This window comes from Erithacus rubecula (assembly GCF_903797595.1).
Source record: "Erithacus rubecula genome assembly, chromosome: 19".
NCBI classification, from domain to species: Eukaryota; Metazoa; Chordata; class Aves; order Passeriformes; family Muscicapidae; genus Erithacus; species Erithacus rubecula.
Genome location: NC_136671.1, coordinates 11921775 through 11977829, shown reverse-complemented (window position 1 = coordinate 11977829; position 56055 = coordinate 11921775). Strand labels below are relative to the sequence as shown.

General features: G+C 44.3%; 2 protein-coding genes and 1 long non-coding RNA gene across 3 annotated transcripts; 1 reads left to right on the top strand and 2 right to left on the bottom strand.

Moving 5' to 3' along the window:
- Positions 1 to 10134: 10134 nt before the first annotated feature.
- On the bottom strand, positions 10135 to 44959 carry AACS (acetoacetyl-CoA synthetase). Its single transcript, XM_079322110.1, has 18 exons — positions 44700 to 44959; positions 41717 to 41820; positions 38885 to 39005; positions 35997 to 36110; positions 30148 to 30245; positions 26473 to 26587; positions 25901 to 25982; positions 25643 to 25790; positions 21909 to 21989; positions 20661 to 20785; positions 17998 to 18062; positions 17697 to 17819; positions 16321 to 16434; positions 16049 to 16174; positions 15419 to 15488; positions 14746 to 14804; positions 13897 to 14099; positions 10135 to 11441 (listed from the first exon to the last, which is right to left on the bottom strand). The coding sequence occupies exons 1-18, from the start codon at positions 44815 to 44817 to the stop codon at positions 11304 to 11306; spliced, it is 2004 nt and encodes a 667-aa protein (XP_079178236.1). The 5' UTR covers positions 44818 to 44959; the 3' UTR covers positions 10135 to 11303.
- An 807-nt stretch (positions 44960 to 45766) lies between these two features.
- Positions 45767 to 49388, bottom strand: LOC306810052. The gene is made up of 2 exons (XR_013776373.1): positions 49061 to 49388; positions 45767 to 46095 (listed from the first exon to the last, which is right to left on the bottom strand). It is a non-coding gene; the product is annotated as an uncharacterized lncRNA (long non-coding RNA).
- Positions 49389 to 50103: 715 nt separating this feature from the next.
- On the top strand, positions 50104 to 52454 carry BRI3BP (BRI3 binding protein). The gene is made up of 3 exons (XM_079322387.1): positions 50104 to 50355; positions 51110 to 51212; positions 51855 to 52454. The coding sequence occupies exons 1-3, from the start codon at positions 50146 to 50148 to the stop codon at positions 52271 to 52273; spliced, it is 732 nt and encodes a 243-aa protein (XP_079178513.1). The 5' UTR covers positions 50104 to 50145; the 3' UTR covers positions 52274 to 52454.
- The last annotated feature ends 3601 nt before the right edge of the window (positions 52455 to 56055 follow it).

Here is a 56055-nt window from a genome sequence, read left to right as displayed (position 1 = left end):
AAGATAAAACTGGTAAGTAAGTGTATAAAATGGATAAAAGGAAGTAATGAAGAGCATCTTGCTGTCTGCCCTCAGTACTTGATCTAATAAAACACAACCAGAACGTTCAGCTGCTAGTGGAGATCCAGTGATCCAAAATAAGGGAATCAGTTGCTTTAGAGATCCCATTTCTTTCCTGGGGAGAGTGGGGGGATGTTGGGTTTTCCAGCTGGAGGTGCAGGGGCTGCCCCAGGCCCTGGGAGGGTCACTGAGTGCCACTGTGAAAGAAATGTACAAAAGTGTGAGTTTTTTATTCCAAACCTGTGTGTGAGCTCAGCTGCATGCCCTGGGCACAGCAGCAGGACTCAGGGGAGTTATGGGGCACACAGGGAAATAAGAAATAAGAATTATTTTGTGCAGTTCAAACCCAGCACTGACCCTCACCTGGGGCACAGAACCCTGTCCCCCTCATCAACCCAAATCCTGCACACAGCAAGGGCCTCACCTCACCTTTAGGGCAGCATTTAGACTTTCCTCCATCACTGCTGAACATTTTTAAGTGGGATTTTATGTCCAACATGTGAAAGAAAATCCAAAGTGGGAAATCTTACAGGCTGACAAAGGAAGGGATCCCTGCAGAGATCCAGAGGTGCTCACCCCCCATCCCATTCCTTCCATTCAGGACTAGTCTGGTTCTTCCAAAACTTACTTCCCAAACTGGGGCTTGGGATGGATAGTAAAGCTGCAGTGATCCATTATCACCCAGCCTAATAAAGCTGTAAGGTCTTCTCCATCCCCTACAAAATGCTTTAATGCTTTTACTGCTTTTTAATGAAAGGTAATATTCTGGTACAAATGAAGTGGAAACATGAATTAAGTGGTGTCTGCAGACTGTAGGAAGGTTGCTTGGCAGTGCCCTCTCTCCTTCCCACAGCTTTCCTCCTTTGTGTGGAAACAGAACAAACCACAACAAAACCAAATACAAACAGCAATAAATCCCTTTGAGAGCTTTGGGCTGAACACGAGGGACTGTGTACAAACCAACAAGTAAAAGAGAAGATATCACAGGAAAAATGCACCAGAATTGGGGATTTTCCAGGTCAGAAAGTGCCTTGTGAGCCCATAGCACAGCAGCTGCTCCTATGGCAGGGGCTACTGGGGGTGCTGAGGTGTTTTGGGGAGCAAACCCCTTGGAGACTCAGCTGATCACAAGAGCAACCAGAACTGATCTGTCTTGCTGAGGTTACAAGAGGAGGCCTGAAAAAACAGGAGGGGATTATTGGGAGGTACAAAAAGAGGAAAAATTGCAGGTAAATCAACAAAATAATAGAGAGCCAATGGAGCACAACTTCCTGATGGAAGCAACAGGACGATGAGCGCTCCTTGACTGAATTTGCACAATTCCCGCCGGCAGTTCCTGCTTTCCATCTCGCTGCTGAGCCGTTTCCAAGCTCCTTAGCTGGCTTACAGCACGGCTTGTCACTCCCCGTTTGCTCCTGGTGCGAGAGCATCAAAAGCTGCGAGAGGAGACAACGCCGAGACAGCAGAGCCGCCCGCGGTGCCGTAATCCGGGGCTCCCATATGTGAGCCTCAAAATAATTCCTTTCCCAAAGGAGATTGGCTTTTTGAGTTCTTCCTGTGGGATGTTGCCACACTTGCTTTGTGCTGGCGTGACTTTGCACGCAGAGGCAACCTGTGTTATGAAAGACTTGAAAGACTTTGCAGCGTTACAAGAAAGCTGTTGATTTTCACATCACTCACATGTCAAAGGATGGGAGGTTTCGGGAATGCCCCTAGGAGAAGAGAAAGAATGAGAATTTTGAGGATGTCTTAAGGTAAAACCCCAGCTGGGAGTTGGGGGAGGGCTGGATCCCGAGCTGTGGTTAGACCCTGATTTCCTGGAGGGAATAAGGAGCTCCAGTAACCCAGGAGCTCTGCACAGCAGAAAAAAAATCAATCAGATCTTGGCAAAAATGATATTTCCTTGTCCTATAACCGATGTGGAGCTTGAGATTTAAATCTTGTGTGTGCAGAGAGCCAGAAAACTTTGCCTATGAGGAATCCCTGCCCCACTCAGAGCATCATAATCCACGTTGTCCCACTGCTTGTTTGCAGGCTGCAAGAAAGTGCTGGAGATAGCTCAGATTTCACCAAAAACTAATTGCATCCACTCTGCAATGTTGAAAACCACAGAGATAATGAATCCTTGGGCTGCTGGATGGGGGCTGGCACGGCGCTGGTGGCTGCTGAGATGGAAGTAAGCGATACAAAAAATATAAATAATACAAAATCTAAAAAAAAAATAGATCTAAAATCGGTACCAAAAATGGGGTCCTCTGGGGATGTGTCCCTGCCTGGTGCCCGGCATCCCCAGAGGGAGGAACCGGAGGAGGAGCCGCTGTTGTGGCAGGCAGAGAATCCCAGTGAATCACAGGTGAGTGACTCACGCAGGCAGCGAACCTGCGAGCAAGGCAGGAACTGAATCACAGCGCTGCCTTGGTGAGGCTTCTCTTCATTTTAATCATCTTCTCATGAAGATTATCCCCAAAGCCCAGAGGATGAGAGGGCTTCGCTCGCCAGAAGGGAGCGGGTTAATCACCCCCAGGAGGAGGAAAAGCGCAGAGCAGCGGGAATTGCGCTGCTCCTGCCGCCGAGCACCTGCAGAGACTAAAAGGTGATGAATTGCCGTAATTTCTGCTTCCTTCTTCACCTGTGTTTAATTAAATTGGTTGAAGACAGGTCTGAGAGGACACTGGCTGATTTCTCCCTGTGTCATTTAAAACACGTGCATGGGGTAGGTGGGGGATGCCCGGCAGAATCCTTGAGCTGGAATTGCTCAGGGCCTGGCACCTGCCCTGGCCAGCGACCCCACGAGCCCCCTGCAAAGGTCAGAGGGCTTTTGTGCCTGCTCCTCACCCCTTGGGCCAGGACTCCTCTCTTCCTCCGGTTGGGAAGAACCGGAGAGGGGAGAGGAGATGAGGTTGGAGCCAGAGGAATGGGTGGTGACAGGGAAAGGGCAGTGCCAGGGACCGGGAGCACACACCCAGCAGTGGGATGTGCTGGAGGAAGCGTGTCCATCCCAGAGAGGCTCAAAGGATGGCGCATGAAAACCCGGCTTCCAGCGGGTCAAACTCACACACAGAGAGCTCACGGGAGCTGCTCAGCCCTGGGGGAAAACGCAACAAAACCCCTGAAACCCGAGCAGGAGGAGAACGTGCTTCTCCCAGCAAGCTGAGGCTCTCAGCCTCATGCCCCATCCTTCCGAAAGTGCCAAAACCCAGCGCTGCCTGCTGTCCAGGGATGGGATGTGGGCACGGGGATGGCAGGGACACCCATGGGATCATCCCACGGGGACGGGAGTCCCGGAGGAGGATGAGGAGAGCTCATCCCGCAGCACCTCCTGCCTTTGGGACCAGCGGATGCTCCCGTGCCTGCGCTCCTCGGGCAGGTGAGACCTGCTTTTCCATGGAAATCACAACCAACCCAAAGCACCGAGCGTTTTCCATGCAGGTCACAGCCGGGAGACTTCCCAGGTAGCTCCATCACCGGAGAGCTGCTAAAAGCCGGAGTCACAGGGAGCTGCGTGGCTGCCTGCTCATTAGAGCAGCCTTTGTGCTGCCCAAATGCACACGGGCCCTGCCACTCACAGATCCCTTCTCTCGCCTTCGCTCCTTCTCGGCTGAACTGAGAAATGCCTGCAGCCGTCAAAGGGGTGGTTTCAAAGGCAGCCCGGAGACAGAAAGGGAGCGCTGGAAAGCCTCGCTAATCAAGGCAGAGGGATCTGCCTGCTCCCTCCCTCCCTCCCCGAGCGCTGCCTTTGAAGACCTGTCATCTGTGACGCCGCTCCGCTTCAACATTTATAACATTTATACTGAGAAAAAAATTGCCTGGAATATACATGGTTTTTTAAAATTTTTTTTAAATTTTTTTTTTTTTAAACCATTCCACCCACCCTTCGCCTCTCTGCGGAGCAGGAGCGTTGCAGAATTTGCAGAACCTCAAATAAAACGCAGGGGAGGTGGCCCCGCTGCCAGGACCGTCCCCACCCCGGCCATCAGCTGTGTAAACAAAGGGATTTTTTTCACAGCGTGAATGCTGAGCAGGCTGTGTCGAACACCGAGATCTTTAGAAATCCGGGTCTCTCTAATGAAAAGGAGGGACTTTTGCTCCCAGGAGCACTACAAAAATTAATGGATATTATGACTGTAACTACTCGAATCAGATGCAAAGCCATGTGTCACGCAGCCCTTTTGTGATTTCCGCAGCTTATTACAAACCTGTTTACATCTGCCCCTGCCTGATCTAAGCCCAGCAGGAGCAGAACTAATACCGAGTGAGCAGAGTAGAGGAGCAGCGATGCTCTGAGCACGATTTATACAAGTGCAGCCTCTCCTGGCACGGGGCAGACGGGTGTCACAGGGTGCCCAGGCACATCCAGCCCTGGAATTGTTCCCTGGTGTCACTGTTCCTCGAGGCAGGACACATCCCATGGCCCAGCGTGTCCCTCAGGCTCCGCCAGGGTCAGGTCGGAGGCTGGAGAGGAAAACTGCATCAGGGATGCGCTGGGAGGGAAAACACCTCCGTGCAGCATCTCCAGAGGCAGCCGCTGCCGCAGGAAACCTCCTCAAACCCAACAAAGCCTTTGGATGGCGACTGAAGAGCTGGCGGAGCTGTCTGTGAAAAGCAGAGGTGTGAATTTTCTCCCGTCTTTGTCACCGCCGCTCCCAGCGCTCCAGGAGCGCCTGGCAGGGATTTTCCATTCCTTCCTCTCTCCCTTCCTGCAGGTGGAACAAAATGCTGGCTGGAATTGTTGGAGGTTGTATTAACAGCTCACCAAACGCCTGTCCGGGATGGGTTTGGTGGGTATTCTATTGTAAATAAACCCGGGTTGGATTCAATAAATCCGGGACTGGCACGTGGTGTTTTATGAATTACATACAGATACTTGTAGTCTCTGTGCTGGTTTAATATTTTATCTGTTTCCATCCAGCTGCAGGACAAGATCCCAGAGAAATCCAAACCTGAGTTTGGAGTTAATGCCACCACTTCAGTTTGCTAAGGAGCTGCCCTGGTGCTGCTCATCCCTGACATCTGGATGTCCCTGAGATGCTCACGACGTGCAGGAGGAATTATTCATACCAAACAGTCACTCCTGCCCAAATCAGCATCCAAAAAAGGTGGCTGTAAATCCACTGGACCACATGAGCCAGGAGCTGCTGCTTAACAGGAGATCTGAGTGCTGAGAGGCAAAAGGGAAAGGTGGCAAAAAAAAAAAGGCAACTCAGGGTTATCCAAAATTCACAGCAAAACCAGCAGCTGGGCAGGGCTGGACTTGGCCAACAGCATCAGAGTGGCTCAAACTGAGTCCTTGGGCTGCCCAAAGCCTCCCATGACCTCCCACCAGAAGAGGAAAGCTCAGCTCACCTGAACTTCCCCCTCTCCAGGAGCAGAACAATTGATTTTTTTTTTTTTCTATTCTAATAAATGAGTGGGAAATTTCCACTCCTTGGATCAAGAGATGCTCTGAATATTTATGTTATTGTTCAATTGGGAAAAAAAAAAAAAAAGAAGTGCTATAAACGAACATATTTGGTGACCCAGTTTGAGTGGCTCATTACGATTAGATCAAGCTAATTGCCAGCCTTGTATTTCATTTGGCAACTTGTTAAGCTAATTGAACAAAATAAAACTAATGAACAATTATAATGAAGTTTATAATTAGACCATTGGAAAAAACTCAGCGTGAGAATATTTAAGGCATAATGAATGTGCAGGGGGCTTGGGAGGGGGGCAGTAAATTATGTCACTCCCAGCAAAATCCTCCTTCGTGATTCTTGGTGCATTACCTACTCCCAAACCATATCAACGTGGCATTTACTTTATTATTAATTACCTTAATGCCTTTAATGTCCATAGATGGCCTTTCCAGGGACCCTAAATCCTGTTAGTGAGGCAGCTCAGAGTGGCCAGTATGTGACACCCCCAACTCCACCTTTACAAATCAAGGTCTCCATTCAGGATGGGTTTGTAATCCTGAAAGTGAAAAACAGGCATGTGGGGCAGGCAGAGGAGTTCACCAACCCCAGCAAGCTGATCTGTCCTGCCAACAGAAACCTGGTACAGGAGCCAGGGAGGCTGAAGGGGGAAAAAACAGAAAGAAAAATTCTCTCTGCCTGATTAAAGCCATTTTTTAGAAGTGGTTATTGTTGTCTCATATCTGAATAAACCCATTCAAGCCCCTTTCACCCCCTGCTGCTGAAGCACACAGAATTAAACACCATGATAAAACACAGTGACTTTTTGGAGTTTCAGTTTACAAGCCAAGCAAGTACCCACCAAAACTTAATAGAACTGTCACACCAGACTCTGCATTGCTTAAAAACTTCTCTTCCTCCTTGTTTGCACATGCAAGTAATCAGTTCATACAGAACTCAGTGGTAACTGAGATTTTTACATCAAGGAATAAAGGCAAAAACTGTAAGGCCACAGGCACAGGGATGGAGCACATGTGGTCCTGGAGCAGCAAAGGGTGGGAGAGTAGGAGAATCAGCCCTGGGGAGATGAAAATATTAAAGAGCTCAGCACTGATCCCACTCTCTGCCTGTAACCTGTAATCCCAGTGAGAGGAACATTCTTCTTCCCACCACAGAGCTCTTTACTTTCACACAGATTAAGATAATACACTAACTTAGTGAAAAAAAAAAATCATTTTTATGAGCTATCAAAATCTCTATTCTCCTCCCGTTTTAATTTGAGCTGCATTAGGAGAAAAACCTCTGTTTTTGCAGTCATGTCTCAATATTTTCATGCCATTAGAACCAGCTGTCCTCTTAATGTAATTACAGGTTTCACCAGGGGAGTGATCAGATCCTGGCAGCAGTGGGAGGCTGGAGCTGTCTGATGCTCTCCATGTTCCATCACCTTTCCATCAGCCTTGGTTTGGGGTTTTTTTGCAGGTGTTGGTTCACCTGCCAGCCTGGAGCTGCTCCTAGTTCAGCAGGGCAGGAGGGAATTTTGGCAAGGAGGGAATTTTGGCAAGGAGGGTGCAGAGGCCGTGGGCAGGGGCAGCAGCAGCAGCAGGATTTAAAAATGCTTTTCCCCAATCCCCATGCTGAGCTCTGCCCTGCTTCCTCCCTTGGTGACCTCCCCAAAAGATCCCAGGGGCTGGTTTGGGCATTTCCTTCCTCATTTGACATTACAGAAAGGTTGAGGAAATGGGAACAAAACCTGAAGTGAAGCATGAAACAGGCTCCATGATTCCTGATAGCCAGGGCCATTTAAAGCCTTGCTTGGCATTTGCATCATAAGAACAAATCCTGTACAGGAACCTCTCCTATGCTTTCTGCTCCTGCATTAATTCATGAAGTGTCATGTATCTAGCATATTTTATTATGCATGAGAACCAGACAAATTAAAATTCTCAGCTGAGTATCACATTTGTACACTCAAGGCCACTTCCTTCAGCTCTGGAGAGGGTTGAAGTGACACTGGTTTAAACTCAGCTCACCTTCCAAACCAAGCCAGCTGAACCAGCACCAAATGCTCCAAGTTTTCTTCCATTTTCTTCACAATTTATTTCCATTTAGCTTTAACCTCTTTGGAGCTAATAGAAGGTGAAGAGAAATACTCTCCTGATCCTTGTCAAAACACAGGCTGCAGATCAATAGACTGGGAATGCTAAAAGCAATCAATGCCTTTGTGAAATAAAAACAGAATAAGGGGGTGCAAGTGGGTGATCTTGAAAGGTCCCTTCCCACCCAAACCAGGCCCTGATTCTGCAAATATCCCCACCCCTGGCACCATTATTTACTCCCTTTAAATCTACAAAAGAGGCAACAAAACTGGAAAAGAGACTTTTTTTTTTTTTTTTTGTAGATTCCTCATTAGTGATGTGAACCTCCTCACATACTTTAATATATTATTGTAAACTAATTACCAATCCTGGAGATGATGTTTTTTTTGTTTTTTTTTCTAAGGGATATTATCCTTTCAGCTGGAATCTCACACTGAATGCTGATAAGCCTCTTGAACTTTGCAAAACCACTTGTCAAAAGTAGCAGGACGAGAATTCGTTAAGGTTTCCTAATTAAGAAGCACAAGGTCCAATTAAGCTCTCACTAATGTGCTGCACAGCCCAGTTAAAGAACAGCATGCTGAGGATTTTCCCACCCTCACTGGAGTTCATCTCCAGCTGCTGCTTTGGGAGAATTTCCCTGTGAGAAATGTGTCAACAGCTGGAACCTCTGCATTAATCCTTGGGGACATCTCATTGTTCTGCAGCTGGAATTGTTCTGAGATTCCAGAGCCACTCCCACCCAGATCAGGCAGAGCAAAATGCTGATTATCTCATTATTTGAATCTAAAAGAGGCCCCTAAGCCCCAGCAAGGAAAATGTGTGTGCTGCCCTCAGCTCCCAGGCTGGATCGTTGCTTCACAGCAACTCCCACCCTGGTTTTATTTCTGGGAGAACACAGGTTAGGACATGGAGCTTCCTCCTCTCTCTACAAAAAAATGCAGAAGAAAATTAAGTTACATCTTGTTGCTCTCCAAGACCTGGTTATAAATGAGCTAAAAATATCTTTCCTCTTGAAAGGAGAAGGATGAACCAAGCAATCCTGGATTTATTCTCAGCTCTGCAAGATCCAGGCAGCAGAGTGGCACCTCAGGAAACCACTCAAGCTGAACAATTTCAGTGGAGAACCCCAGAGGGCAGCTGGAGGAAGAGCAAATCCTTCATCTACTGAAACATCTCTGGCCCAGAGCATCCCCAAACTCCAGTTTGCCCAACCCAAAATCCTACAGCTGGAGAAATATCAGACCCTGCTACACCTTTCCTGCTGCACTTCAAACCAGATTTTAACACCCATTTACCCGTGTGAGTGACTGCTCAGCTCATAAATGAAATATTTTAAATATGTATGCACTAAGCTGAAAGACAATAATGGCCCCAGGGAAGTTGCATTCCATCAGGCAATTACCTGTGTTTTTAAAATCACTGCATAAGTAATTCACACAGCCCATTGCTCCTGCACATAACAATAAACAATTTTATCAGCTGTGCCCTGCTTGGGCTGCTGTGCACAGCTCATTTTATTTCATTGAGAACCACCACTAAGCAGGGAAATTAATTGAAATCAGAAGGCAGTGGGAGGGGAATACCTGCCCCAGCAGCAGTGACAAAAGCAGATTTCTGAGAGAGGAGGGATAAAACCACATTCCCAAGGGCAAAGGGGCTGATTCCATCCCATCACTCCAGAGCCACTCTCAGATTTGCAGAGTGAGGAGTTCCTCTGCTCCAACTGCTTCCAATTCCAATTGGAAATCAGAGCTTAAAGCCACTTCCAGAGCCAGCTCCATTTGCATGCCACACATCCCACTGCAATCTGCACATGGAGCTTTCCAGGCAAAACACTGTGAACCTCAAATTATAAATAGGCAACAGAAAAAAAAAACCAAAAAAAACCCAAATCCACAAAGAGGTCTGTGAACTCAAGGTACAACAGGCAGTGTTTCCGAGTAAAACTACAGAAAATCTGGAATTTTCAGGGTAATTCAGGAGGAAATCTGTGTTTTTGTTTGTAATTCATGTCAGATGTTGCAAAGCTTTTCCCCAGATAATTACAAGAAATCAATTATATCCATTAATTAAACTTTCTCCAGTGTTTCCAGCCTGATAAAGGATTGGAACAAGCAGCCTCTGGGCATTGTATATGTTCTTAATGTATCTGTGCTTCCAAAGTATCTTTAATTAATGAAATAACCCAAAATTACTTATTAATAAGGATCTGTGGGCTTTGTAAACCTCAAACATTTTGCATGAATTAAAGAACAATATAATGAAGTTTTAATGAATACAAAGTCACAGTTAATGTAAAATTTATATATAGCAAGCCAGAAGGGGAAGGAATTTAAAAGTACTCTAAACCACAGGTTATTGGCAGTTTGATAGCTCCTTTTTATATTTTCCTATTGGATTCTTGGTATTTTTATTATCATATCAACATGGCCTGACTTGGTACAGTAGAGAAAATATCAGCACAGAAAGTTTTGGATTAAGACTTGGATTAAACCCACTAAAATCAGTAACAAACTAAACTAAAAATTATTTCGTGACACCAAATCCAAAGGAAAATAAAGACAGCAACAGCTGAGGGATGTAATATATAATTATATATATAAAGAATTGATTCCTTTTAATTAACTCTTTATCAATGCTCAATGCATTCAACACAATTTTAAGTACAATAATATTTCACCCACAAAATTCAAATAGTGCAGGAGACACTGAATGCCAGAGGGTTGGTACAACTACTGCAACTGTATTTGATGAAAAACAGAACACTTGAGTGCTTCCATGTCATTGTTTCAATAAGCTCAGTTTTTTTAATTCCAGTATTTTTCCCTTTATAAACTGGAGGGTTACAGACCTAGAAAAGGGATCTCTCACTTTCAACATGACATTTAGTAAAAAAAAGTTATAAAACCCATCAGCTTTTAATAAAGAAACACCCTGGAATTCCTTAGCTAACCTTCAAGCCAATAAAGGATTTCAACCAAGGAAGCAAAATATCTTCTCCAACTGTAATTATGTTAATCCACAGTAATGACAGCAAATTCCATGGAAATAACCTGGAGTTACCCCAGGAATGAGGAGGAGGGAAATGCTCCCTTCACCTTCTGAGCCCCCAAAATCTCAAATCAATGGAAATCTACAGCCCAAAATGAAGCAGCAATTACCCTCAAAGGTACCACGAGAGATTTCAGGATGAAATGATTCTGAGCCAAGTCAAATGGGTTCAGTGCATTATGATTTGGCTTTGTAAAAACATCTTAATGCACATTACACAGAACACTTGCATGGTTCAGGGCCAAGGGGTTAAAATCACTGTGCATCCCTCACAGGGGACAAACACACAGATTGAAAAATGTGGCTAAAAATCCAGGTTTTTTTAAAAAAAAAAAAAGCAAAACATTTTATGAAAGAAATAGACTATCTGCAACTATTGGTGCTCCCATTTGATGGGCTGCTGATGTAAATCTAAACAGAAAAGATGCACTCACATATATATAAAAATCAAAACAGGCAGGTTTCTCCTTCCAGGCTGGAAAAACCTCCAAAATATATGGCAGATTTAACCAATAAAAGGGAGCTAAGCTTTACCCAAGCCTTTCATAATGCACTTCATGAAATATTTTTTTTTTCCTTTTAAAAGAACCACTGGTATTAAATAGAGCTTTTTCTTTACATACAGTATTGGTATATACAAAACAAATACAGAACAAAGACAGACCAAAAAAAAAAAAAAAAAACAAAACAAGTGACTTTAATAGTCTTGAAGCTCAGGAATATTTTGGTACAGGTCCAAAGCCTCTGGGTTTGAGAAAGCTCCACGCTGCTCAACTTGTTTCCCTGCAATTATTTGCTTCACAGCTACTTCCACTTTCTTCCCATTTACTGTATACTGAAAAACAAAAAAGCAGCAAAGATAAAATTACATTTATTTCATATAGTGGCTTCATGAAAATATTCATGAACCCCCCCCCACCAATTGCAGAACTCTATCAAAATTGAGCAGAATGCCTTCTCTTTGTTACACTTGAAGCACTTTCTTCTGAAAAATCACTTGAAGAGTAGGTAGAACTCAGAGTTTGTGTCATTTTATTACTCCTACTGGCAATTCTGTGAGAACATGATCAAGCTCCAACATAAAACAACAAAAGCAGATCAGAATCATGGTATAAACACTAAAAATATTTGTTTTTTTCATGTTCTGACACATCCAATGTTCAAACAATTTTAAATTCTTTTCAAGGTGGGCTCAAAAAACAAAGCCCAACTGCACTGGGCTTCGGAAGAAGAAAACCATGATTTTCTTATCTGAAAAGAACAGTTCTTCTAAAAGGCTGAAGTGAAACTGAGCTTAAATGGTGCTCACTCTACAGTTAAATGCTTCAAGACAAACCATAACAAATAAAATAAACTGTAACCAGCAGAGGCTTCACCTCCACTTATGAATCACACAAATTCTATTACCTTGTGTGACTCTAAGGACACTGCAGGAAAAGCCCTGGAGGTTCTTTTAGGATCAGAGCACTGTAATTTCTGACCCAGCCAGGAGGATTTGCTCCAGTGTGAACAGGAGCAGCCAAGGCCCATCTTGGGGGATCTGTTTTTTAGAGGCATCAAAGCTTCCTTGTGCTGGTATTAGAGACATTTTTGGGGGTGGAAGCTTTGAAAAGCTGACCCACAAATCTCTCAAAGTCTCTGGGAACAGGATCCCACCTGCTTTACTGCCCAAGCTGGTCCTTTCTCCAAAGCCACTGAACCTCCTGAGCTCCAGGCACCACCTCTGACCACTGGAGATCACCCAGAACCAGGTGAAACAACCCTCAGCACACCCTTGCATTATTGTCTCAATACAATAAAATCCAACTTTTATTAGCCCTGCTGAAGTCATGTGTAACCCTCCTGAGGCACCTTCATCTCTCCCCTCAGCATCCTCATTTTCACAGGTGCCAAAAACTACAACAGCTCAATGGCCTGCAAGGGAACTGCCCCCTCTAAAAAATAGCAAAGGCTGTTCTAAGGAAATTAGTTTTATCAGTAAATTCTGAGAATGATGGCCAGAATGTTTATCTGGTCAGGACAGAAGCAGATTGACACTATGGTTTAAATACTGAATATCCTACTAAAACCATGTTTTGTGCTACTAAATCACCTCAGCACAGCTGTACTGTTCCTACCAGAAGAGTGTCAGATCACTATTTTCACATGAGGATTCAAACACTTCCAAAAGCAGCAGAAAATAGGCAGTTTCCTGCCAAGTAAAACTTTTAAAGGAAGATGGGTGACAGCTTTGATCACTTCACCACTGGCAGGTTTATCTGAAAGGTAATTAAAGTTCACTCAATTCAGTCAATGTGTGAACTAATTAATGATCTAAGCAGGCTCTCCTGAGGGGCAGCCCATCCCAAACACCTCCCTGCTGCACTTGCAGGTGATTCACTCAGTTCACAAGTTCAACACTCCTCACAGAAGTTGAGCTGCAGCCCAGAAAATGGGAACTTCAGGGAATTTTAACTCTCCTGCAAAGACATTTTGAGCCAAGGACTATCTGCCAAGAGCATCCTGAAACAAAATTAACTCAAGAGCTCAGGACCAGATCCTTCTGTGGACCACACAGTATTCCTGAACCCTGCAGCACTTCACATGGAAACCCTCACTGGCAGGAAGGGGTACCAGCATCAAATGATGACTCTGAAGTCTCAAGTCTTTCCTCTAGACACACTCAAGTCTGTGTGCAAAGGGACTTGGGGAAACCACACTCTGCACCCCCATTCTGCTACTCAGAGACTGACAGAGGGCAATAAAACACATTCCAGCTAAAGAGTTCAAAGAGCTCCAGCAGAACAGCACCAAAAGACTGAGCATGCAGAACCTCCACTGATTTCTCCCCCTGAACAAGCACAACAACTTCATTTTAATTACTGCTACAGTGAAGGCAGTGACAGAGCTACATTTAAGTGGCTAAACAGATGTAAAGTGAAATGGTTACAAAATGATCTTCTGAATTTGCCAAGTGCTCTCACTCATAACAAGAGCACAAAACCAAAATATACTTATGGGCAGCCAGAAAAGCTACAGTTAAATTACCTTTTTAATATTTCCTTTTAAGAGGTTTAAGTACACATTACTGAGCAAACTCAACCCATTTAAAAAACAAAAAAAAAACCACACTTAGCTGAAGAGGAGACGAAAAGACGTCGCTAAGCAACGCAGACAAACTATTTATAAAAGCCCGAATACACTTTAGAGATGCTAAAATTTCCACCTATGTGGGTTTGAAGAGCAGTGCCAACTGCTCCTTAATTGCAGCTGAAGGTGGCCCAGGCAGGAGCAGGGGGTGGGTGCCATACCGGGATGGCCTGGGTCTCCAGGATGAGGCTGGGGACGTGGCGGGCGGACAGCGCCAGGCGGATGGCGTCCTGGATGCGCCGCACCAGGCTGCGGCTGAAGGCGTGGCTGCAGCCCATCTTCAGGAACAGGATCACCCTCTCCTCGCCGTCCTTGTTGTACTGGGGCACGCAGAGGCTGTCAGACACCTCCTCAAAGGCTTCCACTGCAAATGGAACAGGGTTCAAGGGTTGCTTTTGGTGGTTGTGTTCAACGGGGAGCTCGTCTCTGCTGTCTGGGTTAACCCACACTGAGCTTCACCTCTGCCTGCCCTGCTGGAATTTTCTCTAAAAAAATCCAGGTTTAAGGCTTTACACTAAGCCATTTTCTCTGGCTTTCCCTACTCTAGTACAGACAGCAGACTAAAAGTCCTGGTGACACAAGGAGACAACAGGACCCAGATCAGCACCTCTGCAGGGACAGTTCGCCCACCTGTCCCAATACAGACTTAAGACCAAGAAGGTTTCTGGGCTCCAACACTTATAATTACCAGGAAAGGTACAATAAAAACACAGTCAAGAGATTGTCTTTAGGGCAAGAAGAAAAGCTTGACTGGTTATGGAAAACAGACAAAACCTGCTCCATAAAATGTTGGTTTTGTATATCCCAAACCCTCCCACCCTACAGACACCTCAGGAAAGCAACCAGCTTTAACTTGACAAAATCAAATTTTACTGATGCTAACATACTCTGCACTGCCTCATTTGAAAAACAGCAAGTTTTTTCTTAATCCTTCTAAACACCCTCATAATGCTTCCATTTCAGATTTAAGCAATGTCATAGCTGGAAGAGGTGGAAAGTTGATTTCATACCTATGTTATAGATTTCAGAACTTCCAAATCTGACTCCATTTGGATTTAATGTACCATCACTGAAAAAAATCACAACAGAAAAGAAACATTCAAGTGTGATTACAGATCAATCAAGAGGAAAAACTGATGCAGTTAACCAAGTCTCCCTAGTGAAAGCAAAACCACATTAGAAACAGAATTCTAAGAGAATTTGAGTCAAAAAGGCATTTTGCTCATTAGAATGAATCTGTACAGTGACCAGCAACATTATTAATTCACTCAAATTTGTTTCAAACAGCAACTTGGAAATGCAAATAGTAAATTCAGCCTCAGTTGTCTGACACAGGCACAACATGACACCTGACCTTCTGAAAGAAGTTTTGCTGTAAAACAAGGGGATGGCAAAGCCAAGACCACAAAACAAGTTCCAATTCACCAAACTCCTGTAACCATTAATGAACCATGGAACACAAAATCAAGTCCAGTCTTGTGTTCATAAATAGAACCTCAAAATGAGCTCCCTTCTAAATGCAGCTGCTCTGATTATTTTAAGGGTTGAAATCCACAACATGGGATTCAATAAAATTAATATGAAGCTAACAAGGGTGACAGAACCATGTGTATTTTACTCCTTGGTGAAGACTGCAAATTTCAACACTTGTTTCCTCCAAACTCTCCCACCAGAGCACTTTACCTGCGACCCAGCATGACAATTCCTCCAGTCTTGGGGTTGATTTTGCAGAAATCACCATGGGCCCAAACACCTGGTGGGGAATGGCAAAGGTTAAGCAGCTGATTTCTTCATCCAGTCACAGCAGACATTGTGTAACTCAGCTGGCATTAACTGAGTGAAAATACACACAAATACAACTGATACTCTGAGAACTACCCCCAGCAATGGAATGAGTTTCTACATCCAAAAAAACCAGCAGCTGGAGATGCTGCTCCTAAAAAAAACCCTGCCCCAGAGGCACCAGAATTTTGGCATTGCTGTGCCACATCAGGACCAGCCCTGGATGAGCAGAGTCCTGCACAATTACCAAGAAAAGCCTCTGCTCCACAGGTGCCTGTGTATTTATTCTGTAGAAGGCTAAGGATGCAGCATATGCATACCTGAGGGAAATTATAATTCAGCAGCAAAATTGGATTAGAGCTCTGCAGAGATCCTTACTGGTTTTATTTGGATCTCTGTTCAAAACAGAGTGAGGAATTATGAAACACCATGGAGCTCTCACCCTGAAGTTGGGACTCAAAGCTGCACCTGTGGCTGTCACTGAGCAGCAGCAAAGAAACCTGGGCTCCCCTCTGCCTCATCCTTACACACCTGGGAATTTGGAAAAATAAGCCTTTCTGTATTTGCTTCCATTCTCATCATTCCAGAAGTGTGTGGGCTGACAGGGGATGGGCTTGGTGCAAACCAACTCTCCACTTTCACCCCAAACTGGTTTTCCTGTTGGGAAAAAAAAAAGCATTTTCCACGTTTTATTTCTGTAAATAACAATAACAAAGCAAACAGTATCTACACTTATTACTGGTTGCTAGAAAATACAGATTATCTTAACTCTAAGTGTGCACAGTATTTTGGACCATAGTTACCTTCATCATTCCATGCTTCTACAGCCATTCCAAGATTTCTGGCCTGAATTTCTCCTTTGTAAACAGGAACTGTAACATTGTGACCCATGAAACATGAAATTATATCTGTTCCACCTGCAATTAAAAAAATCCATTTAGAATACACAGTTTTTTGGAAGAAGCAAGCCTGAAAACTACACAGGAAGTCTGAAATAGCCAATTGCCAACCTTTGCCAAAGGCTTCTGATCCATAGCAGCACACAACAAACAGCATTGTCTAGGATGTTGTGACTTTTATTAAAAGGTTTTCTTCCTTACTTTATATATCTTGTTATATGTGTATGCCTTTCATGCAGAACTATCCCTTAAGGCATAAACTTTTCTCCTTTCAACAGGCTCTTTAATCTCATTTAAGGAAATTTCCATTTATAGGAGAGAGAAAATAAACAGGCCCTGCTTTACAGACTTCAGATATTTACAGAATTACTCAGAAATGTTTTCTTGTTTGTTTTCATTAGTTTAAAGTAACCAGTCAAGCTATTCCACTCTTCATTTACTTAGCTTTTATACCTTATAAAGGAGCCAGGCCTTCAGGATGAGCAGTTATCTTAAGAAAAATAGATACTGTCAAAGTGCTTACTTAACTGGAATATTTATAGTCTTTCTAGGACTTCATGGAAGAGAATTAAGACACAAATCAATCATGTTAGCTTCTCAAAAATAGGCTTCTGCATTGGAGTCTATTAATGTCTGTAGTAGCAAGTTCTAGATTCAGCACTACTCTTACTGAGACCAGAGCCTGAAAACTTCAGTAGCAGATGAGTTATATTTTAAAAACCAAACTGAGTTTAAAAGCTCTTTGAAAGAGCCAGTCCTTGTTACAAAGCAAAATGAGGAGTGCTGTGGTGACCTGACACGAGCACAAGTTGCCTCAACCAGCACTGCTCACAACAAACTGCACAGCATGGGGGCTTGATATTTCTCCAATTATATAATCTACTAAAAAATCCATCTGCAGTGCCAATTACTTGGCACAAAAGAAGTGAAATGGGAACTCTCCAAGAGGTATTTTTTGCTAAAGTCAGCTATATGCAGAACAGTATGTTCTGTAGGTTAATAGACTCTTTGCTTGATCTCACCCTGCCACCCCTAAGGACAGCCAGTCAAAATAAATGATCATACTTCAAATCCAAAACATCCACCAAAACCACTTTGGAGTGCCTGAGCTTCATTATGGCACAGTGAATTATGCAGAAAAACCTCAGCACTAAAGACAGCTCATTCCAGTTTAACTACAACCAATCCCAAATGATCCAAAAGCTGAAGCTTCCTAAACAAGCAGGAGCTGCACAGGCAAACACAGAATTGCTGAGATGCTGCAGCATTAAAAGCCTCACCTGAAATGGATCCCAGGAGGACACTGCTTTTTATGTGTTTGTAGACATACTCATAGCTTTGAGATTTGAGAGGTGACCCTGTAGACAGGATAGTGTGGAGTGTTTGGAGATTGTGTGTTTCACCTTAAAAAAGGAGAAAAGCAGCACAGGTTAAGGCAGAATTTTTCCAAGTGTTTGGAATTATTTGTCACTACAAGCCAGAATAATTCCATAAAGGACTGTGACAAGACAGGGAGCCAGAACCAGGAGAGGAGAGGTAAGAGGGAGGACAGAAGGGATTCACCAGCTTTTTGAGGCTTACATGGTTTTAAATTTTTCTCTTCCAGCACAGCCAGCCACTTTGCACCTGTTCCAAGGATGGTGATCCTAGAGGGAAAAAAAAAATTTTACATGTTTTGCATATTTAAATATGCTAAGATTCTAAAGACCTGCAATTCCCACTGCAGTGAGCAGAGGCTGTTACACACTCTGTATGTGGATGAGATAAACAGTGCAGCCTCTTGGAGCTTTCCAAGTGCAAGGCACATCCTTTTGAACTATCCAAATCAGTCAGATCAAATGTTAACTCTGCAGCTTTGAAACTTTTAACTCTATCTTTAAATATTAAGCAAAGCTTTCCCATCTCAAAAAGACATTCACAGGAATGTCATTTGTAGCTGCAGAACACTCCAAAGGCATCACAAAATGTTATGGTGTTTAGTGTATTAGTTGGCCATAATTTTCCTTAATTTTCCAAGAGTGCCTTTGACAAAAAATTACTTTATCAGTGATTTTCTGGAGACAGCTGTTCAGTTTTCAGAGGTGGAAGCCTAAGCAGCCCATGCCTTATATGAACAGGAATCTTGGAACATTCAGGAAGATTCAATCCTGCCCTTGCAAAGTGGATTTGGAGCTCTTCAATACAATACAATTAAAACCTGAAACAAAGGCTGTGTTCCTTCCATCTGTCAATGCAGGTGCCAGTTTAATGCTCCTGCTGACATTCAGGAAATCCTCTTGCCTGGCTTCTGCTGATTCATTTTACATTTCAGCAATAATCTCACTCAAGAAAATGTAGAGATAGATGAGGACAAGGAACACAGCCTGAGTGCACAAAGTGCAACATCAACACCAGCAGAGCTTAAATAAGATCCTGCTAGGCTGGCTGTGACTCCAAAGGCAGCATGGGAGGTAGGACAGTGCTCCAGGCAAGGAGAAGGGAATATTTCAACACTGCCAAAAGGGGATCCCTTCCTTTGCCATGCTGGTGGGACATCCCCTTAGGAAAGAACAGGCTCCTTGCACAAACATCAGTGCACACAGCAATTTATCAGGCACATGGGAAGGGCACACAATGGTTTGGACTGGAAGGAACCTTAAAGATCATCTGGTTCAAGCCCTGCCATGAGCAGAGAACCTCTCAGCAGGAGAGCCCCCAGCCCAGTGCTCCTCAGCTCCCTGTACACCGATCACAGGAACTATTTTTACTCTTGTGTAACATCTCACTTTCCTTCCATGCCTCAAACCAGTGCTTATTTTACATCAGAATACAAAATGCCTCTCTATTTTAAGCTCTTTGACACTTCCTCTACAGCACATGTAGAGCCAAATCTCCCTTTATTTCCTCCCAAAAGCTGCATGAGTGCATTTAGTCACCATCCACCAATTCCCTTGCACAGATCATTAACGAGTGACCATTGAGTCATTCTTGCCAGCAGGAGGAGATATCCTGGTGATACCCTGAGAATGTTCCCTGAAGGAAACTGTGCTGCATCTTCAGAGGATAAGGTAATCTTCACATGTTGAAGCCTTTTTTTTTTTCTGCTATTTAACATATGAGTGAGCTGGGAACAGACTGCATGATGAAGCAGCACCCAGATGGGCACTGCTTTTAGCGCCAGATTCCAAAAGTGAGACATGCAGACACTTTTATCTTCACTTGCTTTTGGCATGTGGAAACAATGCTTAAAAATAAGCTGGGTTCTTGCTCAATTCTCATTTTTCTGCTTGTTGTTCTACCAGGGTTTCATGAAAAGGCTGAAATTTGTGGGTTTCTTTTGTGCCTGTTTTTTTTTTTTTAACTGGAAGCATTTTGACTTGGCATTAAGCTTCAGTTATAATAGCCAGAGACAAAATGTCAGTCTTTAAATATTACATGTCACAAAAGACAGTGAAGTTTAAATTATTAATCATGCAGAGTCAGAAAGTGAATCTTTTGTCATCCACTTTTCACCACAAACAATTTTAATTATCAATTAAAAATGACACTCATTTTGCTGGCAATAAAATTCAAATTTACTCCTTACATGCAGTTGGCAAAATAGGAAAGTTACAAAATAAATTTTAAAAAACTGAAGTTTAACAAAGTGTACAAAGCTAAATGCAATCACAGGGCTTTACAGCTGTTTATCTGGTACCTGCCATTTCTCTAGGCTTCAAGAAAGGCTGCTGTGAGCACTTCCAGGCACAAAAAATGGCATGAAACAATTACTCAACAGCTTACCAGTATGAATTAGGCATTAAAGATTAAAAAGCAAAATATGAAAATATAAGCAGCCCTGCTGAGCCCTTCCAGTCAATTTATGTCTTTAAGTCAAAAGTTCTATATTAAAATCTTAGGTTGAGCTCCTTGAAAAAAAGAATTCTTATTTACTAAGTTCTGAGTGTGCTGAGAAATTACTCTTCAGATTGCTCCCAATTACTGCCTTTTCAAAAGGTTGCTCTTGAAAACTATTGAACCAAGAGTCTTTGTTTGCCTGGAATTCTAATACCTGACTTCAATTTGAAACAATCAGCTCTTTGTCTCTCCTCCTCTCTCAGAAAATGTTTTAGTACAAATTTTTTAAAAGCAGTTCCACCCAAGGCTGAGCCAAAAGATCAACTGTGCCATGCTGTGCCTGAGTTCCTGACCACACACAGTGAGGCTGTTTGGGTCAGTGTGACAGGAGCCACTGCCACCACCCTTTGTTTAAGCCTGGCACATACCCCAGTCTGTCAGTCAGGTCCCAGAGCACATTTGGTGAAGGAATCAGAGGAGATCCATCATACAGGACCACTGAAGCTCCTGTAGCAAGTGCAGACACCAGCCAATTCCACATCATCCAGCCAATCTGGAGGAGAGAAGAAACCCCCATGAGTTTGTCACTGCCTGCAGTGCTGGCAGCCCCAGCAGTGCTGCCTACTGGCACAGACATTATTCTACCAGTTTGTTTGTTTTTTTCTAAAATCTCAAATGGGACAATCCCTTGCAGTAAAAAACTGTAAGACTCAGTGTATTTGTGGATTTGTATGAAGAGCTGTCCCATCTTTACAGAAAAAACAGGAGCTACAGGCAACTCTAAAAGGAAGCACTGGTGCAGATTTTGGCAGAAGCTGGACCCAAGCACAACCCCTGCCCCATGCAAGAGGTGCCACTTCCCCTCCACTTCCCTTCCCTGAAGTTTTCCTGCTGTTAAACCCACACCACTGACTTTGATCCTATCAGCCAACAAGGCTGAAGCTCTGCTCAGCCCCTCACCTGTCCCTGCTCCTGATGGATGCTGATCTAACTGATCCTTACAACACCTCATGGGATGAGGATTCCACACCTCCCTGCACACACAGAGCACAAGGCAGGACAACTCTGAGACAAGGCAATTACCATGATCCCTCCATGGAGATACTGCAAGCTGACTAGTCATGTTAAAGCTCAGAAGGGAACTCATGAGGAAAGGCATCAGCCTTCTCCACCTGCTGCAGTCACAGAAGGCTCAGGAGTCATTTTTCTTTATCACAGGGTGAGGAAAAAAACCACCCCCCACCACATAACTGAGCTCCACACAGATGAGCTTTTACCCCCTTTCCTTTATCAAACTGAGCTGAGCAGCTTCTTTCCTCAAAATCAAAACAGAGACATAACAAATTCTCATCTTCAGTATGACCTAGCCCTGCAGGAAGGTGGAATCTGATTTGTAGGTGATATTGATGAAGCAGCTTGATCAATAAACCTAAGAGACTAAAAATCAATCAATTTTCCTCACCAGCTAGGTCAGAAACATTTAACATGGCTTTGACCTTTATCAGAAAGGTCCCTGTTGCATTTTATCATTTCACTTTTAACTCAGATGGGACAAGCCCTTTCAGTAAAAAAATGTAACAATAAAGAAGTATACTTGTGGATTGTATGAAAAGTTGTCCCATTTCACAGGAAAAAGATGTTAAAGTGTTTTTAAAACCCCCTGAAGCCCCACTTGCCGTTGTGTAGTACATAATCACATCACTGCTGCTCATGTTGCCATGAAGAATGTGTTCCTTCAGGTGCTGTATTAGGGTACCCTGCAAAAAAGAGTGAAAGGAAAATAAAAGATCATATAAATGAGCAGCAAAACTCTGACAGCACATTAAGACTTAAAAACCACTAACAGTCAATAGCTTGCAGGAGGTACTCCAGGATTAAACAAGTATTTCCTTTGACTAGAACTGAAGTAAATCCCAGAGCCTATCTACCAGCAGCAGCAGCTGCATTCTCCATTTTCTCATGGAACTTTTCAGCCTCTCTCATTAGACCTCAGCAATTCCCACTGCACATCACTTTTAATCCATGGAATAAACAACTCCCTTCCCTCCAGCTGCACACAGCAGAGTTGCAGAGTGCTCCATGCAGACCCTCATTTCAGCAGTCAGGTTTGCAAGAAGCCCTTGGACAGTTTCATTTTCAGCCTGTTTGGGAATGGGAGGAGAGAAGGACTGAGAGCTGCCATAAAATGCAGCAGCTGCTGAACATTAGCACCATGTGTCCAAATTATCTTATCTATTAACATCTAGCAGACAAAAGACCTGACAGTACAGATCTCTTGTAAACACTGGAGTGACAAGAAATGTGAAATGTCTCACTGCTCAGAGCATCAATATTAATAATGTCCTGAAATTTATTACTTCCTTTTGTTGGAAATGCTGCTAAAACACATTCCTGATCATCATTGAAGCATAACTTGCTGGGATAAATAAATTTACAGACTACTTCATTAAGTCACTTCACTGCAGTGACAAATTAATGTAGCCAATGTTAAAATAAAAAATGGTTTTTGCATTTATGCAAGGAGTCACAGTGAAACTATTAAGAGCTTTGTGAGCATGAAACAAGATTTGCACTGAAAGAAAACAGATTACAGACAAACATTCAAAATGAAAAAGGAGACTCATAAAACTGGCACATGCTTTGGGAGAAAAAGCAGAAAACATTAAATAAAAATAAAGGAGTAAATCTTATTTTCACTTCACTGCTCAAAGGAAGCAGGTCTGAATTCACCTACTGCTGCTTGAACACCCTCAGCTGTCACAACGCTGCCATCTAGCTACAGCTGCCACCTCCTACAGCCAAAAATCCCAGAAAAATCGGGATTTGGAAACACTGTGTCGAGCTGAACTCGCCAGAAGAATTGCAGGTGTTTACATAATTACTGCATCTATAAAGGAAAACACATTGTCCCTGAAGGAGATGCTGAAAGAGCCACACAAAATAGCAAAATTAAAACTCATATTCAATTCAGGTAAATACTGGTTTTCTTTTTCCTTCGTGAGGGGAAGGAAAAGGAGACTTTTAACAATGGTTTTAGGTACAGGTTATGAACAATGTTCCTGCAAAACCTGGTACATCTCAAACAAAAGAACTCTGGGAGAAAGCAGAGCTGCTCTAAACTCACAGCCCAAAACACTCCTGAGTTAATTTATAGGAGCCATTTATTTATAGGACTTTTATAACCCTGCAAACAAACCCCAAGCATTTATCACTTCACACCAAACCTGGCAGCTGATAAAACAACTCCCTGTTCTTCTGGTCCTCCTTGGGACCTGAACATCTGGCACAGCTGGGCCAGGAGGGAGCTGAGCTGAGCCTTGCAGAGCATGGAATAACTGGGAAGAGGTCTGATATGAAGAAGGCAAGAAGAAAATGTTTTCAGGATTAAATCTTTCTGCAGCACACCCAACTGGTCAAACCACACAGCTTTGCTTCTAGGATCACAAAAAAAAAAAAGCCTACTCCTATGAGCCACCATTTTTTAAATCATCTCCCATGACCTGGCTTCATTTTCTTTATTTATGTATGTCATTTCACTGCATAGCAAGAGAACAGATCAGAAACAGGCTGTAGAATTATACAAACTGAGCTGTGAATTCAAAATAAGCTGCCTATTGGCATCTAAAATCAGTACAGTAACAAACCAGCATTGGAGCATACTATAAATAAGCAATAATTGAAATGTCTTCACCAAAATGTCATCTCTTGCTGTTTTCACTACCAGAAAAACACTGGGTTTAAACTAAGGCTTAAGGAAAATAAAACAAAGACAGCAGGATAATTCTGCTTTTTTTAAAAACCAAATCAATGCAAATCATCCTATTAATTCCAGTGGAAACAAGATTAAGCTTAGAACAAATAGACAAACCCAATCAAGTGTGTAAAAGACATCTAAGAATTTATTTGCATGGACTTTGTGTAGGCCCTATTTAAACACTGAGGTCCCTAATTCAACAATTTGCTTTACAGCCAGAGGTGTAGCACCAGAGGGGGAGGAAAAAAAAATAAAAATTCTGCACATCTCTAGAGCTGCTCAGTGGGAACAGAATAATGACAACCAACAAATCTTATTCACTCATCCATCCATCCCCTGCTCTCCTCCCCAGCAAGGATAATAGGCTGGACCTAAACTCTCAGGTAGCTCTGCACATGATTCAGCTAGAGAGCAAAGTCATGATTCAGGGCAAACTAACACAGGTAACAAGAAAAGAAAGAACTTTGCAAAAGCAACATCCTATTGTCTGATCTACAACCACTTTTCATCTCTAGTATTTATCACCCATCACTGAACAAAACACCTGTCCTGTTTCTGCTAATCCACCCCTGCAAGTATTTAACCAGTCTAAAGCCAGCACAGCTTCAAAACAGCTGTCAAACTTCAAAACCCACCTCCTTTCTTCCTCACAAACATTGGATTTGTGTCCCAAAGGGACCATTTTGTACATCACATGCTGCCTGCTAGGATCTCCTACTGACTGATAAGATATAAAGCCATGTTTACAGGCAGCAGGGGATTTGTCTGGGGGCAAATCCTCCAGTCCCTGCCATCAAAGAGAGGCAAGAACACACACACTGGGGGCACAGCATCAAAGGATCCTGCCCTCAGGCCACCCAGCCCTGCAGGATGCTCATCCTGACTTGCAGAGCAAACAGCAGAAATGTGCAGTTCCATTTGTACACATTGGTACAAATGCTCTAGATAACACACCCTGCCTGCCTTAAAGGGGGAAAAACTGCCTTCTGTTAAGGATTATATTAAAGTTGCAACACTGCTGCAGTCATTCCCTCTATTTGAAGAGTTTTAGAATATCAACAGCAAGTGGAAAGTGAGCAAGGGTCATTCTGGCACCAATACCAGAATATATCTTTAGCAACACTGCCTCAAGCAGTTTCCATACAATGCAAAACCTACAGAAGGAGATTCCAACTCTCTGGCTCCCTTCCTAAAAAGATGGATGAGGATGACATACTCTAAACTGATAAATATGAAGCAATGTTCAAGGTAAAAAAATCATCCAGATAATAAAAAACTGCAAACTCCCTACAGACCTCAAGCTACCAATGCCCAAAATTCACTTGCAAACACCCAATTCAAGTTCTTTGGCTTTTCTTCAAGCATCAGTCAGGCCACATCTACTGGTGCATTTGTGAATGACACTTGCTCCCAGAAAACACCTGGAATCTGAAAGGTCTCCACACTGATTTCTAAACCAAAGTATTTTATATCCTTACCAATCCACACTTGCTTTCAAATAGCCACTAACAAATAAAAAGGTTCAGTGTCAAGTTACTGAAAAACTGTCAGCAATCAATTCTTCCTTACAATAGAGCACTGAGTGATGCTGTTAAAGGAAAAATGGAAGGCAAGCAGTGAAGCAGAGGCAGTGCAGCCCCAGGAGGGAGGACATACCCCTGCTGAGTGAACCATGCATTTTGGTGCCCCTGTGGTGCCTGAGGAGTACATGATGAAGAGAGGATGGCTGAAAGGCAGCTGCTCAAACTCCAGCTGGGGAGCCTGGTCTCCTTTCCCAGTGGCAAGGAAGTCTTCTAAAAACACACTGCATAAGGAAGGGGGGGAAAAAAACCAAAAAACATTTCAAAACTTTCTGAAAGCATGAACCCAGCCCATGTGTAAGATCACCTCTGCACCCAGCAGTGCTCACATTACCTGTTTGGAATCTTAGAAATATCTATGGTTTCTCTTGAAGATACATATGGAATCACCACCACTTTTTTTAGGTCTGGAAGCCCTGGAAGAAGAAAGAAAACAATTCTTTCCTACATTCAGTTATATAAGCAAAGGCCTTTTCTGCCTGATCAAATCATACAGTGTAATGCACTAAGTAACAGAAATAATTCTGATGCACTGAGCACTGAAACCCCAGAGGACTGGATTGTTACCCAAGATGTAATTTCCTCAGTGCTGCCAGCCTTTCATGTGTAAATCTGCAAGCTTTAGTGCTGTAATACCTCCCCATTTGTCTTCAGCAGCACTTTGCTCAAGCTTAAAAACACCATCTCAGCCCCTGCTCCCACTGGTGGCTAATTTCTGATGATCTATTACAGTTAAGCAAGCAGAAGACTGTTACAATTACAGAAAAAAAAAACATTCAGCTTTTACCCAGATCTATTCTGAAAAGCTCAGTGACCAATGTGCCACTGTAAAGGAGGAAGGACAGCAACAAGCAGTGGCAGTGCAGCTCTGAGTGCTCACAGAGCAGGAGGGATGCAGTGAAATACCTTTTACCACCCTCAGCAGCTTTTCCAAGTGGTTGTGCTCTTTGCCATTGTATATAACAGCTTCAACAGAGAAGATGAGCTTTGGCTGAATTTGGGAAAATCTGTCCAGCACACCCTAGGGATAAAGAGAAAAAGGTGTTAAAAAATGAAATTAACTGCTACAGTAGGAAACTTCAGTGGGTGCTAAATGCAAATTTCAAAACAAGCCAGGAATAAGGACAATAATTACCAGGAGAGTTTCTAAAAGGCTGCCTGTTTGTCTTTCACTCACACAAAATCTGAGGAACAGGTTTGTAACAACCTATTTCATAACCCCCAAACAGATGAACCAATGATAAAACCCCCACAGATCACAGATCATCCTTTAGGGAAAGGCCAAGCTCACCAAGTTCTAAACAGCTAAAAAAGCACCTTGAAAGTCAGGTTAGACTTCTGTGAAGAGGACAAGTGATGTGAGCAGGAATTGATGTCCAGGAAGGTGCACAGCACTCCTGGCTGCACCTGCAGGAGCCCCACCTGCCCCAAGCTGCTGTGACAGCACCAGGGCTGGGGCAACAAGCACCAGCAGTCTTGGGGAGATGGATTGATGTGGAGGGGTGGCTCCCCACAGGAGCTGCAGCTTTGTTCTGCCACCATTAACAAAGGAAACCTCACCACTGGTTTTTTAGCAAAACAAATTGATGTTGAACACACACAGGCTACCAACAAAAGATAGCACAGCTCCTTTAGAATCTCTGCAGCATAACACATTCAAATGCTAAATTTTCAGGTGTCTCCTCCAGCTTACACTGTGCTCAGGAATTTACCACAGCTATCATCCTATTTGAGATTAAAACCCTTCTGGCATTTACTTTCTTCCATGCACACTGCATGCAGCAGCCTACCAGAAATGGATCTTTTTGTATTCAACAGCAAGAAGCAAATCCTTTCAATAAAAGCTCTCAGCACACTGATGTTCAAACCTCCCTAGCTCCATTACTTGAAGCATTAAGAACTACAAGATTACACAATACTGTAAAATTGCCAGCTAAGTGTTCAAGAACAATCTCCTAAATCATGTTGCAGAAATCAGACTTGACTCATCTTATTCTCCCCAGCATTCTTTATTCTTCTGTTTTCTATTTTGCCCTCTACATTGCAGCCAAAATGAGAAACAAATTATTACCAAATCAGAAGATGAAAGCAAAAACATCACAATCAACTCATCTGTTACAAACTCCTTTCCAAGCTGGGCTGCTCAGGACTGCAAAAAAATCTGCTGCAAAAGGACAGGAGTCCTGTCCTGATGAGTTCTCAATGCTGTCTCCTCAGGAAACCACAGGTAAGGCACAGAGATATGGCTTAATATAAATGTATTAACTGAGAATGCCACTTAAAGATATAACATGAACAAGGCAAAGGAATTGTAAGAAAATACAGTGACAATGCACTGACATTCAAATTTATCAATTACTTTAAAACAAAAAAAAAATTTCACCAGAATTTGTTCTGGTGACAGAAGTCTTTGAGAAGCCCCTAGTGTGTTACCTAACTAATTAAATCTCCATTTCTGAGTTTGTACATTCCACTATTAATGTATGAAGTCAAATTCTATCCTCCTTTGTGCCATTTCCCAGGAACAGACCAAGCAGCCACAGGTGCTGTGTGCATTTCTGTGTGTGCACACACCCTCATGCTGAGTGCAGAGCACACACATCCCATTCCCTGCTGCCTGATGCTTAAAAATTAATACCAATGAGCACTAAGGGTACTCTAAAGAGAAGTGTGAATCAGAGGCAGAGATGGCTCCAGTTCTCAGGGTCCCACCAAATCTGCTAACACACCCAGTCAGATTCATTAGCACTGGCAGGATCAAAGCCCACAGGGCAGCCTGATATGACACCAAGGCAATACAAACAGATGGAACATGTAATTGCTACACTGGAACTTTAATCCAAGCAGATGGCTCAGCAAGGAATTCCTTCCACAAAAAGCTCAGGTGTAGCAGAAATGGCTCTTTCTATTCCACAAGCCTCCAGTTCAGTCCAAAAAATTGTGCAGGGTCCCACAAATGGAGCTGCACTGAGCTCACCAAAGGCTCCTCACCCAGTTCTGGGAGCAGAGCTTTATGAACTTGTAAACCCAAGCATTTCTCATGCACAGGGCAGCAGTTTGCCATTCATTTATGGCAATGGATAACAGGGAGTAGAGAGATGAAGCAGCAGCTGCCAAGAGTGGTGCTGTGTGTGGGAGGCAGCTCAGTGGTTCTCTGACAGCAGACTTCCTCAAGGCTTTGGAGAGGTGGCATTCAGAGCCTGCAGTGTGTGTAGGCAGCTCTGAGGAGTGACATTTCTGAGCTTCACAAAAACACAAACACAATTGGATTTCAAATGTTGAAAATGCTACACTGTTTCTCCAAGCACAAAAAGTCTTGGTTTGTATCAACAGGGCCAATGCAACTTCACAAAAGGAGGAATAGCTTTTCCTCAGGATGGAAGGCAGTGTCTCTCAGGGCCTCTGCTGATCTCCCTCAGGATTTTAGGATTTGAATTCATGCCAAGGCATGCTGCCAAAGGAAAATAAATGATATTGATGGCACTGCAGCTCCAAGGCCAAGCTTCATTAAAAAGCTATCACAAAAAAACTAAAAGCTGGGCACTGAAAACAACAGCACACCAACATGACAGAAAATATACCAGTCCTTTGTAATGCAAGTAAAGTGAACAGTCTTCCCCCAAGATAAGAGATCAAATCACATTGCACAGAAAATACTCCATATCATCATTTTCTGAGCAAGCAGAAAATATTTGTAGAACAGATTGATCATTACATGCTGTAATGATTTAATGTTTTTTTTCCCCAATGATACACCCTCAAGCATAAGAGCATGGAATGCTGCTGCCCTCTAGTGCTAATCCAGGAATGATTATTCCATACATTTTCCCAGCCACTGGGGTTAAATACCAAAATTGAGGTGTTTATCTAAAAAACATTGTTCTCTGCACTGTGTAGTTCAAAAACATTACATTTTTCATATGTAAACTTTTAGACAGAAGAAAGGCTCAAAACTCCCTTTAGAAGTGATTAAGATCTGTGCTAAAAACTTGGCAAATGAATCAGAAATTCCTAAAGCTTCCAGGGCACATCCTTTTGGATGTCATAACTTTACACACACTTATTTCCACACTAAAAAGAGTTAACCAGGTTAGTGAAATTAGTATGAAAGTCTTCCCTATTGGCAAATAAACCTTGTAGAAAAGGTCAACCAGGGTGGTGCTGAGTTCATCCTGACAGAAGGCAAAGGATGGGACAAATCAGGCAAAGAAATTGGGATGTGGAAATCAGAGTGTGGCTAAGCAGCCTGGGCTGGGCTTGGGGAAGAATAGCCAAGCCTCAGACAACTCTGCTGCACTGCTGCTCACTTGCACATTTAATATAATAAAAGCTCACCAAGCCCATGGAGTCCATCTGAAAATATCCCAAGAGTGAGCAGACAAAGCCACTCAAATCACCAAGCTGAAAATCAGCAGTGACAAGTGACAGCGAGTTGGGATGGTGCAGCTCAGGGCAGCTGGAGGAGCTCTGGAGTGCTGGGCTGTGCCAGGAGGTGGCAGCAAGGCTGAAGGGAACAGAACCCATCTGCCACCTGAATTCATCAGCCTCACCAAGGGCTGGGACACAGCAAGGGCTACTCACATTAATGCCAAAGTCTGGGGATGTGGAGCTCCAGATGGCACCGATGCTCGCAGCAGCCAGCATTGCTTCCACAGCATGGATGCTGTTGGGCAGGTAACCTAGGGCACAGTGCAATGGTTACACATGGAACAACACCAAAAAAATATCTATATAATATAGACAATGCAAAATGCTGGACTGAAGCACCTTTCAGAGGTTTCCACACAATCATTATCATGCCTTGAAGGCAAATCGGTTACACAAGGAATCATAAATTCATTTATAAAAACATTTGGATCAGGGATTTTTCTACAATATTACTCCCAATTTATAAGTGCTCCTGTTTAATTAATAAGCCTTTCAGGAGAAGAGGGAAGCACACTGAAAATAGTAGCTGTGAGAGAAAATTAGTGGATTGATGAGGGTACAGAGACTGAGAATACAGCAGAATGCAGGGGAACAGCCATTAGAGAAAGAATCAGTATTTGTAAGGAAAGATCATAAATAGCTCAAGAGCAGAGATTCAGCTCCACAAAGCTAAATGTTGTCTGGTAGACATTGCCAGAATTTTAAACACAAACAAGCCAAACCAGTGTCTCAGCTGATAAGGGAGTAACAGAGTGGGACATGCCCTGGAACATTCCCACACAAATGTGGCTCTTCAGGTTTCCCTCATCAGCTTGCAGCAAGATTTCAAGACCTAAATTCAATTTATCACAACATACAGAATAAATTAATGTCAAGAAAGTCAGATTTTAGCTTCAATGAGCTCAATTTGGGCAACTCTCCAGAAGGTGCTGGGTGGCTGAGTCTGACTCTGCACTGCTCAGAATCCAGCCCACAAATGAAAAATGTGCAACTGGAATTGCACAAATTGCACTGAGGTGGATCAAAGATCTGGAGTTTCAGATCACCTTTCTTAAGCAACCAAAACAAATGTCCAAGAATTTTAGAAAAGCACAGGATGGGTCTAATTGCAGTGCTGTGACATCTAATTAAAATTGTTAATATTACCAAGTAGGAGGGTAGCAAGATGGATTTTTGTGAGGTTTTTCTACATTGCTTGAAAAAAAAAAAAAATCCATCCTTTTTTAACTTTGTAAAAATTGAGCTTTAAAACTAATTATTAAACAGATTCCTCCTCATTCAAAAAATGAGAGAGATCAGTTTCTTAAACCAGTGGTGCCATTGCAGTTACTGGAAACTGCTGTGCTTTTGGGAGTAGTAACTTTCAAAACAGCATTATGAGTAAAGCCCAACAATTTCTAGAAAACTGTGAATAAAAGCCTGGTGCCATGTTAAGATATAAATCACACCCTAGAACTGCTTACAGCTTATAGTGGTTTGTTCAGTGAAGATCTTGAGCACATAAAGCACAGCAAAAGCTCATGCCCATAAAAGCATTATTTATTTTGCTATATTTTCCCTTGGGGTCAAGGTTTATACAAGACACAGTATCCCAAAACCTCAGTGATTTTTATTGAAGAAAAATATTCCTCCCTAAATAATTTGAAATATATGACTCAGAACAGACCAAAATGCCATTTTTGTGTGACAAAAGCAGTTCTTTAATCGATGCCAACTATTTCCACTGAGCATTTCTTGGATGGGACCATCAGGGGGCCAGAATGCAAGGAAAACAAAAATTCATCCCTGTGCTTTGGAGCAGCTGGTACTTTGCCACAGCTTAGAAGCTCCAGCTCTGTTCTAAGCAATTCTGCTTTTCCCACTCCACACAAAAGCCCTCAAGGCAAGATCACAGCCTCTGCTGATTATTGTGAGGCAAACAATTAAATCATTCCTTTCATTTGTCAGCTGGCTTTGAGGTGGTGGCTGAGTTTTGGAGGACACCAGCCAAAAGTGCCCAAAGGTCCAACCCATGCACAGCAGCTGATTCTGCATTTCTGTGCCTTCACCTGATCCTGCTGCTCTCTGGGATCTCACAGATTTATCCCAACATCACCACAGATAAAAAGATGGGTCTGTTCTGGCTGGAGATGCTCCACAGCAGTCTAAGAACTCATGATCCTTTTCTCTCTACTTCAACCTGCCATTCTTTCTCAGATTAAAACTGGATTCTCACTTAGAAACAAATTAAACTAATTTTTTCTTCCTCCCATATCAGATTCTGCTGATCAGCTGCCATGCATGTGAAGCTCCCTGCATTGGGCTGTGCCCCTTGAGACACCAGCCACTCCTCAGGCACCCAGGGGGCTAAAACTGGAGAAACAGCAATGGTGCTGACAGAGAGGATGAAAAAGGCAACTCCTTTAGCTGGATTAACATCAGGCAGGAGTCAGAGCAGTGACCTGTGCACAAAAGCTCTGTATTCTAGAGGAATAATGGTATTGCTGATTTAAATATTTATCCTGTTTGCTCATATTATTAACTAGAGTCACCATGTTCCTTGATACAATATTTCAGCTAAGGATCAAAACTAGGATTTGTCAGCATGGGGAAGGCTACAGAGGTATTTCTCTCTGCATCTTTCCTTACCCCTTTTCTGAAGGTGGTAAGAAAGGTGGAAATTACCTTCTGCTGCCAGAAAGAAAAGGATCTTCCTTCTTTGGGTGAACTAGAAAGAACTGAACTCCAAACACAGGAGCTGGGCACTCATCAAGCAGGAATATCAGAGTATGACACTCCTGAATTACAAAAATGCATACAGGCTCCATAAAAACAGAAATGAAAGCTTTACCTGACATAAAACCTGTGAAATCTCTCAGCAGGATAAGTGGCACGTTAAAAACACTGTCTGGGTTTGTTTTTTGTTTTTTTTTTTTTAAGAGGCACTTAGAGCCTGATCTGCTCAGGACTAAGTGCCTCAGCATTTTCTGTCAGTTGCTATTTGCTTAATCTAGCACACACCAAGGTTACACTTCCATGTGTTCATTTGCACTGCAGCACTTTACCAACACAACAGGCAAAAACTGAAGTCCAAAAATTTGATATAATTATGCTGAAAGCAATGGCAGAAGTCTGATTCCTCAGAGTGCTGACAACACATTCCATGCAAGCACTTAATGCCTTCATCAAGTTTAAAAAAAGGCTTTTTTTGTTGGAAAAAAGATGCACCCAAACATCCAGTCATGTGCATAGAGGAAAAAAAAAGTTAAAAAAATCAACAATTGAACCTGCATCAAAGGCTGTCTGAGCCTTGAAAGAATACATCAACAGGAAGGAAAACAGGGAGCAGCAACTAAAATATCTTCTCAATATCTTGTATTAGTGAACTACAGCAGCTCTCAAGCTGCACAGAATTCAGAGAGCAGACTCCCATTTCCCCTCTCAGCACCTCATACTCCTGTAGGACTTGCAAGTGGCCTGAAGCTATTAGCACCCCACTAATCTCCTTACAAAGCTAGCTTTAAACCCCACGTAAGCAGCCAGGGCTAATACACTTGCTATAGATAAAATAGCAGCTTTAGACAATGTAATTCATTGCTGGTTTGTTGAGGATGTTTTTGTGTGAACACAAGGGGAAGATCAGATTGTTTTTAACTGCTGACTTGTAACAGAGCAAAGCTGGTTACAGGGATGGAGTGGAACAACCTAGCCAGAGAGGAGAAACATCCCAGATGTATTTTATTCTTATTTGAGTCATTGTTTTTTGCCAAAGAGATGGCCAGTGGGAGACCAGGAGCACTCACATGTGGATCTGCAGTAGCTATTCCATGCCCCTCCCAACTGTTCAAGAACCCCTGACAGTTCTGCAAGACATCTTTAGAGGAAGAAATACATTTCACAACTCATCTGCTTCAATTATGTTCACTATTAAGTGCTCTCAGTGATGGAAAGGGAAGACTGGAATGAAATCAAGCTGAAAAGTGCTGACACCACTGCCTGTCCACCCACACTCAGCCACCTCCAGCTCCACCACACTATTACTGTCATGATGCAACCATAAATTGAACTGAACAGACTAGGGGGTATGTTAAGTGTAATGAGAAGTTAAAGCAGTCTTGTCTTAGAGGCAGCAAAGCATGGAGATGAAATTCACAGGAAAACAACAGTAATAGGCTCATGTGCAATTCCAACAGCTCAGATTTTAAAGAGTGCCAACAAAAGGTGTCAGAAGCTGACAGGCTGACTACATGTTAGGCAGCTGTAATGAAGTTCATAGAATCTCTCCTTTCTATTCCAAAATTGATTTTGCAGAAGCACTAGAAGCATGCCCTGTGTTACTACTATGAACTACAGTGAGAATTGCCTTCTCCTCTGCCATCTGCTCTAAATTTTGGGAAAAATTACATCCCCATGGATTCTGGCAAGTTTTGGAGAGCCTGATTTTTGATAGCACAAGTGGGTGTAGGACTCCAGCTTCCCCCCTTGACACAATGTCTCTTCCTCAGCTCAGTTTGGGAAGCTTCAGCCTCTGACTGCAATGTTACAGTTGAGATCTTTCAATGAATGCCAACATCCTCTGGCACTGCAGAGAAACAAAGAGCCCCCATAGAAGTACCTAAAGTGACTTTATTAATACTTCAAAAAACTATCAACTATGCTTTTTAATTTAAATGAGGTAAGTCAGCCACAAAACCAAGGAAAATTCAAATATCAGCCAGCCTGCAGTGCTAAACAAGACAGACATAACCAAAAGGAAGTGTTGCTAAAACTATAATAACATTATTAGCAGCACAGGCTACAGCTGTATTTCCAGACCATGTTCTCTCCAGCTACAGAGTACATTTTCATTTTTCCTGCTGCTGTTGCTGCTCAAGAAATAGCTAAATATGAATATGACAGCATTAAGATTGAAAACTGAGGTAAAATTAGAGCATCTCCTTTCAGACAAACCACCTCAACTTGACTGTATGTTTCATACCTAATCAAGGATTTAGCTCTAATTCAGTGCTAAGAAACAAGGCCACCAGCTGTGATAATTTCATGTTTGGCTGCCAGTCCCACAGAACATACTCATACCATATGCAAGAAATGAGCTCCACTGAGTAGATTTACATTTCCAGGTCCTAGCTGTGGGTTTAAAATTTGGTTTTCAAGACAGGTTCAAAAGTTTCATCACTGTGGGTTGCATCATGTAAGATTTTACACACACTTATTTAGGATAATGGCCAAGTGTTGCTCAAGGAACGTGGGATTCCAGCAGTACAGTGACAAAACACCACAACTGCCAGGTAGGAGCCAAGCAGCTTCAAGGATATTGCAATTCTGACTTGCACAGCACTGACAAATTAAAGAGTATCACAAAATAAAGGTGAAGCAGCTCAGCTGGAAGATCAAACCCAGCAATTCAGAAATAAATAAAACTCCTTTCCAAGCCTGGACAAGCTGCTCACGGGTTTATATAGAAAACCACTCCTGACAGGAAGAATTGCTGCAGCAATGTGGTGAGCTGCTGAAAGGATCCCAGGGCTCCAACTCTAATCTCTGCACTGGTGACTTGAGTTATTGCCCACCAGCTGCTCACTGGCACCATGCTGGAGGCAGGACAAGCTCTGTCTGCAGACCTGCAGCTCACAGAGCACTGGGTCAGGGACTGCCAGTGGCACCAGGACAGCCAGCCCTGGGCCATCATCTCCTGCCCACACACAGATCTGCCTGACCTTGGCACTCAGGGCTCAGCTAGAGGCAGTGTCTCCATCACCTCTGCTTCCACAGAGTGGTTCTGAAGCAGAATTTGCTGAATGAAGCATTTTCCTTCCCCCTTCATTGCTAGAGAACCTGTAGGTTCCTTCCCTCTAGAAATGCATTTCCTAGAAATGTAAACACAGCAGCACAAGAGCCTTTTCTTTAGAATGTTTATGTGAAATTTTCTGTGAAACACTATTTCACAGTCATGTTTCTATAACTGACTACTCACTTGCACATTTAAAAAAAATAATTCCACTTCTTGTCCCATAATTACTCACCCACAACTCTGTCTCCTACTTTTACTCCCATCTTCCTCATGGCTGCAGCATACAGAGCTACAGCTTGTCTCAGTTCTTCAAAAGTAACTTTCACTATTTCTTCTTTGCCTTCCCCTGAGGAAAGAAAATTAAAGCAATCAGTCAGAAATCAAGCATTGCAATGAGTCTAGTACAAACAACTAATCCTAGAAGGACAGAAAGCAATTCTATGAGAACAGCTTCCACTAATATTTATATTTTTGCTTCTGAAGTTCCTCTTGTGCTGCACCAAAACCACTTCTTTTTAATGGGAATCAATTATTAATCAGTGGCATTTGTTCAGAAGGCATAAGGACATTTCTAAAGATAAACACATCTGTAGAAACAAACTATTCACTGGAGAAAGGTGTGCTCTCAAGGAGGATTCATGGTGCATAGATTGCTCTCACCAAGGGTAATTTCCAACATAATAAAACCTCATTTTCCCTTTTTGCTCAGTTTTCTCATCAGGTCTAGGAAGCAGCACAAGCTGCCACATTGAGATTTTATTACAGCAAGTCAGTGACTAGAAAATCATGCACATCCAGGCCTGACTCTGTGCTTTTGGAACATCTGCCTTGGTCAATGCAGCACAAAGCAAACAAACCAAACTGGGCTCCACTCACCTCTGAAAGGACCTGCAGGGTGCTCTCCCCATTGTACTGAGTGTCAGCTGTTACATAAGCTGCTCATAAATCACTCATGAAACAAAACAAACCAACCTAAATGTTTATGAAAGTGAAAATCTGTCACCTCAGAGTCCCTCCCTGCACTTCCTCAGTGCTGCAAACGTGTGGCCTGTGCTACTCCCTGTCCTGCACTGCTCATGAACACACACCAAGGATGCCACAGGAGAGGAGAGCTGCTCACCCTGCAAATTGCAGAACAGCAGCCCTCAGCCTGATTGCCTCAAGCAGGGAATGGTATTTTTTCATCTTTTGCCTTTACACCAATAAATCTGGACTTGCACAGAGCAAGGGAACAGGTCATGATGCAAAATAACCCAAGTCCCTGTTACATGAAGTTCAGAAACTGAGCAGGGACTGCCAACAGAGCCTGGGTTCCCACAGAACAACAGGAAATGAGACACTGATCTTGGTCCATGATTAAAGCCCCAGGAGAAGGGAATCACAAAAAAGATTCACCATGGGAACCAGTGACAAGTGAAATTGTTTAGGAAAGTTACATTTAGATTCCTATGCCCTGTGACATCCACACAGCTCCAATGAGCACAAACCTGACCCAGGCCCCCAAACCACCACTCTGACCTAGCAGCAGGGAGTTACCAAAAAATACTCTGACTTAAGAGGCCTTAAGAAGATTAAACACAGCAGAAGGTCAGGAAAGAAATGCAGGTGAAGTCTGTTCACCACAGAGGAGCCAATTGTTCATTCTAGTATCCATGCAATAATCAGCTAGGAAATAACTTTGCTCCTTTGGCTCTCCCCACCTGTGATTATGTGACAAAATAGTCTGATACACCAAGACTTCCTGACAAAAAGACCTACAGAGCAATGTAATCACATGTCAAACCAAGCAATTCACTGAATTGTTAATAATTCCTGTGATAATTTGAACTGACAATATTTAACTCCACCTCAAGTTGGATGTTCAAAGCTAAACATTAACAAATCAATCACATCAATTCTACATACATTTACAGCTGACTTATTAATCAATATTTGGCTTTCAGGTGCTCCACAAGATGTACACAACTACACTGACTCTCTCCACTAAATAATAGATAAGATGCTTTTCTAATGATCTCAAAGTGATACCCAGTATTACTTTAAAGCCTTTTGGTTACAAGTCTCATTGCCACCAGATCAATTCTTACTCCAAAACTGGGTCACAGATTTCACCATTCTCTCTGAACTGGTTAAATATATGAGATCAGAGAAATCTTTCAATACCCCTGACTAGTGAAATAAAACTGGTGACTATTTCTCCAACAATGCACAATGTGACTGTTGTCTCAGACAGCTGTTTAAAAACAAGCTATTTTAAACTCAAAAACTGATTCCCATGTAGCTAAAAATCAGAAGCTAAGATTTTTAACACCTACACAATCAATGCAGAGTTCTGCACCATTTTTTTCTAAGGAGCTGCAAGGTTTCATTGTTCATTGATAAGCCATTAAGAGGCATCACTGCTTGGTCAGTCCCATGATAAGGATTAGGTCCAGCAGAAGGGAAGCCCCAAAGGCAGCTCCCTGCCTCCTCACACAACTGCACAAAAGATAATCCCTCCAAATAGAGATTAGAACTGGTTCTTAAAGTTACCAAAGTCAGCAGACAAGAAAGAAAAGTCCTTTCTCTCCTTAGGGGTGTACACAGATTTTACTAGGCTCAAATCTTCAGTGCAATAAAAATTAAGACTGAGATTTAGTGCTTCAGAAAAGTAAATTTCCAAGACTTCCAGGCACATAACTGTTGTTTCTGTGGAGCCAAAAGCAGAGCTAATTTCTGCCTAAACCCCATGTGGTTCTCAGTATTCCCAAAATAAAAAGCATTGGAAGAAAGTGGAAGGACATTATCAAGCTACAGTGCCAAAATACTTCCTGGAGACAAGTAGGTGAGTGTTCATGACAAATGTGAAATAATACCTCAAATACTGACTGATGCTAAACACAGCATGACCTCCAGTTGAGCAAAACAATCTAACTTGCAAAGGGTTTTCCAGATCTATATTTCCAGAGCATGTACTGCTGTTTTTTGGGTTTTTTTTTTTTTTTTGCAGAGCTGTATCACAGATTGTGCAGTGTTACTGACTTGATCACCATTTTTCTCCTCATCCAAACCAATTTATTTCCATGTTCCATAAGGCCTAGCCCTGTGAGCAAAGAAACAGAAAGCTTTAATTCTCCTTACTTGCTGCATACAGTGCAATCTTGTCATTGTCCTTGTGCTTCAGGAGATTCTCTGCATAGTTCAGACGGCTGCCCTTGAACCACTCGGGAACATCTGCGATGCTTTTGGATGTATCCACCACCTGAAAGAAACACAGCTTTCATTCCAGGGCGACTGTAACAATTGCTTTTTCACAGTTGCACAGAAGTCAGCTCGTCACCTCCCAGCTCTTTGCAGACTTTATTAGGCAAGAATCATTTCTCCCAGCTTGCAGATGGCAAACAGACACTGATCCTGCAATTAGAGGCCTGGAAAGTTTAATTATTTGTCAATTGTCACAAGCTAAGACGTCATCACAACCAAACCAGGGAAAGTTCCTTGCTGGCAGTTGTACCTTTGGACCAAACATTGTGACAACACCCAGAGATCCCTCAGAACACTGGGGGTTTGTCCCTGAACAGCCCAAACAGGGGCTGAGCTGCAGCACATCTGAACTCTGTGCAAAGGAACATCCACTCTCCCCCAGGAGCTCACACAATGGTAATACAAAAATATTAATTGTATAGTCCAATGGAATTGAAGAATTCCAGCTTGTCATTCAAGTTCTCAATGTTTTAGGATTAACAGGATCCAACAACCTAATAAAGCTGTATTAAGGAACTCCCCACTTAGGACTAAGACATGCTAAGAATTGAAAAATGCAATGAAAAATCAAAAATATAGTCAGCTGGAATATCTTCCCACATCTTGAACTAATTAAATCTCAAAGTATTAAACTTTGCAAGTTTAATAACACTGATAGGTAAAGAGCCCCTTAGCATTAGCCAGGGGTCTAAATTCCTTGCAAAATGTCCCTCTGCTCACTGATTCAGCTGCTCAGCAGCACATTTCTCTGGGAATCTTTAAACAGAAACTTCATTTTATAGCTGTGTTTTTGAAATACCCTCAGGTTCTCTCTCATGGGTTGCACATCCATTACAGAAGCAGCTTTCCTTCAGCCCAAGTGAAAGGCTCCTCTGAAAGCCAAGCAAGCCTCAAAATACATCCCATTCCAGAAAACCCAATGGTTCTGTGCTTTGAGAGCAGTGTATGTATTACTGGAGGCAATCTTAAAATTAACTTTTAACTTAAAACTCATGTGGAAGTGCACAAATGTAGTTTCTAAAAAAAAGGAGCTTAGATTTCTTTGCTCCTAACAATTGGCAAGAACTGAGTTATAACATTTATACTTTATCAACTCAGGCTGCACAAGTGATTTTTATACTAACATACATTACTGCAGCAATTAAAAGCTGCTCCTAAAACTGACTCATTTCTGATTTCCTCAGCTTGAAGAAAAGCAAGCTGAATGTTTTCAACATTTTCCAGGACAAGATCCAACATAAGTGTTTTTTCTGAACTGGAAAAAATGCTTCAGAGAGCTTGTAAGAGCACTAGCAAAGGAACTGGAGTCACACTCCATAATTTCCCCCCCAGGTAACACCTGTGGCTCCTAGTTATGCTCAATCTTTGTTAGATGAACAACCTGATCCCTCCCTTAGAGGCCTCTCCACAGAGGGTGTCAGGTGCTTCTCACAGCAAAAGGAGAAATTCACAGCCATCCCTCATTTGAAAACAGCTGTTTGTAAGCTGACATTCCAATGGCACACTGAAGTGCCTCTGCTCATGTCACACAGATGTCAACTGCTACACATCACATACTTAAAACCTTTACTAGGATTAAATGAAATCCTGGCTGCTTTTATTCTCTGTACACAAGGTTTTACTGCTTTTCTTAGAATGACCTGTGTAAGTAGAAGCTGTTTCACTGCTTGGGAATAAAAGAGTCAACTCTATTTCATTAAAAATTTTATTTACCTCAAAATATTATGTTTACTTCCAGCAGACAGCTGGGATTAAGCTGTAAGACACTTCAAATCAAGTTTTTCAGCCCTCTAGCTACCACAGACCAGCTCAGTTACTCTGACAGTTTACAGAGATTGAGCTAGCACCTCCAGAAAATGTAAAATTAAATTTATAGTGCTCAGACCACACACTTCAAAGCAGGCTAGCTCTTACACTCTGCATTCACTCTCCTGAAGGGTGAAATAAGACATTAAATAAGACACCTGAGCACACAGACACATGCAGGAAGAATCACTTGATCTACCCTAGCAGTACAGAAATCAGAACAGGAAAAGTCAACACAAAGTCACCAGAACAGATGGACTCCAGGCATTAAGGCAAGTCCAGTCCTCCCCACTAAATCCCAGGAAGGTTTTGCTGTATGAAGCTTTTCAAGTAATTAGCCCAACACCTCCCTCAGATGGAAAAGCACAGGGTGATGTTGATACCCCACACCAGGGCTGTCCAAGGGCTCCATTGCAAGAGTCACCTCTTTTCCAAAGGAACTCTGTGGCACTGTCTGGTGTTCCACCCCCTCCATTCCCTCAGAGATATTTCAAGCCCACACCTGACTGCAGAGCTTCCATAACCAGCTCTGCAAAGCCAGAGTGTAACAGGTGTGCTTGTCAGGTAAGCTGACTCAGGGAAAATAAACATGAACTTGAGAGAATGCTAGCATTTACCAAACCAGGATGATATTCCAGCAGCACAGTCCTAAGGCAGCAGGCAGTGCCAGGAGTGACAAGGTGTGCAAGAGCACATGGCCACAAGGACACTACAGCACAACAGAACCCAAGGGTTTCACTGTCCTGAAGTGTACCAGCAACAGAACCACACCAGGAAACTCAGAACTAGATCAATTCCTCTTATCACCTGCCAGAGTTCTAAGAAGAGGTCAAAAGCCTGATTGTAACATGGGTTTATTTCCCCTTTGTGTTGCACTTGCTGCAAGATAAGCACTGAACTTACCTCATCGTAGAGGCGAGAGCAGACAATGTTACTGAACTTCCAGAACTCTGCCCAGAAGTCTGAGTAGGACTCCACTGACCACTGGTATAAATCATCATAGTTGGCTGGAAGGAAGAAATGTGTGTCAGCAGCATGCAGAGCATACAGGGATCCACACAAACTACAACTAGGGATAGCCTGGATAAAGAAAATGTGTGCCTAAAACAATCAGGAAGATAAATCTGATCACAGAATAGATAATTCCTGCTCAAAGCAAGTGACTGTAGAACTTACCTGGACACCTGGCATCACTTCACCTGTGACATGAGCCAAGCACAGACAGTGACCTTTTCTAGTAACTCCCTGCAATACCTACACACACTCCCCTGCCACCAGGGCAACTGAAGATTAAACAAGCCCTGCTTGTTGACACTTCCTATCTATCACCATGATCCTTTCACACAGCAGAAGATAAACAGAGCTTCCTGACAAGGGACATTTGCTGTAAGGTCTCAGTCTGAGGCCAAAGGGACACAGAGATTAGAGGCACTCATTATCAAACCCTGCTATCAACATCACTGCCACAGGAAGCACAGCTAATTTTTAGTGAATATGAGGTCTGACAGACTGCAGCTCATCGTGCCATGCTGGAACAACATGAATGAAGTCAAACAAGATGTTCACTAGCTAGATATTGAAATCATGACCTGCCATTAAAAACACAGAAAATAAGGAGTTTAATTCTTACCTGATCGTGAGACATGGAATAACCTGAAGCAGGCATAACAAACCTCACAATTCAAACTAAATGCTGCAATTCAGTGTAGAACAGTCTTAGGTATGAATAACTGAAGCCAATTCCTCATCCCAAGCTTGGAAGTGACATTTCCTCATCGTGTCCACAATATCTGAAGCTGTGCCAGCAGCCAATTAAATATTTCTGCCATCAGTGACAGTAAGTTTCCTGCTCTGCCAACTGCTCCCTATGCAATGCTTTCAGCTAAACCACTCAAAGGCATTTTCACCAATTATCTCTGGTCTTTCAATCTACTATCCAGCCAATTGCTGCAAAAGTCATCTTTAGAAACCCTTTTCTACAAGGAAGACATCTTCCAGCTTTTTAAAAGAACAGCATTCAAAACTATCTCTGCACTGTTACTCACACTTAGCCACTGCTTAACTGTTTCCCCATCCAGTCTGTCCCTGCCACATCCATCCTTTCTGTCCAAGTGAGATTATCCCCTAAGTATTACTGATAGACAAGGCAGACTTCTCCATAATACAGATTTTATCTGCACATTGCCCAAATCCCAGCCTTTTCCACTCCAAAGTTACTCAGCACTATGCTCTACTCCACACAGAGATAAGACCTGACACAAGAAGAATTCAAGCTTCCATCTCCTCCTTCAAAATCCAACGGTACCACCTGCTCCAAATCATTTGATACATGCAAGAAGCTACAGGTCACTATAGATTTTTTTTTTTACAGCACAAAAAGTTTGTTGTGGTTTGTCTATACAGTTTGTTCTAAATAAGCTTCAGCATGCAAGTCCTTCAGGGCATAGGTCTGTTACTCAAGAATCAAACACTGCATTTTGTTGGCACATTTCCAGGGCCCAGCAAAGCCATTGTCTAAGGGCCTATAGTGCCCTCAGCTCTCCTCAGAGTTCACATCTTGATGTTGGAGAGCATCTATTCTTTGTTGTGAATAGCACTCACACCATTAAGCATCAGTGCAAACCTAATGGAAGCTGACAAAGGCTTCTAGATGTACACAAGAATCCACTTTCCACTAGAGAAAGCCACTTCCAAGTGGGATGAAAAGAGTTCTGGTTATTTCAGCCACAAACACAGGCAGCTCATCTGAAACTGCATTTGCTTTAGGTCATATGTGTACCAGTTACAGCATTCCACTCAGGAGCTGCCTAAAGCCTGGGTTACCTTGCTTCCCATCCAGCAGGAAAGACACTACACACCTGGATGCCAGTGGGAAATCAGCAGCAGTCAAAATAATGACCTGGCTTACCCACTCAGTAATCAAGGCAAGGAAATGTTTCCTGACACTGCCAGCACCCCAGAACGTGTCTGCTCACACCACTGACACCCACCCCGGGCTGACAGAGCTCCAAGACACCTGCCAACACTACTGCTCTCATCCTCCATCACACAAATGATTACAGGAAAGCTGCACAAGCAGCTTGGGCCCCCAAATACATAGTGAGAATGATATTAAATGAGCTAGTCAGAACTGAAGGGTTTGACCTCTACATGCACTGAGGTTTTACCCAGCCCATGATGCAGCTGAGCCCACAGAGCACCACAGACTCCTGACAGCCTGGAGACACGACATACAGCCAGCAGGTATGGAAACACAACGCTGAGTTAGAGACTCCCCTGGACACCAAAGCCCTGCTCAAAGCAGGCCTCACATCAGAGGAAACAGGTTGTCTCCAAGTCAAAGAGCCACACAGGTATTTCTGAACAAGCACAAAGCAGGGATTACAACTCAAGAGCTGTGGCAGATTCACAGTAAAACCCCCTTAACCCCTCCACCACTGAACAAGCTTATACATCACCATTCACCTCCCAGCACGCCTGAATATCACAAGACACATACACTCCATAATGAAACATGAGCATGACCATAACGCCCCCCTGACACGCCTGTGCCGTCGAAGTATCACGCTAAGGCTTCCACTCCCCTCAGCCATGGCGACAGCGATCCCGCATCCCTTTCAAACACCCATTCACTCCGGTGCCCGCACCCCGGCGCCTGGGCAGGCAGGCTGCTTGCCTTTCCCATCGGGACATACCCGCACACAGCGGATGCTGCCCCGCAGGCCTCTGGCTCAGGCTCCAAGCCGAGCATCCCGCCCGCAGCTCCGCGTCCCCCTGCCCCGGGAGGGGCCCGGGCACACACGGATGGGCCTCGCGGGGAAACCACCCCGGGGAGGCACCGCCCGCGGGCCCCCGCAGCCCGAGCCTGCCCCCGCCCAGCGCTCACCCAGGCGGATCCCACAGCTGCTGGCCACGGCGGCGCGGAACCGGTCCATGTGGGTGTTGCGCTTCGTGTCAGGCTCCCACATCACCTGCGACTCCATGATCTCGGGCTCGCGGGACATGGCGGCGGCAGTGGAGCGAAGCGAGCACCGTCCGACCCGCAGGCACCCTCAGAAGCCGGACCCGCACCGCTCCCGCCGCGCCCCGGCGCTGACTGCGGCCCCTCCTCCGTGCGCACGCTTTAAAGGTGCCGAGGAACGCATCGCTCCGTAACCTTCCGCCGCGGAGAAAAGTGCGGGGCGGCGCGGCCCGCCCCGCCCGCCGAGGGGCGGCGGGGACAGCGGGGACGGGCCGGGGATGGGCGGGGACGGCCCGGGGGGCAGCGCCGGGGGCACCGGGAGGGCGCGGGCGGTGCGGGATGAATGGGGCAGCGGACACCCGAGAGCGCCAGCGCCGTCCCTGTCACCTCTAAAGGTCACCAGACACCGCGTCGGCACCGGCGGGAGCCATCGCTTCGCGCTTCACCGCATCTCTACAAAATCACCGCCGCTCTGTTCGTTTAATTTTTTTCCCCCAAGAAGTACCAACAAGTGTCTTTGACCCAAAAATGAGGCAAGAAACGCGTTTCTTCCGTGGCCTCGCCATCCCGGCTGCGCTTGTGTAACGCTCCAGCCTACACGGCTTGCACCTTGGATTAAAACTTGCTATTGCTGCTCTGCTTTCTGAATGTGGGCTCTGCTAGTCACCATCGAGAGCGGGAATTGGTGGTTAATAAAGCATTTAACAACGAGCAATTCAGTGCTAGTCCGTGATCTTTAAGGGTCTTCTAGAACCTAAACGACTCCACGATTCACGGTGTATCCGTGCTGCTTATGTAACTTATTTTCAAGGTCATGGGTTTGCTTCTGATTCATAGAGACCTCCAAAATGGGAATTTGATGGGAAATTATGCAGGCATACTGTATATGAAAGTAACATATGTGTAGTAGATAGTATACTTGCTCTATGTGTCATTTAGATTTTTGTACTACAAGAATAAAACTCCTTTATTAAATATGAAGGCCATGGAAATGTGATTTAAACACTGCAGAATTTTTATTTGCCTTGAGACAGACCTGAAATCTGGTGTATTTTTAAGTAACTCTCCCCAGAGCTTAAGGGACTCGGGGAGGTGGAATGGGGACACTGGGGACACGTTATCTGCCCGATGTGCCTCCCTGGCTTTGGCAGCGCTCAGAGGTCAGTGGAAGTGTGAAATCCATGGGCAGACACCTGCCAAGCACACAGATAAGGGAGGAGGCAGGACAGCAGCTCCAGTGTCAGGTCCAGGAGGGTTCAATGGGCTTGGGATCCGCAGCCTGTGGTGGCGAAACTGCCTGGAGAATCCATCTTCCTGCAATCTGTGCCAGAGAGAATTTATATTGGTGTGCCAGTGATGTACCCACGCAGGTTAATGCTCTGTTAGTGCCATGAACACCTTCACAACCCAAAAGGGGCAGGAGGGGTTTGCCTCAGAGCCCTCGCACCATTTACCCTGGGGATGAACAGCCTGCCCTGCTCTGGGGTGAGATTTGGGACAGGTGCAGAATCACACCTGAGCACACACCTGCTGGATGCCTTCTGTGGTTGCAGAGCTCTTTGCAGGAGTGGAAGCAAAGCAGTAATCTCTCATTTTTATTGAGGCCACCCCATGTGCCAAGGGGGTCACAGCTCAGAGGGGAGGCCGCAGCACCAGTCCTGTGCCCAGTGCTGGGCCTCTCTGTTCAGGAAGGACATTGAGGGGCTGGGGGGAGTCCAGAGAAGGGGATGGAGCTGGGGAAGGGTCTGAGGGAGCTGGGAAAGGGGAGAAAAGGAGGCTCAGGGGGCCCTTCTGCCTCTGCACAGCTCCCTGACAAGAGGGGACAACCGGGTGATCGGGCTCTGGGAACAGGGAACAGAGGACATGATGACAGAGCCTTAAACTGCACCAGGACAGGTTTAGGTTGGACATCGAGAAGAATTTATTCCCAGAAAGAGTAATAGATACTGAAATGCACTTCCCCGGGAGGTAGTGGAATCACGGCCCTGGCGGTGTTTAAGCAAAGGTGTGACGGCACTGAGGGCTCTGCTCCGGTTGGCACGGCGGTGGCGGCTCGCAGGCCGGTAATCACAGCAGCCTTTCCTTTCCTTTCCTTTCCCCCGGAGCGCTGCCGTGACCCCGAGCCCCGCCCGCCGCCGCGCCCCTCAGGCCGGGCGGGCCCGCGCTGCGGACGGATCCCGCGCGGGGCACGGCGGCCGCGCGCCGCCGCTCCTGATTGGCTGAGGCGCGCCTGGCCCCACATCAGCCCAGAGCCCGCTCTCCTCGCGGCTGGCCCGGCGGGGGAAGAGCCGACGGCGGCACGGACCAATCGCAGCAGAGCTTTCTCCAGCCTCTCTCCCTGCCGGCCAATGAGCGGCCGCAGCAGGGGGAGGTGTGCCCAATCACAGGAGCGCTCTCATGCATCGGCGGGAGGGGCGGGGGTCCCTCCGGGACTCCCCTCAGCGCCGAGGCGATGCCGAAATTGCCCGTTTTAGGATAAAAACCACAGAATCGCTGAGCCAATTCGGCTGGAAAAGACGTCTGAGATCATCGATCCCAACCTATGACTCAACACCGCCCTGCCATGGCACTGAGCGCCTCGTGCAACCTTTCCTTAAACACCTCCAGGGCCGGTCAACCCACACCTTCCTGAGCGCCCCTCTAATGGCCAAGGACTAAAACACATTCTAAAGGGTTATAAGACTAAAACACCCTTTCTGCGAAGTGTTTCCTCCTAAAACTGCCACTTTCTAGCACCCAAAGCAACCTGTACTCCTATAAAGAAAATGAGCAGCTAAATCACCAGAGAAGGGACCCAAAAATCCTCTCGCTGAGCTGAAAAAGTTGTAATTTAGAAAGGACTGACCCAGTTAGAGCTCAGGGAGGAAGGGGTATGATGGATTTGCTGATAAAAATGAACTTTTAGGAAAGCTTGATAGCACTTTCTCACTTATTAGCAGCAGTATCCTTATTTAAGAGGGGATTATGCATCCATGTCCCCCACCTTCCAGTTTTCCCTTATCCAAACCAGTTTTTCCCTCTTTCAGAAGCGACTTTGAAAAAAATGGCAAGCAAAAGAAGGAAAATTAAATATTTAATGAGAAAATAGGCATTAAGAGGACTGCAGTGACTATTACAATTAGTCTGGAGACTAGATTAGGATAGCCAGAGGAAAATAGCCTGAACAAGATTAACTGGAATTGTCCATTTTCAAATCTTTTTAAGCCCTGCCTTACGCCTGCTAATAGCAATAATAGGGTAGAAATGAAATCGTGTTTTCTGCCTCAGATTAGATTAAGGGGCTGTTCAAAAGATGCCACAGAGCTGATGAGCAGCAATAATGCTGCTGATGGCACTGTGAGCTCTGAGGTAACCTGGAGTCACCTGTAAGACTAAATTGACTGATGAAATGCCTGGATCTATGAGATAAAAGTTTTGTAATAATACCTCAGGGTGATCTCTGCAATACGCTGAGGCCTGACCATGATCCATTGAACCAACAACTGGATTAGGAAATTTAAAGATTTTGGAAAGTTTTTTAAAAGATCCTATATTCAGAACATCGGCCAGCTGGTTAATGAGTCTGGATAAGAATAAGAAATATCTGTTTCATTTGATGTCCATGATCTCTGCAACCTCTACGTGGTGTCAGGAGCAACCAGAATCAAAGGCATTTTCGGAAAGGGAGAAAGAAATCAAAGGAAAAGGGGAGATAAAAAGAAGAAAACAAACAGTGACACATTCCTAGAAAAATCTCATGGGGAGGACATTAAGGAAAAAAGGCCTAAAATGACAAATGGTCATAAAGAGATCAGTTATGCCAGGCTGAGGCTGTGAGATGAAGCAAAGGCAGAAATTTAAGGGTCAGTGAGGTTAAGATCTGGTCCATGGTAACATCAGCTGGCTTTCTTTAGGGCCATGCCACTTTTCTGAGCATAATGATGATTTTAAAAGAGAGAACCCTGTTATCTGCTAAAACTCAGACACCTAGAAGCTCACTTTTCTAAACAGTGTTCAAATTGTTGTTAAATCCCTGTCTCTGAGTAAGACAACTTGCAGAGTTTTTGGTGCAGATGAGGAAACAGAAATCACTCATGCTTCCTCTGTACAGTCAGACCCTCACCAAAGAACCTTTCCAGAAACCTCCCAGCTCTCCTCACCAAGAATTTCAGTGTGGCTGAGATCTGTGTTCCATGCCATGATGCAATGTATTCTTTGAGCAGACACTATTTCGTTTATTTAAACAAGGAGGGTGAAATACCACTGGTAATTTCATAAGAGCTGGGCATTTGGAGAGATAAACATACCTGAAATAGGCTCGTTGAGACAGGTCAGGACATCAATTAAATACCAGGAAAGTTTCCCAAATTATCCTGGCCTTGTGCAAATGACAGCCCTGAGAAGGCAGCCAGGATCACAAGCCTCTGGAATTCTGTGAAGAACAGATGGAAAGAAACAACAGGCACTTTGGAGAAGGGATTTTGAGGGGATTTCACCACTGGAATTCACACAGAGAAATAGGAACGTTCCCAGATTTGCACAAAAAAGACCCCTTGGACCATGAACAGCACAAGGGGACACAGAGAAGGCCATGCCAACTGGAAGAAAAACAAAAAAATTATACCAGGCACAGAAAACAACATTTAATTATCACCAAGGGTTTTTTTTTGTATCATGAGGCTCTTTACATGCAAGAAATTCCCAGAAGCTGACATTTAGTGTGTGTTCAGACTATAAGCACAATGTGAAATTGAGGAATAACCAGAAAACTCGTAAGAACCTCAAAAACACCTGTAATCACTTACCAGCCTGATGTGGAAGAGGATGAGCCTTCAGACTACACACAGGTATTGAGAGATCAGCAAATCTTAAATGAAAGCACCCTTTATAAATATGTAAAGCATCTATATCCTGCTGAAATCAAATCCTAAGTACCTTCCTGGATTTGAGCCCAACCCTTCCAGGGCCAAATTGAAAACAATGCTGGAAGGTCTGGGCCGTTCTGCTAAATGTGAAAGTAAGTGCTTTGGCCAGGCTAACACTGGGAAAAAGTCCACAGCAGAGATGTCGATATTCTAAATGTCTACTCAGCTACCAGGCTTAGGCTGAGCCACACCATTTCCCCGAACCCAGGGCCAGCAGAGGGGCAGAACCCGCTCTCCTCACGTTATCTCCGTGCCTTTCCCGAGTGATTTTCCCGTGATTTCCCCAAACCCACGGCCTGTCTAGGGCGGAGCAGAGGGGCAGATCCCGCTCTCCTCACCGTTACCTCCACACCCCCAATCCCGGCGTTTCGCCGCCGTTTCCGCGGAGCCCCGCCCGTGCGGCGCGGTGCGGTGCGGTGCGCGGCCGGCGGGCGGCGCTGCGGCGGCGGCGGGCGCGGCGGGCGGCCATGGCGGCGGCGCGGCGGGTGCAGCTCCGGGGGCCGCTGCTGCTGCTGCTGCTGGTGCTGCTGCTGCTGCTCGGCGCGGCGGGGCCCGGCGCTGAGGCCGCGCGGAGCCGCGGGGCCGATCGCCAGAACAGCCTCCGCCGCGCCGCCAGCGGCCTCTACCAGGGCGTCAGCGGCCTCTTCGGCGAGGACAACGTGAGGGCCCTGCAGAAGGTGAGGCCCCCCCATCCTCCCCTCCATCTCCCCGCGCTTCCTTCGCGTCTCCTCCGTGCGCCTCGGTGAACGGGCGGCTCTCGGGCCCATCGCCCCCGGTGCTGCTCGCTGCTGGCGGCCTCGCCCCGCTGTGAGGCGGCGGAGCGGCCGGAGCGCTGCTGCGGGGAGGAAAGCGGGAGGCCAGGCTTGCAGCAGGCTGGGGGAAATATTGGCTAAATGCAGAAATGGAGGTGCTTGGAGGTGGGGGAGACAGCCGGGGCCGCGGGCTGTCTGCGGAGCGGAGCATCCTGTGCTGCCGGCGCCGTCCGAGCTGTGCCTTCCCTGTCCTGCTCTCGGGCAGCAGCGAGAAATTATAAATTCTGCCCAATTGACCTCGGAGTACACCTGGGACATTGGCGTGTGATGCTGGGGACGTCTCTCAGTTGCTTGATAAAACGAATTCTTGCTTTACTAGTTGTTGGTAGTAGTGTTTCCTCTAAACTTCAAAACGATAGTGAAGCCAATAAAGTGCATTTTAAAATCCTGCCAACGTGTAGATTTACGTGCCAAAATACCTACAGTAACGATAATTGCAATGCATATTCGTGATTCTCAGAGTTAACAAAAAAAATCAGATTTACAATCTTTCCCGTGGGGACTGCAAAATAATCTGCAATTCTTGCTTAATGAATTACAATTCTACTCATGACAAATAAGTATCAAAGCGTTACTTTGGGAATTGAGGATTTTTTTAATTTTCAATTTTATTTCTCAGTTTTTCTCAAGGTTGACAGAGAGGTTTGTGAATGGGGTGGATGTATTAATGGACACATTCTGGAGAATATGGACTGATTTGTTAGATGTTCTTGGAATTGATGGTAAGTGTGATGCCTGCTCACCCTTGAACTGTCTCAGCCTGTATCAGTGTTTACAAGCAAATGGGAAAACTATTACATTTCATCATGCTGCTTAAACATCCATCAGTGGTGTCTCTGCTTCACACGGCTTCGATTTTCCTATTAGCATCTTCAACCAAGAAGACTGAGCCCCAGCATTCCATTTCTGTGTTTGTATCTACAGGGTGTGTGTAGAATGAATGGCAAGTCACGGTTGGTTCCTCGGTGTCATCATTAAATGGATTCACACAGCCAGGAACAGTGCAGGCAAATCAATGAGGACTAGAGGAAGGGAAGATGCTGTTGAGAACCTTTACAATGTAGTTTTTACAAAGCAGCATCTGTAGCCCCAGTATGAATTTTGACCTCGGGCTCTACAGTGGTTTGTCTTTAAAGTGCCTTTAGCACCTTTCCTGGAGTGGATTCAGTTGAATCATTGGAGCTGAGCCAGTGATTTGAAGAAGGTTCATCCAGAAATAGGTGAACCAGCTTTACCCCTTGCTTTAGAAAGCATGGCCGTGACTCCACTGCTGTGGGGCTTTGCCCTTCCAGAACTGTGCTGTTTTTTTTTTGCCCCGTGCCCACCCTCGTTAACATCCTGTGCCTTTTCCCTTTGTTTTCCAGCCTCCAACCTGACTCATTATTTCAGCCCAGCGGCGATTGCCAACAACCCCACCCGCGCCCTCCTGCTGATCGGTGCCATTTTACTGGCCTATTGGTTTTTATCTCTCTTCCTCGGATTCTTCTTTTACCTGCTGCACATGCTGTTTGGCCGCTTCTTCTGGATCGCCAGGGTGGCTCTGTTCACCCTGTCGTGCGTCTACATCCTGCAGAAGTACGAGGGCGACCCGGAGCACGCCGTGCTGCCCCTCTGCTTCGTCGTGGCCGTCTACTTCATGACGGGCCCGGTGGGATTTTACTGGAGGAGAAACAGCAACAGCAGCCTGGAGGAGAAGATGGATCACCTGGATAGTCAGATCAGACTGCTGAACATCCGCCTTTCCAGGGTGATTGAGAACCTGGACAGGGGCAGCGAGCAATGAGCCGGGTCCCTGCTCGCCACCGTACACCAGCTCCGGGAATTCCTAAGCACTGTCTCACCCCAAGTTACAAAGCAACAAAACATCACATGGTAAAAAGTGTGCAAAGTTCTAACTTTTCATCATGTCTGAGACTAATTTATCTAGGTTAAACACGTTAGACTTCTAGGAGAAAGAAACAAAACATTTACAAAATTCAGCTGTATATTCCGAGTTTTATCCAGTACTAGAGTTTTCTCAGTAGATAAACGCTTACTTTTACAAGCATTTAAAAACATCTTTTGTAATGTTTTTATAAAAGCAAATTGAGTAGTCTTTCAGATATTGAAATTGAGTTAAACGTATGCAAATTTGACACTTTAACAGTTAAAAAGAAAAAAAAAAAAAGCTCAAGCTACCAAGCACTTCCATTGAGAAGTAACTGCTGTGGGTCCATATTTTTTCTTCAGAGTTGTGAATGTTTTCGTGTTTTTGTTGGCTTATTTCATTGCCTTGAAGTTGCCTTTCATAGAGTATCAGATGAGGAATTTTCTGGTATCCGGGCCAAAAAATTCACACCGTAGCTTTTAACAGGAGGTGGGGAATGAGGGAGAAGGAAGATCTGAAGTCCTTAAATGCCAGTCCAGTGTGAGGAAGAGCACGTGTGGCATTTTACCATTGCATTCCATCCCGAGAACTTGAATTTGTTAGTGTCTGGAAGGAAATCTGCTTTAATAAATTAGCACAGAAGGAAGATGTAACGTGACAAATTTGTAATTCACATTCGATCTGCACAGTGAAGCATTTTCCAAGCTTAAGTGCATAGACTAAAACATGACTTTTAATCTCAGGACCCACGTACTTTCTCAGAAAAGGCAGCAGTTAAAACACGTGCTAATGTATTGTTGCTTAAAGCTTTCTCAGGACCAATAAGCGGCAATAAATTACCTTCAGGAAGATCTGGATGCTTTTTTCTAAAATTATAATAGTTTTATAGGAGCTTTTTTGCTTGAAGTCTGTGTCCTCATTAGGACTGGGGCAAAGAGGAGGGTGCAGGGAACGGTTCTCTCAAAGCACTGGAGCTTTGATGCAGTTTTATTGTGCAGGATTTCTCTTTGTGTTAGAACTAACAAGCTTGGTAGGGTATCACTGGCTGTGCTGGTTTGCTGAAACAAAGGTAACCTCAGGGAAGGGAGTCTGGAATGTGGTTTCACCTGGAAACAGCAGCATCCAAGGACAGATGTGTGCAGGGAGGGGAAGCACCTACCCCATAGTGCTGAGATACACCAGGGGTAGGATGGAGCACAGCTGGAACATTCCACATTCCATAGGGTCCAAACCAACAACTCCATCAAAAAGTGTGACAAAATTGGTCTGTGCTGGGGCCTGGCTACAAAGCAAAGGAAGGAGGAGGTTCCCCAGGTGTGCCTGCCAGTGCCAGCTCCAGTGGGACAGGCTTGTTCTTCCACTGGGCAAAGCTTCTGCTGGATGTGATGCTTAACTGAATGTAACTGTGGGGCAAAGAATTTTCCTCTTTATGCTGAAGTTTAATGTTCTTTCTTGAAATGTGTGTGTTACTTGCCTAACCTCTTTGGGTCTGTGTGTGACATTTCCATGGGGGTTATTTTTAAATCCATGTTAATGGCCTTTACTCCTGGTGATCACTTTGGTTCAACACGGTTGAAGTTCATATGCACTTGGCACGGTTGGAATGCATTTTAATTTTATATGTCACCTGTAAATCCCCCTGCACCCCATTTAATTAGCAAGTACATGGTTTAGAATTGTTAAATAACTGGTTATCACAACTTAAAATCTTTCCTGTGAACAGATAGGGACTAGGGCAACATTTCAACTTTGTCAAGGTAGAAATGTAAAGTACAGTAAATTCCTTTTTCCAGCTCATTTTCCATAATATTGCAGAGTCTTCCCTGTAAACTCAGTTCTCCCCACTGTTTTGCACAGAGGACTGGGCTAAAACACCAACCTGGAAATTTGCAATTGACTGGTAAAGCTTGTCAGGTCTTGATGTGTTTTGTCAGATTTGAGACCTGAGGACCAAAGTTAGCAAACCTTGCCCATGTCAGCTGCTCCATCACCTTAGGACAAGGTGCATGGGTTCAGTTTGCATAGATTGTATTTTGTGTAATCCATATTTAAAGTTGAAGTTAAAAATCCTGAATCATTTCTATATTAAGAGTTGTCTATGATAAAGATTTCTTTAAAAGTATTATATAAAAGTTAATTTGGGTTATAGTTTCTCCCTATCTCGCTCTAATAATTTCTCTTAGTTTTGTAAAACCAGCCCTTCTATATTAATGCTCTTCATTTCAATCACCCTGCTGCTTGAAAAATGGTATTTTTATATTTTCTTGCATCCCATGTATAGCAAAATGTTATGTGAAAAGCAGTATATATAAAATTGGGTATTTTTAATCAGTATTTTTCCCAGCACTCAGTTTTCACGTTAGTCAAATTCAGAAGTAATGATTTTTTAAAGCACAATCTAATCTTCAATACATATATATATATAAATATATATATATAAATATATACTTTAAAAATCTCTGTATTTTTAAACATGCACTGTAGTGAAAGCGCTTTTGGGGGACATGAATGTGGTATTGTATTTAATCTCTTTCAACTTTTGTAAATACCTTTTACAAGTATTTTCCATACTGGGCCATCTAGTTTATCCATGGAGGTTTTTTGCTGTTTTTTAGAAACCCGTGCCAGTGGCTGCACTGCTTTTTGTATCCCACAGAGCATCCCAGAGATGGGCAGGGCTCTGTGTCACCTGTGGACAGAGCAGGTGACACCTGCCCCAGGTGGGGGTGGCACAGGACAGACCTCAGCAGGTGACACCCAGCTGGGACAGGGATGGCACAGGACAGACCTGAGCAGGTGACACCCAGCTGGGGCAGGGGTGGCACAGGACAGACCTGAGCAGGTGACACCCAGCTGGGCAGGGGTGGCACAGGACAGACCTGAGCAGGTGACACCCAGCTGGGCAGGGGTGGCACAGGACAAGCCTCAGCTCCTGGGTTTTTTTGACTTCATGGAGCAGTGGAGCAGCCCTGCCACAGCCACAGCCCACTGTGCCCTGCTGGAAGCTGCTGCTGGGGCACAGGTGACACGGGGCCAGCCCCAGCTGGCTGCTCCTGCAGGATGGATCTCCCTCCTGGACATTCCTGCAGCCTCTGGAGAAGCCATCCCTGTGTGTGTGGCTGGCAAAGCTCTGAGGATGAATTTTGGCTGCCCAGGGTGCCCCTGGTTCCCCTGGCTGCCTTTGAACTCTGCGCTGTTGCCCGTTGTGGCTCCTCAGGACCCAGAGCAGTGTGTCCTGTGGGATGTGGCTCTCCTGTGCTGCTGGCTGTCAGGGTGCAGTGTTCCAGCCTGCTCTAGCTCAGTGCTGTGCTTCTAGCCCGTCCTTCACTTTGTGATTTGCTTCTCAAGACTCGCTGCATCGTCGGTGTGGAAAATAGAACCAGTATCAACCTTAGCTCTTGGCTGGTGTGGAAGTGTTTCAGTGTGGTTTGCCTCACATACTGATCCCTATTTGGCAGCTAATGGTGTTAAGTGACCATGAGTTCTCTCTGTCTGGGTTGGAAAATAAAAGGTTTTATTGTATCCGCATGTATTTTAAACTTTTTGGAGAATTCCATCGACCTGTGATGACAGCACATGTAAAAATTGATCTTTTCCTTTTATTCAGAAGTTATATTTGCTGTGGTAGCACTTGTTGTTGGCACTGATGGTAGTGATTTCACATCATCTTTTGTACATCAGGTTTCATGATTACAGTG

Bases quoted from the DNA above. Each gene is read 5' to 3' on its own strand.
- BRI3BP (XM_079322387.1), top strand. From the start codon at position 50,146: ATGGCGGCGGCGCGGCGGGTGCAGCTCCGGGGGCCGCTGCTGCTGCTG. The intron at 50,356-51,109 runs GTGAGGCCCCCC...TTTATTTCTCAG, and splicing joins ACGTGAGGGCCCTGCAGAAG to TTTTTCTCAAGGTTGACAGA. The intron at 51,213-51,854 runs GTAAGTGTGATG...TTTGTTTTCCAG, and splicing joins AGATGTTCTTGGAATTGATG to CCTCCAACCTGACTCATTAT.
- AACS (XM_079322110.1), bottom strand. From the start codon at position 44,817: ATGTCCCGCGAGCCCGAGATCATGGAGTCGCAGGTGATGTGGGAGCCT. The intron at 16,175-16,320 runs GTAACTATGGTC...TTTTCCCAACAG, and splicing joins AGAAGCATGGAATGATGAAG to GAAAACCAGTTTGGGGTGAA. The intron at 15,489-16,048 runs GTGTGTAAGGAT...ATTCCCCACCAG, and splicing joins TTATTTTTCCAAATTCCCAG to GTGTTTGGGCCCATGGTGAT.